Source organism: Giraffa tippelskirchi, chromosome 7 (assembly GCF_054371585.1).
Source record: "Giraffa tippelskirchi isolate mGirTip1 chromosome 7, T2T-mGirTip1v1.2.pri, whole genome shotgun sequence".
NCBI classification, from domain to species: Eukaryota; Metazoa; Chordata; class Mammalia; order Artiodactyla; family Giraffidae; genus Giraffa; species Giraffa tippelskirchi.
The window spans coordinates 47155293-47227381 of NC_137281.1; the positions used below are offsets into that span (position 1 = coordinate 47155293).

General features: G+C 49.1%; 1 long non-coding RNA gene across 1 annotated transcript; it reads right to left on the reverse strand.

The window, feature by feature from the left end:
* Positions 1 to 23538: 23538 nt before the first annotated feature.
* On the reverse strand, positions 23539 to 32693 carry LOC145514361 (uncharacterized). The gene is made up of 4 exons (XR_014060085.1): positions 32604 to 32693; positions 24902 to 25553; positions 24381 to 24673; positions 23539 to 23917 (listed from the first exon to the last, which is right to left on the reverse strand). It is a non-coding gene; the product is annotated as an uncharacterized LOC145514361 (long non-coding RNA).
* Positions 32694 to 72089: the final 39396 nt, after the last annotated feature.

Genomic DNA, 72089 nt, shown 5'->3' on the forward strand with positions numbered 1-72089 from the left:
TGTGTGTGTGTATCTGTGTCTGCGCATTCTGTGAGACAAAGGGGCTGAGATTTTGGGGGCAATGCTAGCAAAAGGAAAAAAACCTATTATAAAATGCAAACAGAATATGAGCATCAAAACATTTCAGGCGACTTAAAAGTATCCCCCTCCACCCCCAATCAAAATGAAGTAGAACAGTAACGTAACCCTCCACACTAAATTAAACATCCTCAAAAGCAAGCATCTGAGTAAATGATAACCTTGAGATGTAGATTCAAAAACTAAGAACAGAAATGGACACACACACACACACACACACACACACACACAACCCCAAGAAATGAAGTAAACACTGTTTGAACTCAAGAAAGAAACAGAAGAAAAAGACAGAACCACATTAAAAATGAAGACTAAATTAAAAGCTACCCAAAAGGGAAATGATTTGAATGAAAATTTATTGAATTTCCATCGAAGAAGAGCAGAAAATCAACCAAGGGAATGAAAATGAGATAAAGTAAAAAAAAGCAGAAAGTCACAGAGAAAAAGAGATTGAAATAGAAAACAGGCAAAAAGAGCTATGTGTAATTGAAGTCACTGAAGAGAAAAACTAGATGTAGTAAAAACCTTTCAGTAACAGAAGACCTGAATCTACCCACCTGGATGCACCTGGTACTTGAGAAATTTCACATAAAATAATGAATCCTGAAGACAGAGCTCAGTGACACAGTTAAATATTAAAGATAAACTCCTCAGGTCCTTTGGGAAAAAATATCAGATAACTTGAAAGGGCTAAATAAATAAATCAGACTAGCACCAACCAATTTTGTTTAAACAAAGCAAAGCAACAGAAATCTTGCTTACAGTATTGGAGAATTCACCTCTGTAAGATTAGCTTCCCACAAATAACATAAGTCCTAGACAAAATATGAAAAAACAATACCTGAAGGAACTGGGGAACATCTAAAAGCAGGCAGAAAATGACAGAGAGTTTACCACTAGAAAAAGGGAATGACACTGGGTATGTTTAGATTTTTATGGTGTTTTGTTTGGGGGCAAGACCAAATACATGGGTAACATTTTAATAGAAGACATACAATCTTACTGAGTTTTAAAAAAAAAAAGCAAAGGACAGTATTTGTAGAGATCAGAGAAAGAAAGGAGGGATGCCAGGAAAAAATAAATAGAGAGAAAGAAACCAAAATTCTACATATAAATTCTGCCCAAGTGCTTTCCGACACGTGAACTATGCATGTGTCTATTTGCTAAGTGAACTGCCTGGTAAAACAGACACACACACACAATTAACACACATCAAAGGAAAACTACAGAATCTGAAAATTATACAGCAAAATAGTCACATTTAAATATTGAAAAATTTTAAAATACAGACCACATTGGAATTACACAATCAACAGCAGAAAGATAACTTGAAAATCCCAAAATACATGGAGATTAAACAACACATTTTAAATAACACATGGGTCAGAAAAGAAATCTCAAGAGAAATTTTTAAATATTTTGAACTAAATAAAAATGAAAACACACCTAGCAAAATTTGTAGAATGCAGGAAAAGCAGTGCTTGGAGGGAAGTTTATAGCATTGTATGCTTATATTAGTAAAGAAAGAAAGGCCTCGAAATCAATATTCTAGGTTTCCACCTGAGAAAACTAGAAAAAGAAGAGCAAATTAAATCCAAAGTAAGCAGAAGAAAAGGAATTACAACAGTCAATGAAAGGGAAAACAGGAAATCAATAGAGAAAATCAACACATCAGAAGCTGGCCCTAGAGGTCCAGTGGCTAAGACTCCACGTTTAGAATCCCTCGATGCTGGGGCCGTGTCTAATCTCTGGTCAGGGAAGTAGATCCCACGTGCCGCAACTACAGAGTGCATGCTGCAGCTAAAATGATCCAGAACGCAGCGAATACAGACCCTGTGCGCCTCAACAAGGCACAGCACAGCCAAGTCAGCTAATTAATCAGTATTAAAAAGCTTGCAGAATACAAAGTTCATGTGCTAGAGTCAATCACTTTCCTATACACCACAACACACAAGTGGAATTTGAAATTAAAAACACAACACCATTTACATTAGCATCCCTAAAATGAAACATTTAGGTAAAAAATCTACCAAATATGTACAAGGTCTGTGTGAGAAAAACCATAAAACTCTGATGAACAAAATCAAAGAACTAAATAAATGGAAGGATACTCCACAGTCATGGATAGGAAGACTCAGTTAACAAGATGTCAGTTTTTCCCAGGTTGATCTATAGGTTCAATGCCATTCCAACTAATCCAAGAACGTTATTTTGCAGACACGGAAAACCTGATTGTAAAGTTGAGATGGAGAGGCAGAAGACTCAGAGTAGCCAACTCAATATTGAAGGGGAAGAAAAAGTTGACTCTACCCAAATTCATGGCTGGCCATAAAGCCACAGGTATCAGGACAGTGTGGTCCTGGAAAAAAAAAAGGAACAGACAAATAGATCAATGAACAAAATAAAAAGCCCCACATTAGACCCCATAAATACAAGCAACTGGTCTTTGGTCAAGGAACAAAGGCAACACAATGAAACAAAGGCAGTATCTTCAACAAATGGTGCTGGAACAACTGGACAACCACACATGAAAGAATAAACCTGAACACACACCTTACACCCTTCAAAAAAAAACTAACTTTAAATGGATCACAGACCTAAATGTAAGGTACAAAAATAAAACCTTCTAGAAGATGATGTGGGAGAAAACCTAGATAACCTTGATATGATACCAAAGGCATCATCTATGAAAGAAATAACAATAAGCAGGACTTCATTAAAATTAAGAACTTCTCCCTTGTGAAAGACCCTGTCAAGAGAAGCTCAAACTGGGAGAACATATTCGCAAAAGATGCATCTGATAAAGGCCTGCTATCCGCAATAGACAAAGAACTCTTAAAACTCAACAATAAAAAAACCACCTTATTCAGCCATTACAAAAGGAATGAAATAATGCCATTAGCAGCAACATGGATAGACCTAGAGATTGTCATACTAAATGAAGTAAGTTAGAAAAAGACAGTATCATATGATATCACTTATATATGGGATCTAAAAACAATGATACAAATGAATTTATTAGCAAAAGAGAAATAGACTCACAGACTTTGAAAACAAACTTGTGGTTACCAAAAAGGATAGCAAGGCTAGGGGGGAAGAGATAAATGTGGAATTTGGAATTAACACACACACTTCACTATATATAAAATAGGTAACCAACAAGGACCAATAAACTGTATCACACAGGGAACTATACTCAAAAAGTAGTAATAACCTATAATAAAAAGAATACATATACGTGTATAACTGAATCAGTTTGTTGTACACCTGAAACAATTGTAAGTCAACTATACTTCAATACAAAAGTAGAAATAAAAAACAATGCAGTTAAAGAATGGGCCAAAGGAATTCCCTGGCATTTCAGTGGTTAGGACCCTGTGCTCTCAATACCAAGGGCCTGAGTTCAATACCTGATCAGGGAAATAAGATTCCACAAGCCTTGTGGTATGGCCAAAAGAAAACAAAATGGACCAGAGACCTGAACAGACCCCTCACCAAAGAAGACAGGTGGTAAATAAGAGTCTGCTAAGAGGCTCCACATCATATGCCATCAGGGAAACGCAAATTAAAACAACCATGACACACCTACTAGAATGACCCAGATCCAGAAATTGACAAAACCAAATGCTGGCGGGCACGAAGAAACAAGAACTCTTATTCATTGCTGATCAGAGTGAAAAATGGCGCAGTCACTTTGGAAGTTGGCTTGGTAATTTCTCACAAAGCTAACCACTCTTTTCTCATATGAACTACCAATTGAGTCCCTTGGTCTTTACTCAAAGGAGTTGAAAACTTAGGTCCACATACAAACCTGCACATGGTTTACAGCAGTTTTATTCATAATTGTAAAAACGGCGTGCAACCAAGATGTCCTTCAGTAGGTGAAGGTATGAATAAGCTGTGGAAATCCAGACAGTGGAATACTATGTAGTGTTAAAAAGAAATATTCTGTCAAACCTTGAAAAGACACGTAGGAATCTTAAATGCATGTTACTAAGGGAAAGAAACCAGTCTGAGAAGAGCACAGACTGTATGTTTTCAACTCTGCAACATTCCGCACAAGGCAAAGCTTTGGAGACAATGAAAAGATCAGTGGTTGCCAGAACTTGTGAGGGGGAGGAGGGACAGGTGGAGGGCAGGGGATTTTTAGGGCAGTGAGACTACTCTGCGTGAGATATAAAGGTAGATACACGTCATTACACGTTTGTCTAGATCCACAGATTGTACAGAGCCAAGACTGAGTCCTAATGTAGGCTCTAGACCCTGGGTGGTGATGGCATATCCATGCAGGGTCATCCTTGGTAAATTCTCAGAATATACTTCCGTGCAGAGTTTTGTGGGACCTACGTTAATATTTTTCAAACTCAGAAAACAGATGGGGTGGTGACTGTCAGAAAGAAACAAAAGAACTGAACTGTGTTTCACAAGAACAGCGTTCGGGGAGGGAAAACTCACCCATGTAATTTTGGAGCAGCATTCTGATTAAAGACAAAAAGAAATGTAAGCAATATTAAACTCTGGTTAATAGGTTTGTTTTTCACAGTGGTGTGGGTTAGCAATTCTGAAACTATGTTCTGTTTATTCTAGGACTGAGCAAATAAGTCAATATGTGGAGGATAATGGAAGCCAGGTTCCTTGCTGTCAGGGGAGGAGCGGTGAGCGTGGAAAATGGGGAGACGAATTAACTCGGTGTTCAGGCAGAAACATGTGATGCGTGTGCAAACGCCACATAGAGGTTCAGGTACAAGTGTGTCTCGTCTTGTACTTCTCTCCTCCTCCCTCCCTCCTTCTCCCCTTTCCTCCATCCAGGCAATGAGAGGTCCTGGAAGTAGAGGCGCCCCAGTGGCAACAACCACACCCAGCACCAGATCCTGCTTTCCAGATACTCCATTCGCCAGTAAGGGGAGGCTTCTTGGGGGAAAACGTCAGCTTGAAGCGCTGCAAAGGAGGACACCCCAGATGAGCCAGAATGTCTTTTATGCCAGAAAATAAAGGCATGCTTGAAGAATGATGGGGACGTGTCAAAAGGACAGATCTGGGACAAATCTGGGACAACTTGGGCATCCAACTACATCAGTAATGGATCATAACCCACAAATATATAAAAATCCATGAATCCATGCTGAAATGAATAGATAAGTGAAAACACAAGTAAACAGAAGGAAAGATCTCCTCCCCATGGTTGGATGCCCATTAAGACGTGCAAGAAACGACAGAATTGCAAGGTCATGGTTTAGGAACTGAACTCCGGTGACATTCAGGACATTCATATGTTCTCAAAGCATCTCACTGTGTAGTTACCCATGACTATGGGCAGTTAGGCTACAACTGGCTCTAATGCCCTCAGCTGGAGTGACATCCTACACAGAGCGAGGATCTTTGCAGCTGTGACTGAGCGACTGATCACGAGGTAAAGAGAGCTCCTGGGTGCTGACTGCAGTCCCTTGTGTCCTTTCAAGGAGGCAGAGGCTGCCTTCACACAAAAGAGGAGGTGGCTGTGTGGGCTTGGGGCAGAGCCTGGGCTGATGCAGCTGCAAGCCCAGGGGCACCTGGACCCCTGGGAGCTGGAGGCGGCAGGAGGGACCGTCCCCTGGATTTCTCACTCTGGCCTTCAGGACTGGGAGGGAAGTAGATTTCTGTGGTTTTGAGACCCTCTGTCTGGGGTACTTTGTTATGGCAGCTGCAGGAACTCATATAACCACTGCTTCTCAGTGGAGGAACCTGGGGGCCCCCTTCACCCGGTGGCCAGTTACCATCACAGTCAGGGGCCCCTTGGCACCCAGTGCCTCTGGTCAAGGGTCAGGATGCACCGTGGGTGCCGCCTGCCTCACTTGCTGCCATTCCCGCCACAGATGCCCAGGGACTCAGCTCCGGAGGCACCAGGCAGATCAGCGAGGGTGTCCTGCCTGTCAGCCCCGCAGAGCCCCCTGTGGGGACAAGACTGACCAAGGCCGAAGGAGGACAAAGAACCGGACAATACGTGACTCTGGCTCTGGGGCGGTTCCAGACCAGCAATAAAGGACCTTATTGGGACAACAGGCAGGATCTGAACAATGTCTGCAGATGAGACGTCAATTTTCCAATCTCAAAAGTTGAGCTGTGGTCATGGAAGGGGCTGTCCTTGTACTGAGGAAACACACTTGAAGTATTTGGGGGTGAAAATAAGTAAATAAAGGAAAAGTTCCGGGCGGCACCCAAACACACACTCTGTCTTGCTTCCCCGGGTGACACATCTCCCCAGGACACACGCCCGAGCCCCCTCGCTGGCAGCAGGATCCTGACAGATCTTGGCACCTGGGGCCAGGCGGTGCCCCCATCTGCCTTCCACATGTGGGCTGCGGGGACTGGCGCCCATTGGCCACCCTGGTGCCTCCCAACGCCCCTCGACCCTCCTCCTAGGAACGTTCCCGAGGCTTGGCTCTGCTGCGGACTTTCCTTGGTTTTCAGGCCTCCTTTCCAGATCTGTGTTAAATCCATCATTTTCCTGGCCTGTGCGCCCTGACACACATCACTCTCCCCCTCCTCGCAGATCAGAAGACCCAGCTTCCTCTTCACAGTGGAGGAGGAGCAGGGCATCCCCAGCGATCTTCCGCGGCCTGGCCCGTCATCACTGCTGGCCTAGTGGCTCTGCCTGTGTTACGTGAGGGGCAGAGGGCTCTCTGCCTGTGCAGACCTTCTTGGGGAATTCCAGTGTAACTCCAAGGCCCTTTATTCTACCTTTGGGGTCGCCACACTAGCGCTCAGCCCGTTAAATTGATGTAAAGGAGATTGCAAGGTGGATGGTGGAGTGTTAATGGTGTCTGACCAGGGATCAGAAGCCTGAAAATGGTTCCTGAGAAACAGCCCAAATGGGGAACTCTGCTTGGCATCTGATTCCTGGGCACGAAGTTGCCCAGGACACCTTCTCCGGTGGGGGCGGGGGGTGGGCCGCCTCGTTCTCCTCGAGGATGCAGGGAAGTCATCAGGGCACGGAGGTGCTGACTTCGTGTCGGGAAACCTCCCCGCTGTGGTCTGAGGTTATGGATTTGGATATGATTTTCCTCGCTCACCATTTATTTTCCTAAAGTAATGAGCGCCCTCAGATTCTCGTGGCTAAGAGCTTTGAGGATGTTAGGGGTGAAATTGGGGTGCCAGTGAGGTTGCAGGCTTTGGGCGAGGCTGCCTCCAGCAGGACAGGGCAGGGCTCTGCACCCTCGGCGAGCCCTCTGAGTGTGCTCCCTGAGTGTGCTCCCCACTTTCCACATTAAACGTCAAGAGCTGGCCCCGCTCCGGTTTCTGTTGGACGCCTGTAGCCCGCCGCCTGCCAGCTTCCTGGACGTTAAGAGGCGGATGCCAGCACCCAAGGTGGAACTCCTTCACTCCACAGCGACCCTCCATTCTCCACCTTGGGCTGGACCAGGTCTGCAGGGTGGCAGTGAGAAGCTGCAGGCTCCTCAAGGAAAAGCCACGGCACGCCCCATCCCTTGTCTGCCAGCTTCCGACGACCAAATCCAGTCGAGGGGGGATGGCAGCAGAGACGCTGGACCACCCGAAATGGCCCGACCGCTGCTCTTCGGCACCTGGCGCCTGAATCCCTCTGACAAAGGTCATCCTGGCCTCTTGTCTCGGGGGGAGAAAATCCTTCAGAAGCTTGCAGCGGAACCTCTCTGTCCTTTTCTCTACCCACCTCCCTCTGGACAGTTCTCTGTGGCGTGAGCAGATGAAGAGAAGCAGGGGGCCGGCGCAGGCCCACAGAACTCTGCTTTGCTCTGGTTCCCACTCTGAGGGGCTCTTATGCACTTCTTAAAAAATGCACCGTACTTCAAAATCCATGTTAGTCACGGGTTGGATTATGTCCCCTAACACACAGTGAGGCCCTGCCCCCCATCTGTGACCGTGACCTTGCTTGGAGACAGGGTCTCGCAGACGTGAAGCAGTCAAGACGAGGTCGTAGGGTGGACTGTGACCTGAGGACTGATGTCATTACAAGAGGGGCTTCGGAGACGGAGAGACACAGAGGACGGGCCACGGGAGGACAGGGTAGAGCCTGGAAAGAGGTGGCCATGAGCCGAGGGATGCCTGGAGCCCCCAGAAGCTGGGAGAGGCAGGAAGGACCCTCCTCTGAGCCTCTTGAGGAAACTCAGCCCTGCTGACTCCCTGGCTTTGGACTTCTGGCTCCAGGATTGTGAGAGGATAGACTTCTGTTGTTTTAAGCCCCTGGTTCATGGTCATTTGCTACGGTGGCGCAAGGATCTGCTTGGTTGAGCTGCCGTGAGGACGGGTGACATCGTGTGGGTGAGGCCCGGGCACACTGGTGCCCCTGAGCAGCAGAGGTGGAGGCTCCAGGGCACAGAAGGAGGTGGGTAACCTATAGTAGATCTTTTTGGGCATCTGGGCCAGGTCACACCTGTCTGCCTCTGCCTCCTGCTTGGCTCCGACTCCCGGCATGAGCTCCAACCAACTCCCTGGTGGCTGATAGAAACCCTCCTTCAGTCTCCAAAGTGTCACTCATGCTGCCCTCGCCACAGGGCCCTCTACCCCATTGTGCGAGTCCCGTACAGTGCAGGGCACATGCCACGTGCCAAGGGCCACACAGGCATAGACCCCGCCAGGGCCATCACTGCACCTGGGCTCCCGGAGCTGAGCCCTCCTGAGCCCCCAGCCCCATCCATGCCCCAGTGCTGGCCCAGGGAGATGCCTTCAGGCACACCACGGGGCCACAGGACGTCTGAGCGGGCAGGGCAGTGAGGAAGGACACACACCCATTGGGGCCGCCCTACAAGTACCAACTTGGCCGTACGCCCCCAACTTCCTCCCTGGAGCGGCAAAGCCTGTTCTGTGCCCCAAGCCTCAGGTTCAAGAGAAGATGAACCTGAACCCTTCAGAGCAGACATGTCCTGCTGGGCGCCTCCGCTGGGGACGAGGTCTCCAAATGGAGGGTGAGACATGACCTGGGCCAGCTGCAGGTGACCCAGCCCCCCCTCGCCCGGCAGGCTGACCTGACTGTAGGAACCTCGGGGAACTCTGGGCAGGGCTCACTGGGGCTTCCGTGCTTGTACGTGGCTGGTCAGCTGGAGCCCGGCCCCCAGACCCTGGGTCCCTTCCATGCGGCCTCACCGTGAGGGTGTATGGGATGTGACGCCCCCTTCACCTCACACTGAATGACCCAACAGCCAATGCTCATGTGGGTCACTGTGTCCCAGGCACCTGAGCCCCACTAGAAGCTCCCTGAGGCTGCCCTTCCCTGGCCTAGGCATTGTCCTCTGTGGGTGGTGAGATACAAATCGCCCCGGAGGGGTAACTGGAGGGGCTGCTAGTTTGACAAGTGGTCTCCTCCTGGCAGAGAAACGAGGGGGAGGGAAGGTACCAGAGGAGGAGGGAGGGCAGAGCCCTCCAGGCAGGCAGGCTTTGTGAGGCTACAGGGTTCGTCAGCCAAGAGCACAGATGTCAGGTCGGGAAGCAGGCTGGGGCTCCCATGGCCAACCCTCCCCAGCAGCTGTAGCACTTTGGGGGAAATTCTTAGCCTTTCCAAGCCTCAGTTTCCTTATTGGTAAAATGTGGGGCCAATGGTGGCGAACCCAAGAGCCACGCCCACCGTGCCCCTTGGGTGTCACATGGTGCTCAGGGTCTCCCGGGGTCCCCCGAGACGGGCGCTGTTTTCGCCCCACTGCCCAGTCCAAGGGTTGTAAACTTCGGCCCATGGCCAAGTCTGACCAGTGACCTGAGACTAGTCTTCAACTCTGCATTTTTAAAGGACTATACATATGTAAAGAAGAAGAAGAAACTGCAGAGCAAGACTAAGCAACAGTAACATATTTACCACGTGACCCTTTACAGAAAAGAACGGCTGCCCCAGTCCAGATGTGTGAGCTTGGGCTCAGAGGGCTGGCAGCTGGCTTGGTGTCCACAGACACAGCGGGGACCTGCCCTTCTCTTGCAGGACAAAACTGCCCATGCCCCTGCCCAAGGACAGTCTTCTTGACAGGCCCAGTCACCTCAAGGGAACATACCAGACTCACTGTCCCCAAGGCCAGAGCCGCTGGCCCCCCTCCTGCATCTGGAGCAGCCAAGGATGGCAGCAGGGGCATGGCCTGAGGGTGGGCGGAGGGTGTCTGCGGAGAGTCGGTGGGAGTGGACTGAGAGCTATTCACACCCAGCGACTAGGAGACCAGGCTCTCAGAAGACTGGAAATGTCGTGTTTGTTAGGATTTTCCTCTAGAGTCATATCTGGTGCCGTGGCTTTAACAGTGAGACCAGGCAGAGGAAGCCGGCTGCTGGTCACTTGTCCAAACTGCCCTCCCCTGGCCGTGCTGTGACATCTAGCCCATGGCCACACAGATGACAGGCGCGGGCACAGAGCAGAGCAGAGGTACTGCCAGCCGCTCAGAAACTCTTCCTTGTGTCACAGATCATGGATCCAGTGACGGGAGAGGGTCAGTCTCCCATGCAGCTCAGTTAGGGGAGCAGCTCAGCTAGGGGAGCAGAGGGGCTGTGAGCACGTGGGTGCTCTCTTCCCGCTGCTGCCTTTCAATTCTGGTGACAGGGGGCAGGTGGCCACCCCTGCATGGGGGAGTGAGAGCAAAGGTTTCTTAGTTCTCCCAGACTCCAGGGAAGGCTTCTTGTCCAAGCCCACAGGCAGTGCCTGACACAGATGTCCCTCTTCCCGGGACTGCCTTGGAGAACCAGGCACGCGCCTGCTGAGTCTGCTTTCCAGATACCACCGCTTCCAGGAAGCCTGCCAGGACTTGATGGTGCCACCACTGTGTGATCACCCATCACCGCTTCTCACTGTGTGCGAGTGTCCCTTTCAGCCACCTGTCATCCTCCCCACAGAGACACCTCCCTTTGATGGCTGACTGTCCCCACTGCTGGCCGATGGGTCCCAGGGGAACTGGGGGAAGAGAGCAGCAAGAAGGACAGAGCTGGGCAGAGGTGAGCCTCGTGTGTCCGCCATCTTGGGCTCAGAGGTGAGCCTTGTGTGTCCGCCATCTTGGGCTCAGAGGTGAGCCTCGTGTGTCTGCCATCTTGGGCTCAGAGGTGAGCCTCGTGTGTGCGCCGTCTTGAATTCAGCCCTGGGGAGAAGCCTCTCGGGGCTGCGGGGATGGGAAACCTCCCCGGATAGTCAGCCTGGCCCCCACATCTCCTCTCTGCTCATCATTCTCTTGACTTTTCCACCAGAGAAACATGAGGACTCTGAGGGTTGCTCTGGGCAACCAAGAACAAGCCGTGGACCTCCGTGCGGGCAGGCTCCTCACCCACGCAGACTCCAGGGCCACAAAGCTCCTCGCCCGTTCCCTGTGGAGCCAGCTTTCCAGGTTCCGTGAAGCAATTCAGGGAGGACGGGATGACAAGAGTTTCTGGGGCCCAGTGGCCACGCTCTGCCTGCCTTCCTGGGCCTTGCTGGGGGCCACCTTCCCCTTCCCAGGCACCCCAACCCCAATGCCATTCGTGGGACACGGGAGCCCTGACATCAGATCCTGCTTTGCTGCGACAATCCAGGCAGTCCAGGCTGGCTGGTTCTTGAGAAAACAAGGGCCGCTCACTGAAGAGTGTCTGAGGAGAGCGGCCAGAGCAAGCATGCCTTTCCTCCTCGGCAGCCGGCGCCAGAGGCTGGAGACGGCCAGGCCCATCCACACCCTCTCAGCATCCTTGGAGGCCTGAGTGGGGCAGGACCCTTCCCTGCCAGCCCACTCCCCCCATAGAAGATGACGGCCTCTGAGTGATGACCCACTCTCATCTGTCAGATGCTTGCCCAGTGTTGGCTGGAATTTTCCTCTGAAAACCCCTCTTTTATAATGAAAGGCCTCATCTTTGTCTGGATGCTCCACTGTCCACTGTCATATGGGCCTGTTGGCCTGGGCTGTCAGGTGTGGAGACCCGGGGGAGGCTTCTGGGGACAAGCTCACAGATGCGGAGCTGCCCAAGCAGCAGCGTTCCCGATAAGTAGAAGGAGCGCTGAGCAGGGGAGGGTCTCTCTTCCCAGCTGTGTGTGCTCACCACTGCAAGCTGCTGTTTACGGATCTGAGCCGCAGACTTGTCATCATCGCACCTGAGCTTCACAGCACGGTGAGAAGCCAGCACAGCCACAACCCTGCTCTTAGGAGACCAAGACTCGGCTAGGCTTGGGGACTGGGCCCAGCCCACAGAACCACTAATTAACAAACCCAGAGTTCACAGTCCAGAGACCTGGGCAACTAGCAACCCATTCTGTTCATCACCCGTCCATCAAGACATCTGTCTGTCAGTCTCACCCTCAAATACACACGGGTTCTGGCCATTTCTTCCCTCCTCTTGTGTTGCTACCTGTGTCCAAGCCACATGCACTGTATACTATGGCCACCTCGAACCACAAGTGCTATTCAAGCTGTATTTAAAATCCAGTTCCTCAACTGCACAAAATGTATCTCAAGTGATTGAGAGCCATGTGTGAATGGTGGCCACTGTATTAGTGCAGGAAGTTCTGCACAAAGTCCTACTGGATGATGCCAGTCTGGACTGCCACTGTCACCCCGACTGGTCCCACTGCTTCCGCACTTGAACCCCAGCCCAGCCTGCCCTCCACCAGTAGCCAGAGGAGCCCCCAAGCACAGAGGTAGAGACCCAGTGGACCAGCACCTTCTTGGGTCTCTGCTTTAGTGTCACCCTCCGGAGGCTGCCCAGCCTTCTCCACCTGAAGCAGCGTCCCATGCCATCTCTAGCCTTTAAGCACACAATGGAATACTTCTTCTCCATGGCCACTTTGTCTGTTCTGTCCCCAGAACTCAGGACAGAGCAGGCTCTCACTAAGCACTTTTTGGATGAATGGAGGAACTCGCTGTATCTAGCTCTGATCCCCATGGTGGTTTTACTATAAGAAATGCTGCAAAATGCATGGACACGTCTCCGTTCAAAAGGTAGAGCCTCACTCCCTTCCTTTGAGCGTGGGCTGGGTTTAGAGACTCACCTCTAATGAACAGAGGTTGTGGACATGACAGTCTGTGACTTCTGAGGTCAACAGGCACCATCTTGCTTCCCAATTCATGGCTCTGGGGAGTGTCAGCTGCTAGGTTGTGAGGAAGCTTAAGTAGCCCACTGGGGATGTCCATATGGCAGGTGACCAAGGTCCCTAAGTAAGTTCTCTAGGTGTGAGCTTGGAGGTGGACCCTCCAGGCCTGGCAGGCCTTTGGGTGACCACAGCCCAAGGCAACATCTTGACTGAGAGGCTGTGAAGCCAGCTCTGCGCTGCCAAGGTGCTCTCAGATTGTAGGACAGAAACTGTGAGATGGTGCTCAGTTGCTGCAGCTCGGGGTCATTTGTTACACAGCAGTGATGACTAACACGGTGGGAATGGGCTTTCTCTGAAACGTCAGCCCAGGACTTCGGCCCACAAGCCCTTGGGAAAGACACCTGCTCTGTTTGTGCCTTGAGTCCTGTGTGACATGCACTGATAGAGCACCAGCTGTGCACCCAGCACTGAGACCTGAAGGATGAGCATCTAGAGGGTGGGCTGGGCAAGGCATTTCTGCTGGCTGCTGCTCCGCAGCCTCTCTGTAAAGAAGACAGGACTCCCAAGGCCAGGGCTGGTCCAGGTCACTGTCCTCCACACCCCCAGCACAGTTCACCCAAAGGCCTCGAGACAGGAAGCAGTCAGCTTCCCCACTGGGACCCCTGGGAGTGCCGGCCAAGGCCAGTAAATCACCACGAGTCAGGCAGCAGTCACAAGGCTCAAAGACTGCCAGAGACAAAAACCCACAGACAAACGATGAACAAGACATTTCTGCTCTGGAAACCCATGTGGACCATGACCCAGCTGAGAAGGAACTGGTTGTTCAGAGTGAGATGTCCCACTGGAAGTACGAGCGGGGCTGATGGTCATGGGGGTCTCGTGGCCCCTGGATCTGGTGGGGCAGGGCCTCCCCTTCCTGCTGCATAGCCTGGGGCACCTGGCTGCTCTCTCTGAGCCTTGCTTTCCAGTTTAGGACGAGCGGTGACCCAGGGTGTGAAGGGCTATGGGAGGACCCAGGAAGAGGGGGAGCATGAGACAGGACCCGGGTCCACGGCCCACGTGCCCCCAAGCATCTGTGCAGCTGACTCTCAGTGGACGCTGCCCCACTGACACCACCTCCTCCTGTTCAAGCTCTGTGGCAGAACCAGGCTCCCCCATCACTTGGGCGGGCCGGCCCTTCCCTCTGAGACTCACCGACACCACTCTACTCAGAGCCAGCCCTTCCCCTGGTCCAGGCAGAAGACCTGACCCCAGGCTTGCCCCTCAGAGCTGGCAGCCATCCAGATGAACCCAGGATGGGATTTAGGTGTCAGCCACTAAAGCACAGCCTTACCCTGTCAGTGCCCTTGGGGCAGGCCACTGCCCTCTCTGGACCAGTTTCCCCAGACTGAAAGGGTACAGCCAGCCTCAGAGGCACTAACGTCCCAGGTGAATGACAGACTGTTGCTGATTTGGCCCAAGGCCTTGAGAGATGCTGCCGATGGTGCTGTGGCCTCCCCTGGGCAGGAGACAGTTCCAGTTTCCCAAATCAATTGCCATGCAACCAGTTATCTGCCTATCAAATCATCTCTCTGGAGCATCATCCCACCTTACCAAACCCACGGAGGATGCCCTCGACTGGTTTACTCAGAATATAAATCACTCAGGAAGAGATTTCTGCTTTGATAGCTCAGGGCACGAAAACCAATAAGACGGTCATCAGGCCCTTTCTTCCTGCCTGTGGCTCTGCTCTCGTTTATGCCTCTGTGATGCCCCCAAAGGCCCTGAGCAATCGTCTGTCCCTACCCTTTCTCTAAATGAAATTCCATATGCTATCACTTCTTGGATTCACCCACTTGGTGAGGACTGTCTCCAGTTGAGCACCAGGCCCTGACAATGTGCCAGGGACAGCCCCTAAAGAAGGCTTGGCTTCCAGAATCAATCTTCAGCCTCATTCCTGGACCAGGGTGGGCAGCCACCACAGCCTCCAAATCCACTCCTGACCAGCTTTTGACCCCCAGAAAACCCTCACACCCAGAGTCTCCTATCAAACCATCAGTGGGAATTAAGTCATGGGTGTTCAAAAACCTCTCACTGTGGCCCCAAACCAGCTGGGTAGTAGTCCAGCCCCAGGCCCCACACTTCTCACTGCATGAGGACAGGGAGGCAGGCCCTGCTGCCCACCTGGCTTCCTCTAGCTTCCTCAGGGCCGGGGGATTTGTTTGTACACACTGCAGAAGTTCACACTCATCTGAAAGCATGTCCATACACACGTTATTTATTGCTGAGATCTGTGTGTGATTACAACGCAGCCCAGCTGTGTTCTGAGAATAGACATTTTATAGCCAGATCACCACGCCTCAAAGCCTACGCCCCTTGTTCAAACTGTCCGCCCATTGGGGCTCAGAGGGATGTACGTCCAGTGGGAAGCAGTGGGATCTCTGAGGAGGCCTTCCGTGAGTGTCCACCATCACCTGGCTCCCCTTGACTCCTGAAACCCGATGTGGCCTCATCACTGTCCTGCCTTTCCAAGGACTATACAACAGGATGTTACCACTCAGCCTTACTGTCCTGGCACCAGAAAGCTGGATTTATGCAAGTCTACTGAAATGTTGACAGACCACTGTGCTGGAAAATAAAAAGGGCTTCAATCTGCCTCAGAACAAATCACAGCAGGTCAGGGAAGGAGGAGCGGAGAGGGCCTGAATGCACAGGCCTGCCCTAAGCCCCTCAGAGGCCACACGGTGAGGCCTCCCTCCCCAGCAGGACATAAGTGCTTTCAGACGCCAGCCAAACACCTGGTGCCCAAGGCCACCAGGCCTGAAGCCGCAAGGGTCCTGTGGGGAAATGACACAAATTAGCACAGACTGGCTCTTCCTCGTCCTGCTGCCCAGCACATGCAGAGAAACTGACCTCTGCCCAGTCTTGGGACAAACCTGACTGGTGTCCCAGGTCAGCTCCCTCCCTTCTCAGGGCTGGAACAGCTGAGGTGGCTAAGAGTGAGTTCCTGGTTCTGGCCACTTTGGTGCCATCTGCTGGTCATGTGACCTGAGCAAGTGTCTTCATCTCTGAGTCCCTTGTTTTTCATTTGGAAGAGGAAGATAATCAATAACCCCAACCTTGTGGATTTGTGAGGGGAAATAACCAGGTAATCAAGGTTAAGAGCTTGAAAGAGTGACTGGATCAAAGTCCATGCTCTGTAGGTGTTGAACATCATGCTCCTCCTCACCACCACCACCACCACCACTATTATCACCACTGTCACCACCATCACCAACCCCATCATCACTATCATCACCATCAACACCAACCACCATTATCACCACCACCATCATCACCATCACCACCATCATCACCACCATCAACACCATCATCAACCCCATCCCCACCACCATCATCACTATCATCACCATCAACCCCATCCCCACCACCATCATCACCATCACCATTAGCACCATGACCACTAACACCATCCTTATCATCATCATCATGGTCACCATCATCATGACCACATCTAACTACCTTCCAAGGGGCCACCTTCAAATATCATCCCACTGGGGGTCAGGGCTTCAACACATGAATTTTGGGAGAATGTAAACATTCAGTTCATAATAAGCAGGCTTGAGAGAGGCACCTGAGCTCTCCGCCTGGCCAGAAGACCCCCACAAAACTGACCAGCAACTCACCACCAAACACAAACACAATCATTACTTCCTATCTGCCTGTATTCCTAGAGAGCAGAAATTGTTATTCCTTTAAAAATTCTCAACAGAATTACCATGTCTTGGTGTTTGGACACTGAACAAAGACAGATAGATGAATTAATGAAGGAAGGAAGGAAGGAACGAGGTCTATCACTTTTCTCCAAGGGAGACGTGGTGGAATTCTGACTTTTGGCCCAATATACACCTCTTCTTTCTCTTCTCCTGCAACTTCTTTCTCCTCCCCTACTCTTGTTTACTCATCTCCCTTGGCACTTTCTTTCTCTCTTCTCTGACCGAATGAAGAAAAATAAATGCATTGAAAAAGCATTCAAAGTATCTTCAGATGTGTCTTGTCAATTAATCTTCCCGAAGCATTTGGGGTAGTGATGTCATTACCCTGTTTGCCAGGAGTCAGACAAGGTCACAATGTCAAGGCAGCTTGTGATCTCAAACCCAGATTTTCAAACCCCAAATCCAGTGTCCTTCCATCTGCAGGATGCAGTCTGGTCTGTTTATGGCCTGGGAGCCCCCAGTCCCACCTAGAACCTGGGCCACTTTGTGCTCTCCAGAAAGAAGCTGGCCTGGTGCCTGCAGATGTGGACGACACTACAGGAACAGCTAAGGACACAAGGGCCTTGGGGCCTCTGGGGAGGTGCTGGCCAACCCTAGTTTTGCCCACTTCTATGCCTCTCACCTGAGATGACGGGTGTCCTGAGGATCGAGCAGTATCCGTTGGGCCTTGGGCCTTGGTGGACCCTTCAGGTCCCTTCATTATGGTTTGCCTGCCTAGAACCCCTCTTATTTAGCCTGTTGTTCTCCACACCAAGAGTTCACCCTAGGCCAAGTGTTGAAGTCCTGGGGGAGCACCCCTCAAGGCCTCGGCATCTGCAGTTCTCAGGGCTGGTTGAGGTTTGTGGACATCAATCCTGCTGGGGACTTGGTACCTTTGAACAGATATTCTTTCAAAATAGCAAGTACCTCTGGAAGACAGCTCTGACACAGACTCCATCTGTACAGCTGGCATTCTTTCTTCCTGTTTGTAACCTTCAAGCTCTTCCTCAAGCCTCCCAAACACTACTCTACTGGCCTAAGGGCATCAAGAGCCTCAGAGGGATCAGGAGAGGAGCCCTCAGGGGAATCAGGAGAGGAGCCCTCAGGGGAATCAGGAGAGGAGCCCCAGGGGAATCAGGAGAGGAGCCCTCAGGGGAATCAGGACAGGAGCCCTCAGGGGAATCAGGACAGGAGCCCTCAGGGCTTCACAGTCAGGTGAAGAAAAGAGCTCTAAGCAAAAGCCAATGACCTCTCAGGTAGCTGGAGCCAGGGCCATGCTGACTGCCCTGGGTCCACAGTGTTCGTCTCCCCAGCAACAGCACACATGGTCATCTTAGGACCCCGTGTCCACACTGAGGCCCAGGCCCCAGCCATGGCAAATGGAACGCTCCCCTGGCAGCAGTAGACAGCCCCACACATCTCCCTGCCCTTGACAGTCTCTGGACCCACGCCGACTGGCCATTCTCAGCCCTCCCACTCAGCAAGACAGCACCAGTGACACGCTGTGCTGTACTTGGCGTGAACCCTGACATGATGAAGGATGAGTTGGACACCAGCAGCCACATTGATGCCAAACGAACTGATTTCACAACAGAAGGGCGACCTGCCAGGGCACCCCCACACCAAGTGAGGAGGGTGCTAGCCCCTTGTCCTCATGGTTGGGTGGGGCAGAGGGGAGGGGTGGGGACAGCATGATGGTGGGTCTGTGCTCAGTGATAACACATTGACCTCTGGCAACAACCCGAGGGTGATCCGTGCCCACCTGGCAGGCCTGCTACAACAGCAAGAAGGGCATGGAGACCCTGCAGGGGAAGCTAGGATCCAGAGAGCATCCCAGTTAGAACACACATTGTGCATGGCCTACAGAACCATGCAGGCCCCTGACAAGGAGCAGAGGCAGTCGTGGGCCTGGCTGAGTGGCTGGACTTCCGGCCTGAGTTTTGGGGTCTCTAGGGTCCCACCTGCACAGCAGGATAATGAGCCAGGCCTGTAGGGGTAGGGGTGCCATGTGAACAGAAAGGCAGCCTCGAACCTTGTTCCCACCACTCTCTGGAGCCTGCAGAGCTGCCAGGCGCTCCAGCCCTGGTGTTCAGGGTGCTCATTACATGAGAGAAGATGACATAGCGGAACAGAAATGCAGACCTTAAACCAACCCACTTATCTTGTGGGTAAGCAACATGGGGCGACCTCAGGACATTCACAGATCTGGGTTTGAATGTGAGCCCTGGCCTTCCAGCTGTGGGACCTGAGTCTGGGGTTACTGTGTGGGAAAGAGACCCCGGCAACTGCCGTGCAGGACTGCGGGCCCCATTGCCCCCTTTCCTACTCCATGCCCGCGGTCACAGCACGGGACCCGAGGTGGGAAGGGACTGAAGGGGCATGGGGAGGACGCGGGCCCTCCTGCCTTCACGGTGGCTGAGAGGGGGCATGGCTTCACCGCAGGGGTGAGATGGTCTTCTCTGGAGACTCTGGGCGAAAGTCCAAGGCACCCAGACCCCGCTCACTGAGGACAACTTGAACCCAGCGCCTGTCCTGAGCCCCCAGAGCATCTGAGAGAACCCTGCAGGCTCCGCAATCCTACCCTTGGTCCCCTTTGCTGGAAAGGGCTGGCATTTGAGAGCTCGTCTGGAACCTGAGGACCTTCTAACCCAGCAGCACATGAAGACACAGAAAAGAAATTGTCAATTAAGAAGAGATGTCCGAAAGGTACAGCATGCATCCTCCGAGCTCACACCCTGCCCTGCCGCCTGCTGCTGGGCATCCTTGGATAGGTTGCTGAACCTCTCTGAGCCTTGGTGTCCTCAGTAGGGGGAGGGCCACATTCCTCGATGTCATTGAGGACTGGAGAGCAGAGTCTGATGCTCGGTAAACGCTCCCTCCCTGTGTGTATCCGCAGGCCCGAACGCCCACGCACAGCACAGTGCTGAGTGTGCAGACAGTGGGAGCTTTTCCCCGTAAACTTCAGGACGTCCCTGGTGTCAGGGAGAAATCTGGGCTGACTGCAGTCCTGTGGCACATCTTTCATTGTTTTCCCCAGTGCACATTTGATGTGGTCACTGGAGTCTTAAATGTTTATAGCTGTTTGCAAATGAGCTTCTGTCCCACACTCAGGAGAGGACGGCTATGTGGAAGCCGAGCACGTGTGCCCCAGCTTCACGTGCACACGGACTCCTCACAGGCGGGAGGTCATCCTCTGTGTGGTCAGGTCTGCCCTTCAGGGTCTCAGGACCACAACGCCCCAAGGGCAGAGAGATTCTTGAGGCACAGCCTTCCCATCTGGTCGGCTTGCTCCTAGGACAGTCTTGGCTCCACTGGATCCCCACCCCAACTTCTGGGGACCGCACTTTAGTTGTCCCCACCCCAGCCCTGTTCCCAGCTCTCCTCAGGTCACGTGATCTGAGCTGACCAGCTCCCAGAATGGCCACATGATCCAGCCCATCCGAGCATCTGTCACATGGTCTCAGGGACTGGTCCAGAGGGCAGTGGCCCGGATCAGGCTCCCGAGATGAGGTCCTGGGACCTGGCTGGAAGCCCTGGAGAGAGGAACTCATGCACACGGAGGTGTGACCAGAACCTTCCAGAGGCCATCCTGATGTCGTGAGGGTAACTTCTCGCTTCCTCAGCAGGGGTGCCTGACTTTCCCGAAATGCCTCCCCCGGGGGCCTGGCCAGTGCTGTCCTGCCTCCCAGCCTTTCCCCTCTGCCACACACAGGGCTTACAACCGTAAACGCCACTGGCTGGGCAACCTGGGGCAAGTCGCTCACCCTCTCTGAGCCTGTCCTTCCTCTGTCCAGGCAGGAGTGCAGCTGCCTGACCCCTTTGTGGGTACCTGGGAGGGTTGGAAGGTCATGAACTCTCTAGGCAAGGCCAGAGCCCATGGAAGCCCCTTCCAGCCAGAGGAGATCAGCAAATGGAGGCGAGCCCCTGGCCACATGTAGAGGGTGGGACTGGGCCCAGGGGTGTCAGACCCTAACCCCTCAACCTGAGGGTGCCACCCTACATGGCAAAGATGCTGCAGGTGTGAGTCAAGATGAGATGCTCCTGGATGACCGGGTGGGCCCTGAGTTCAGTCCCAAATATCTTTAAAAGACGGAGGTGGAGGGAGAGGTGACTCACACGGAGGTGGCTGAGATGGAGGGACAGGGCCTGGAGCCCCCAAGAGCTGGCAGAGGCAGAAAGGAAACTCCCCTGGGCGTCTGGAGGGAGCAGGTCTCTGAGACACCTTGATGGGGGGCTTCTGGACTCCAGGTCCATGAGAGGACAAATTTCTATTGTTTAAAGCCCCAAGTTTGTGGTCCTTTGTAAAAGAGGCAAAAGGAAACTAATATTCCACGTAAGGCAAAGTATGACCGCAGCAACGTGCCCCGTTTACACATTTATGGCTCCAGTTCAGGCAACCCCATTCCTCTCCTGGGCTCTGTACCAACCTCACTCTGGCCTCCACCTCAGCCCTGCCAATTCAACAGAGATGCTTATAAAGCATAGTTCTGCTTGTGTTGCTCCCAGCCTTGAGCCTTCAATGGCTCCCTACTGTCCTGAGGACAATGACAAATCTCCAACATGCATCCTAAGGCTGTGTGTGATCTCACTCTGGTCTACTTTTCCAGCTCAGCTGCACCTACCCTCTCTCTCCCACCCTCCCTCCTCCAGCTAATATAAGCTTTTGTTCATCTCACGAACGTCATCTCTTCTGCTCTGCACATCAGCCGTGTGAGGTGTATAAACCACCCAGGGTGGAGCCTGGGGAGTGGAGGCTGTGGAGGGAAGGGGCGTTGGTGCTGGGCCAGCTGCTCCCCGGCAGACGCCCAAGGGTCCCCCTTTTCTCCTCTAAAATATGTCGGCATTGGACCTGAAATCAGCCTTCAAAGGTCTTCTCTGCTCTGTGAGTTCATACAAAGCAAAATGTTTCAGATCAAGGGAAAGAGAGAGACGCCTAGAAAAGAGGATTGTTTGGGCCTGATATATGCAGACAAGCTATGTGTGTGGATTCAGAGACCCCAGTCCAAAGCCCGGAGCCCTGTGAGTACCCACCTAGCACAAAACATCAAGATAAACAAGACAGGAAACTGAGGCAGGACAGGCAGGGCTGGGAGTCCGGATGGTGCATGAGGCTCTCGAAGGTTCCCTGGAACCTGCTTCCCTCCTGGTTGGTTAGTATTTCTGTTTTTTTCTGCAGTAACACCAGTACCGGCAACAATTCTGCCCAGCATCCCGCCCAGCACCCCGCATACAGCAGGAGTACAATAAATCTGTGTTGAGCAGATAAGCACACCCAGAGAGGAGTTTCAGCCAGTGCAGGCACACCAGTTCACGTGGCCAAACATCCCTCCCTAAGTCCAGCTCCTCCCTGCCTGCATGAGACCGCTGCACCCTGCCCACCACCTGGGAATGGTGTCCAAGCACTATCATGCTCATCCTTCTGGTGCTGTTTTGAGAAATGCATTCAAATGTTGCTGCTGTCAGAGATGATGGGACAGGGATGTAGCTGAGAAGGTCCAACAAACATACAACTCAAGATATGCCCCCGCCCACCCCCCACCCGATCTTACCAATGTCTGCTTGCTGAACCTCCAGAGACTCTAAAAAGGGCTGCTAAGTTCGCAGTGCCCTTCAGTATTTTTAACAGCACACATTCCCCTCGTCAGTGAGAAGGTTTGGGAAAGAAGGGTCTTCCCTTTTCAGAGGGGAAGTGTGAAGTCACACCTGGCTTACAGGGCACCCACCCCACAAGTATGTGCAGAAGCTGCTGGTGACACAGGACATGGAGTCCCTGCACCAAGGAGCTGAGGGGCTAGGCCAGCATTCTCAAACTCTGGTAGACACAGGAGCCACCTGGGGGTCTTTCTAAAATGTGGACTCTCATGTAGTGGGTCTCAGCAGGGTAAGCGCCTGCACCTCTAACAGGGCCCCCAGGGAGGCGGAGGCCAACCTGGGACAAGCATCAGTGACCCCACCTCCTGGACCAGAAGCTCTGGGACTGGGATCCGTGCTTAACGAGCCTCCAGGGGTTCTGACGCTCTGGCAGTTTAGAGCATGGAGGGTCAAGACCATGTTTGGCAGGAGTCTGCCCAGAGCTGTCACCTCCTCCTTCCTGCACACGACAGCATCAATGAAGAAGAACACAATGTTCTGCCCAGTCACACAGCCTCAGAGTCTTTCTTAGCACAGCAGCCTGGGCAACTCTTGGGAGTCAGCGCTCTGGATGACGGTCTCCCACGATGTCACAGATGCTTCAGGATGACATGGGAGCTTGGGGGAGGGAGCGAGTCTGGTGTTTGGGGTGGGGGAGGTGTCACAGACTTGGGGAAACAGGCACTGGGAGAGTGGGGGAGAGGGGGCATTCTCAGCCCAACAAGGCGGGCACTCTGGGTGGGGTAGCGGCCTGGGCAAAAGCAGGGGTGGTGGCAGGGGGTAATGAATGCTCATGGTTTGCACGGAAACAGTGAGTGTGAATCAGCTTCAGGCCAGACCAGAGTTGCTGAGTGGAAACCGGGTCACAGAAGGAGGAATGGAGGGAGAGGCTGAGCCTAGCGGGCTAGAAGCCGTGGTCCCAGCAGGAGGGTCTGGGAAACAGACCCCAGCAGCCGCTCTTGTCCCTGCCTCCCTGCCTAAGCTCCTTCCCGAGACCCTCTGCGGAGAAGAGGGACCAGGGACCTCATGGGAGGAGGAGAAAGAGGATGGATGAGGTTCGAGCCACTCCAAGATAAACACCCAGAGAAACCAAAAAAGTCGGGACCGATTACATTAGCCATGGGAAAAAAATTAGCATTAGGCACTGCATTTTAATAAAGCATCTGTCTGGTTTTGATTTCACAGATGTAAAAAAAAAAAAAATACAGGCAATCTGGAATTAAGCTGGACTACTTCAAACTTTCTATAAACCACATTTGGGATTTGCTCAGCATTTCTGAGGTTCAATTTACGGAGACTTCTTCAAGTCAAAATAACCCTAAATAAACTGTGGGGGGATGTTGTCAGGGTCGTGATTCATAATCTGCTTCCACAAAAAGCACCCTCGGATGGAGTGAGGCAGACTTTCCTTTATCACTTTACCTGGCATCATCCAGGCTTGTTCTAATTACAGAGAGGCTGCTGCATTTAGGCACCTGGAGGAGATTTTCCTTCCTGCGGTCAATACCATCTGCAAGTTTATCAAGGAGAACTTGGTTATTAATAGAACGTGTGGGTTCTCGGGTTGAACACGAGTCTGCAGTGTGGGGCCGGGCTCTGTGTCCCCCGGGCGTGGGCACAGAGGATGCTGGGACTCTGCGGACCCCGGCAAGACGGGAGAGGCTGTCAGCTTTGAGGGTCTTTGTGGGCAATACCAGGCAAGCCCAGACCTTCTGGCGTCCACCCCCCTCCACGTGCAAAGGCTTTCCTGCCAGCAGCGCCGACTCCCCTAGCTGTCTTGCTTGGGGCGGGAGGCAGGACCTCAGCAGGCGCTGACCTTGGGCCAGACTCCTAACTGCCCCACCTGGTGACAGAGGACACTCCCAAACCTTGCTGCCCCCAGGACCCCCTCCCTCCCCTGGGCAGTCATGTGGACCATCCAGAGTCCAGTGTCCCCGAGGGTTTGTCTGATCAGCTGCTGCTCTGGAACCCACCCCGTCATGGTCACAGACTGCTTCCTCAAGTCCTCTGGGCGACACCACGATGGTCCGGCCCTCCCAGAGAGGGCAGCTCACTTCCCTCCGTCCTCATCTCAGCAGAGGAGCCAGGCAGATGCAGCTCCTGCATCCTGGCTGGCACGTTCAAGTGGCCGACCCCGTCTGGACTGAGCTACCTTCTTCAGGGAGAAGAGGGACCCCTGCCATGTTTCAGGGGACTGCAGCTCGCACTTATTGTTTAGAGCTCTTGTCTGACTCTTCAGCCCTCTGGTGCTTTCCGGCAGAAGAGACTGGTGCCAAAAAAAACTCTGCAGCCTGTGACCCAAGCCTGGCTCACCTCCCTGCAAACATGTCGCCTAGGAGAGCCAGGGGGTGGGGCAGCCCAGGCCCTCCATGCTTGCTACCAGGGCCGGCGGGGAAGAGCAACTATTGTTTTCAGAGGCTTCTGGCAAAGCATATGGCCTCCCGTTGTGGGCTGATTTATAAGGAGAGGGGAAAACGAGGCCAAGTTTGCTTACCCGTCAGCATGACCCAGTCTGACAAAGCCAGTGTCCCAGCAGGAAAAAGATGCCCCTGGATGTGAGGCCTGGGGTGGGAGCCGGTCCTCCCAGGAGGAAGGTCACTGGGCCAGCCGGGACTCCTCTTCCTGGGGCCCCTGTAATCTAAGATGTTGTCAGCATTCCCGTCACCAAAACAACAATGAGCAACCACAGCCCCATCTACTTCGGGGGCGGGGAGGGTGATTCACAGTGTAGTAGTCAGAACACTCCAGTTGTCTCACTCCCCTAGGGCAACCCCACGGGGTGTGCGTGTGAGTGTGTAGGCGAGCGTGTGTTCACATGTCTGCATGTGTGCCTTGTGCGTGCATGAGTGTGTGCATGTCTGTGTAAGTGAGCATATGTTTCCTGTGTGTGCATGAGTCCCAGTGCAAGCCCAGCCAAGGCAGGCAGGAACCGAGGGCTAGCAAGGAGATGTCCCCAAACACAGCCATCAGAGCACTTGCTGAACGAGAAGATGATGGGAACAGCATCACTGCGTCTAATGCCTGTGGCACTTTCCTCACACCCGTGAACACCATCTTTGTGGTCCTGGGGTTTTTCCTTTCATCGCTGGTCGTTTTGCTTGTGTAAACAGTGGTGCCTTATTGCAGACTTGAGAGGTGCCCACAACCTGAGATGGGGAAATGACAAGGTGTCAGCCCTGCCCGTGGTCCAGCAGAGGAAACTGAGACCATGTGGCCAAGAAAAATTGCCTTTTCCTTTCTAGTCTCCTGCTAAAATAGCTTTCCAGTTGGCTGCACCTTTGGGGGGATGGCAGAAAAATATGTTAAATAGCCAATTCCTCCCACTTTCCAAAGGGATCTTTCGCGCACGGTCATCGCTCTTGCCCTGTGCTGCTGGGAGACCTGGGCCCTCGGCCCCCATGCCACCAGGTCAGGGACACACCAGGCTACAGAGCACACAGGATGGCCCGGGGGTAGGATGGGGAGCAGGCGTCTTGGAGATGGAGCCCTGTTAAGGAAGTGGAATCAGTCACAGGGACACACAGCTCTCCTCATGGGGGAGGAAGTACCACCAGCTGGCTTGGGGTCTTCCCGGCTGTGAACAAGAGACGGGAGGCAGGGTGACACTCTAACACCAGCTCGCTGGCGTCTGCTCTCCCAGCACATCCGTCACCATGTCAGCCGCTAGCAAGCACCGCCTGCCTGGGTTACCTTAACCATTTCTTGTTTTGGCCCCAGTTTTCACTAAGCCTTTCTCTGTGGCTGCACCTGGCACAGGGGCACCACAAGGAGGAGTCCTGTTTCCCACGTGGCACCTTGTATGCCCAAGGTCCAAGAGCTGGACTGGAGAGGGGGCAAGAGGGTTGGCATCTTCAGGAAAAAGAGTTTGCTTAGTCATGGGTGAGCTGTTGGGGCAACGTCAATTGGATAAATCCTCAGACGCTGGGTCCCTTCCCAAATGCTGCTGACCTCTGACCCTGTGCTGGAAAGCCCCAGAAGATGCATGGAGCTAGTGAGGGACGTGTCACTGGGCAAGGGTTGGGGCAGGCCGGCCAGCCTCACCTCCCTGACCCACTGGAGAGGTGAAAGCAGGAAGGAGTGGGAGAGAACCTTTGCCTCTACTGCTCAGCTTCTTCCGGCAAGGCTGCTCCTTCTCTCTGGCCTCTGGAGGGATTCCCTCTCTGTCCGGAGCATCTCCTCCCATCCAAGCCCATGGGGGTCTCCTCTACCTGTGGGATACCTTTCCTGTCCCCCTCAAATAGACAGGAGGGCTGCCATGGTGGGATCCCCTTTTCTTTGAGCACCTACCACGGAGATCCCATGGTACTGGCTTATATGTTATAACTGGTTTCCTGGGGTATAACTTATACACAGTCAATTTTGCCCCTTCCAGATGCACAGTTGGATGACCTGGCAAGTGTTTCTGATGAGGCTACCCCACCATAATATAGACACAAAACACTTGCTCCTTGACTACACTAAAAGCCTTTGACTGTATGGATCACAACAAACTGTAGAAAATTCTTAAAGAGATGGGAGTATCTGTCTCCTGAGTTCTTTACTTGTCTCCTGAGAAACCTGTATGTGGGTCAAGAAGTAACAGAACCAGACATGGAACAATGGACTGGTTCAAAATTGGGAAAGGAATAATGACAAGGCTATATATTGTCACTCTGCTTATTTAACTTATATGCAGGACACATCATGTGAAATGCTGGACCAGGTCAATCACAAGCTGGAATCAAGATTGCCAGGAGAAATATCAACCACCTCAGATATGCAGATGATACCATTCCAATGGTAGAAAGTGAAAAGGAACTAAAGTGTCTCTTGATGAAGGTTAAAGAGGAGTGTAAAAAAGCTGGCTTGAAAGTCAACATTAAAAAAAATGAAGATCATGGTATCCAGTCCCATCACTTCATGGCAAACAGAAGGGGGGAAAGTGGAAGCAGTGACTGATATTATTTTCTTGGGCTCCAAAATCACTGTGGGTGGTGACTGCAGTCATGAAATTAAAAGGCGCTTGCTACATGAAAGGAAAGCTATGACAAAACTAGACATCATATTAAAAAGCAGAGATATCAGTTTGCCAACAAAGGTTCGTATAGTCAAAGCTATGGCTTTCCCGGTAGTCATGTACCAATGTGAGAGCTGGACTATAAAGAAAGCTGAGTGCCAAAAAATTGATGCTTTCAAACTATAGTGCTGGAGAAGACTCTTGAGAGTCCCTTGGACTGCAAGGAGATCAAACAAATCAATCCTAAAGGAAGTCAAGAATATTCATTGGAAGGACAGAAGCTGAAGCTGAAGCTCCAATATTTTGGCCACCTGATTCAAAGAGCTGACTCATTGGAAAAGACCCTGATTCTGAGAAAGGAGAAGGGGGTGGCAGAGGATGAGATGGTTAGATAGCATCACCGATTCAATGGGCATGAATTTAAGCAAACTACAGGAGATAGTGGAGGACAGAGGAGCCTGGCAGGCTATAGTCCATGAGGTCACAAAGAGTTGGACATGACTTAGCGACTAAACAACAACAACATTAGAGGCTAAAGTTCTTTTCTAGTCCTAATTACCACAGTTTTTCTTAAAAAAAAACAACAATAATGGACGCTAAATGCTTTTTCCATATATTTGAGGTGATAGTGTGGTTTTTCTCTTTTAGACCACTGACATGGTGAATTACATTAATTTGTTTCAAAATGCTGAATCAATCTTGTATTCCTAGGGTAAACAGAATTGGTGGTGATGTGTCACTCTTTTTATATACTGTTGGATTTGATCTGCTAAAATTTTAAGAATTTTTGAGTCTACATTTATGAGGGATATTGATCTATACTCTACTTGCAATATCTTTGTCTGGTTTTGGTATTAGCATTATTCTGGCATCATAAATTGAGTTGGGAAGTATTCCCTCATCTCCTATTTTCTCGAAGAGTTTGTGTAGAAGTGGAATTGCTTATATCTTAAATGTTTGGTAGAATTCACCAGCTACTAGCTACCTAGTACCTAGCTAGTACTTAGTCCTAGAGTTTACTTTTGTAGGAAAATGTGTAAGTAGGAATTGAAACTTTATACAGAGCTGTTTGTGTTATCTAATTCTCTTTTAGTGAACTTCAATAGTGAGTGTGATTCAAGAAATTTGTTCATTGATTTCATAAATTCACTGTCATAAAGGTTACTATTCTCTTATTGTCCTTATTATTACAGTTTATGTCCGTAGGATCTGTAGTGATGTCCCTCTTTCATTTTGGATATTGGTAATTGTGACTGCTCTTTTTTGCCTTGATCAGTCTGGCTAAGGCTTTTCAATTGCTGTTTTGCTCAAAGAACCAGCTTTTGATCTTGTTGATTTTCCTCTATTATTTTTCTGTTTCCAAGTTCATTGGTTTCTGTTCTTATCTTTATAGTTTCCTTTCTTCTGTTTACTTTGAATTTATTGTGTTCTTTTTTCTAGGCTCTTATGGGTAGCTTATTGCTTAGATTATTGCTTCGAGACCTTTCTTCTTTACCAATGTGTATGCCTAATGCTATAAATTTCCCTCTAAGCACTGCCTTACCAGTATCCTATAAACTGTGATACATTGTGCTTTCTTTTCTGTTCAATTAAATTATTTTCTAATTTCTCTTGATTTTTTGACCCATACGTTACTTGAAAGTTTATTGTTTAATTTCCAGTGTTTGGAGTTACATATTAGTGATTTTTAGTTTAATTCTGGCCAGACAATATACTTCACATAACTTTAACTTCTTTTAAATTTGTTAAGATTTGTGTCATGGCCCAGCGTACTCTGTGAATGTTCCATGTGTACTTGTAAAAAATGTGTGCTCTGCTGATATTGGGAAGATCGTCCAATAAATGTCAAGTAGATCAACTTGGATGATATTGTGATTAAGATTTCTATCGATATATCCTTACTGATTTTCAGTCTACTTGTTCCATAACTTACAGAGAGGCATATCGAAGTTGCCAACTATGTTTGTGCATTTTTCTATTTCTACTTTACTTTTTGTTTCATGTGCGGGAGTGGGCACATTTATAGTGTTACGTTTTCTTGTAGAATAACACTTTTATTACTATAAAATGTCCCTGTTCATCTTTGGCAATTTTCCTTGTTCTGATGTTTATATGATGGTAACATCTTTGCCCCAGTTTTCTTTTGATTTGCATTTTCATGGTATAGCTTTCTCTGTTTACTTTTAATCCATCTATGTTTTTATGTTAAATAATTTTTCTTGAGAGAGTACATCAGTTCAATTCAGTTTAGTCGCTCAGTCGTGTCCACATAGTTGGGAAATAGTTTCCTATACAGTCTTATCATCTCTATCTTTTCATTGGGAATTTGAATTTAAATCTATCATCTTACTATTAATTTTTCAATGTGTTATCTGTTCTTTTTAAAATGCTGTCACTATTTTCTTCCCTCTATTGGATTGAGTATTTTTTTATGATTCCATCTTACCTCTGCTGTAGTCTTATTGATTATATCTCTTCTTTTAGTTTTTAGTGGTTGCTTAAAACAGGGCTTAAAATATCTAACTTTAACGTATGTCTGTCTTCAGATAATATTAAAGCACTTCACATACAGTGAAATAACTTTACAACAGTATATATGCTCTCATTTCCTCTTTCCATCGTTTGTGTTTTGTTGTCATACATTTACTTTGACATGCTATAAACCCCACAAAACAGGGTCATAATCTTTGCTTCACATGGTCTATTTGTAATCTTTATTGAGATATAATTCACCTGCGTAAGATTCACCCATTTAAAGTGCACACACAGTTCCAAAGGCCAGAAGTTCTCAAACCATGTCAGAATCACATAGAGGGCTCATTAAAAGCAGATGGGCTTGCCCCTCCCTCACCGTAGAGTTTCTGATCCAGCAAATCTGGAGTGGGGCCTGAGACTCTGCACTTCTAACAAGTTCCCAGGGATGCTGATGCTCTTGGCCTGGGGCCACCCACCCAACCTGTGAGAATCACTGCTATAAACAAAATTACAAACACAGGTTATCAACCTAACTTGAATGGTGATATATCATCCATATTGGGAAGATGGGGAGAGACGGGTTGGAGTTTAAAGAGAAAATCCTGATGGCCAGTAAGTGATCTGATCCAGTGGGTCTGTGGGAACCCGACACTTGACTGTGACAGAGAAATGGCATGCTCTGGTGACAGAGGTCAGCACCATCTGTTTGACTAAGGCAAGCCTGCAATTCTAACCCAACAAGTACTTTTAATGAATGAACGCATCTTCCTCCTCCTTTTCCCCGATGTGGTCCATCTCCTCTTCAAGCAAACCTGACGTGGGGAAAGCTAAATCTACCCAAAATATTAGTTAGCCAATGAATATCTGTTTTTCCAAATATTTTTTTTTTTAGCCTTACCAACATAGCAAGTCTAGACACTTCCTTTAAAAACAGACTCCAGGGTATACTGAAGACAGGCAGCATGGTGACAGAAGTTCATCTCTCACACTACCGTTTCCTGACAACCTGAGGAGTCCCCTTGAGGGTAAGAAGCAGGCATCAGCACCTTGGGAAGGGCCTGGCCCATCATCTGAGTGGATGCCTCTCAGATGGCACAGCTCCTCTCACCCCTGCCTTCAGAGCCCAGTTCATAACCTGCTGCACCCTCTTCCTCCCCCAATTCTCATGGCTCACCCCGAGCCCTTTATTCCAGAGCTCCCCAAACCTTCCCTTTCCATTCTCGCAGCTGTCACTCCCCCACATCTGGGGATAGTCTTTCCCTCCCAGCTCCAATTCTGCACCTTGGGGCAGAGGGAGGAGGCAACGGGGCAGTCTCGGCGGTTCGGTCAATGGAACAGGACTGAAAAGTCACAAAACTCCTAGGAGAGACAAAAGAGCGTCACATTCCCTTGTGGCCTGCATTACAGACCGAGGAGCTTCCAGAAGCTGTGGATCACAAGAGTCAACCTACCCTCTGTAAGAAGTGAGCCAGGCAGCGGTTCAACTGTGGAAAGAATTCAGTGAGCAAGTTTCACTTCGCCGCAATAAAGAAGCCTGACTGCGTCCTGATGGTGACTGGCCTTGGCAGGAGGAGTGGAAGCGGGACACAAGGGCATATGCCCGGGCTGCCTGGGGCGCCCAGTGCCAGGAGGAAGAACTGACCTCCCCACTCCCAGGGTAACTGTAGAACATGGCGCTTCCTGTCAGGCTAGTATTCTGATTTCCATGGACTCACGTGGCAAGAAAAACAAGTTCATTTGCCAATCAGGAATGAGGCTGGGGAGAAGGGAGAGGAAAACAGGGGAAGAGGAAATTCCACAAGTTACAAAAAGTTGGACCCCTCCATCCCTCAATAAATAGTGTTTTAATTTGTTGTGATTAATGCAGCGTTTCGTTTAGTTATGAAAGTTGGGCACACGGTATGTGTGGTTTGGCAAATGCATTTAACTTAGCCCCCCCTTAATCCACTCCCACTTTCTCCTTCTTTCCCCAGCACCCCCTCTCCTTTTAACCCAGATGAGTGATGGAATAAATTAGTCCGGAAATGTTTCTGCTCCAATAAAACATTATCACCTGTCAATCACCAGATAAGTATAGGGAAGGCCTCTCCTTTGCTTTGCCATTCCTATGGCCTCAGAAAAGCTCACCCAGTTCCAAAATTAGACCTTCTTTGCCACATGCCACATGGGAACGAGCCACTCCCCATTCTGCCAGAGCTTTCAGGGCCATGTATGAGAACCCATCATTTCATCATCCATGGTTCACATAACATATCTCATGTAACATCTGTTTGGATCTGACTCTTTTTTTCCAAAACCACTTTCTACCCAAACTTACTACAAAAGCAGATGAGTAAGCAAGACAATGTGCTGGTCATTTGCGAGTTTTGATAGATGCTCAGATGGCCTTTGGGCTGGAAGGTCATGGAATGACCTCTAGCAGGCAGCTCAGAAGCCCACCAGGGGTCAGAGACACAGTGATAGCAGTACAACATGTCCCCACCTTAATATTTCCCTCAGTTATTGTCTTAAGTTCCAAGTTCAAGACATTTTGGAGCAGGACCTGCTCTCCTAGTGTGTGGGTGAGAGAGTGACGTACGGACCCCTGCATTGACTCAGGGCACACTGCCTCCACTGCCCCAGGTTCTGTTGGAGAGGGTTATGGCAGTGTTTGGAGGGTACAGCACAGGCCTGGGTTTGCCCCTTAGCGTGCCAGAACAAACCTCCTTCTTCAGTGCTTTTGTACCTTGAATGACAGGACACCAGCTCCCCAGATGGCTCCCTCGATGGCCCATGTCCATTCATCATGTTCTCTCTACTGCATCTCTGGGTCCTCAGAGAGAAATGCCAGCTGTGTCAGTTCACCCGAAGACAAGCGCACCCAGGGTGGAGCACAGGCGGCCCTTTGTGATGACACAAGCGCTAGTGCAGCCTGGTCCTCAAAACAAAGACTCACCGGCAACTGTGAGCAGCTGACAAGATGCACCTAGGGCTGGGTGCCAGATGTTCCCAGCCCACCAGGCACAGACCCGCTCACCCCTGGGCATCAAGGAGGCAGCCTGAGTAGCAGAAAGGGGGTGCATCTTTCAAAGGAAGACAGGCTCTGTTCCACTCCCAACTCCACCACTTCCCAGCTTCCTGGTCCCCTTGTGATCAGGAAACATACTTTGTATGGTTTTAATCTTCTTAAATTTATTGAGGTCTATTTTATGGTCCAGAATCTAGTCCATCTGGATGAATTTTCCATGTGTGTTCTACTGTTGTTGGGTGGAATGCCCTGTACATGCCAATCAGATAAAGTTAATGACAATGTTTTCCAAGTGCTCTGTGTTGTCACTGATTTTCTACTTGTTGAGGGAGGGGGCTGTGATGCTTCCGGACGTGTCTGTTTTGCTGGGGTACAGTCTCCAGTCTCCCAGTCAGACGCTCATCTGGGTGCTGCTCAGAACAAATTTTGCAGATGTGATTACAGACTTTAATCAGCTGAACTTTAAATAGAGGAGACGATTCTGGGTGGGCCTGACTTAATTGGTCAAAGGACCTTAATAGCTGGGCTGAGGCTTCCCCAAGGAAAGAAAAAATTCCTCCTGTGAACAACAGCATTGGCTGTGTCTGCACACACATCAAGTCACACTTGCTTTGCAGCCGCCACAACTGCGTGACGGACTTCTCATCTGCTTGATACAAACACATCTTCTGCAGGTTCTGCTCCTCTGGCTGAACCCTGACTGAGCCCAGGTACTGAAATTGCTGGTGATAACTGTGATTTCTCTGTTTCTCCTTGCAGCTCTATCAGTTTTCACTTCATGTGTCTTGAAGCTGTTAGTATACACATTCAACATTTGTGTCTTGATGAACTGATGCCTTTATCTTGGTGATGGACTTCTATGTACCTCGAAATATTCTTTGATATGAAATCTACCTTGTCTGGTGCTAGTATGGCCACTGTAGCTTTCTACTGGTTAGTGTTACCAAGGTACATCTTTTCCTATCCTCTTACTTTTAACCTAATTGTGGCTTCCTTTGCACTTCCTTTGCTGCACTTCTCTGCAGGCAGCATTTATTTGGGTCTTGCTTCTGTATCCCACCTTGCAATCTCTGTCTTCATTTTAAATGCTAGACAATTTATGTTTAATGTAATTATGATACAGTTGGGCTTAAATCTATCGTTTTGTTTTGGGTTTCTACTTGCCCATCTTTTTCTTATTATCACACCTTCTTTGAGATTGATTGAGGGTTTTATTTTAATGATTCTCCTTTATCCCCACTATCGGCTTATCAGTTATACAGTAATTTTTTATTTTTACTGGATGTTCTAGGGTTTATAATATGCCTCTTTAACTTATCACAACCTCCCTTCATATACTATTATTCCATATCACATATAGTGTAAGAATCACTGAACAATATACTTCTATGTCTCCCTCCCATTCTTTGTGCTATTATTGTCAGAGATTTTACTTCCTTGCAAACTATAATCCCCCAAATCAGTTCAGTTCAGTCTCTCAGTCGTGTCCGACTCTTTGCGACCCCATGAATTGCAGCACGCCAGGCCTCTCTGTCCATCACCAACTCCTGGAGTCTACCCAAACCCATGTCCATCGAGTCGGTGATGCCATCCAACCATCTCATCCTCTGTCGTCCCCTTCTCCTCCTGCCCCCAATCCTACCCAGCATTAGGATACACTGCTATTATTCTTTATTTAAATGGTGAAATACCATTACAAGAAATGTAAAAATAAAAATATATTTTACATTTATCTATTTAATTACTGGGCTTCCCAGGTGGCTCAGTGGTAAGAATCCACCTGCCAATGCAGGAGACGTGGGTTCAATCCCTGGGTTGGGAAGATCCCCTGGGGAAGAATATGGCAGCCCACTCCAGTTTTCTTGTCTGGGAAATCCCATGGACAGAGGAGCCTGGCAGGCTATAGTTCATAGGGTTGCAAAAGAGACATGTCTTAGCAACTAAACAATGACAATTAAATTACTAATACTATTACTGGTCTACTTCACTGCTTTGTGCAGATCTAAATTTCCATTTGGAATTTTTTTTTCTGCTAGAAGAACCTCCTTTAACACTTGCTGTAAATCAGATTTGCTGACAGTGAATTCTATTGGTTTTTGTTTGTCTGAAATAGTCTTCATTTTATTTCCAATTTTGAACCATATTTTCATTGGCTAATAAAATCGCTGATGATGGCCCCCACCTCCACCAGTCCTTAGTACTTAAAAGATGCTTCTCCATTGTTTTCTGGCTTGCATGGTTTCTGGCAAGGGGTCTGCTGTCCCTCATATGGTTCTGCTCCTCTTTCTACAATGTGTCATTTTTATCTGGCTGCTTCTAAGATTTCTTTTTATTACTGGTTTTCAGCAATTTGTTTATAATGTGTCTTGATGTGGCTTTCTCAGTGTTTACTCCACACAGGGTTTGTTTAGCTCCTTGGATCTGTGAGTTTCTAGTTTCTACTGAATTCAGAAAGCTTTTGGCTGTTATTTCTTCAAAACAGGTTTTGTCCCTGCCTCTCTCGTTTCTAGAACTCCAATTACAAACATGCTAGATGATTGGATATTAGCCCGTGGGTCACCACAGTTCTGTTATTTTGTTTTTAAAGTCTTTTTTCCCTCTGCTCAAATTTGAATCATTCTATGGCTTCAAACTTGCTGATCTTTAATTCTACAGTGTTGACTCTAATGTGAATTCTATCCAGCATATTTTTCATTTTGGATACTGAATTTTCAACTGAAAGTTCCATTGTGACTTTTTTGTATCTTTCATTTTGCTTCTTATTATTTATTGTTCTTCCCTCTTGAATGTATGGAACATATTTTTAGTAGCTGTTTCAACATCCTTGTCTGTGAATTCCATCATCTATGTCACATCTGGGTATCTTTTTACTCATTGACTTTCCCCCAAGATTTTGGGTGAATTTTCTGCTTTTTCTGCATGCATGGTCAATTTTGATCAAACGCCAGACATTGTCAATGTTCACTGTTGCTTTCTGGCTTTTGCGGTGCTCCTTTAAAAAGTCTTGGATTTTATTCTGGTGTGCAGTTCTGAGTTATTTGGAATTAGTTAGACTCTTATGAGGCCTCTTTTAAACTGTTGTTAGGGTGGGTCCAGAACAGACTTAGGCTAAAACCAATTTATCACCATTATTCAGAAAATACTCATGAGGATTCCACTAATGCCCAGTGTATCCTAAGATCTTCCCACCCCGGCTGGTATAAATACAAGCTACCCTCAGCCCTGTGTGAGCTCCAAGGACTGTTCTGCCTGCCTCTCTGGGCAGCAATGTCCCCAGCCTCCTTTCCTTCCCTCACATACGTGCATGCATCAGCCATGCCCTGGTGGAGCCTCTCTGCAGCTCCCTCCACCCAGCCCTCTGCCCTCCGAGTCTTGCTAGTCTGCCCTCTCTCTCCTCCACGTGATGAGATCACCCCTCTCTCATACTCTCCCTCACCGCGGTGAGCTGGTGCAGTCACAAGCCCTGTTTCTCCCTTTTACTGTCTGTCGTCAATGTGTGACAGCTGTGCTTGGTGTATCCCATCCAGCTTTCTGGTTGTTTATGGCAGGAGGGTAATTCTCATGCCTGTTACTTCACACTGGCCAGAATCAGATGTCGAAAACCAAAAGTCAGTAACATTTTCAGAAGATGTTTCTGGTCTAATGTTTTTTATTTCCACATTTTAAGTAGAACCCCTAAAATCCATTCCCCTCCACTGTCATTATCAGTTCATCAAATAATAAAAAGGACACAATCTCAGAATAAAGGGTGTTTCTCCCCAAAGTAGGACAGCTGTAGGTCTTACACCAGCTTCTAAACTTTCTGCAGTTTCCTTATTTAACCACAGACTTGAGCGTTTTCCTAGGCTGACACTGAAGACAGTATTGATTAGAGATGATATTGATATCGTGCCGGGAATAGGAGTTGGGAACATGGCTATTATTATTAGTGTGTATATCTGAAGCAGAAATTGTAGCCTGACGTTCCTGTGCATTGTCCCAGCAGAATCAAGGGCAGATGTCCTGCTTGGGGAGTTGGGGTGACAGAGCGACAGGTGCTCGTCACTGAGCTCCCAGGGCAGCAATCTCCACGGCTCACTCCACACCCCTCTAGGTGTCCCCAGGTCAGCACTTCACATCAACGTCATAGCGAATTCTCAGAGGGATCCTGGAGCAGGCAGCAGGTTGGCCCATGGCCGGGAGAGATGGAGCCAGGGTGAACCAGGCCTGCCCGGCACCTGGGCAGGGTGGTTCCTGAACACCAGCTGTTGGCATACCTTCCTCAAACAAATCGTTGGCCAAATCTCCACAGTACCCACCTGTCACTCACTTCATATGTGTCTTTAAAATCACTTCATTTCTAAAAATATCTAAAAATATATCTAGATATCTAAATATCTATTTTAAAAGAAATTTATGTCACTGCCATCAATGGGAAATCAGTATCATTTATTAAAAAAAAAAAAAAAACCCTCAGGACCCCATGAAAATAATATACTCTCATTAAATTCTAGCCAGATGCTCCTGCTTTCTGGAGGCTTTCTTTATTAAGAAGAGAGACCAGAAACTTCTGTAGAGGTACTGGGTCATAATAATACCTAACTCAGAGGGCTTCCCTGGGGGTCCAGTGGTTAAGAATCCACCTGCCAATGCAGAGGACATGGGTTCAAACCCTGGTCTGAGAACTAAGATCCCACATGTCACAGAGCAACTAAGCCCATGCACCCCAACTACTGAGCCTGTGCTCTAGAACCTATGAGCTGCAACTACTGAAGCCTAAGCACCCTAGAGCCTGTGCTCTGCAACAAGACTGGCCACCCCTTGTTGAGAAGGTGAGAAGCCTGTGAACAGCGATTAGAGAGTAGCCCCTGCTCACCACAGCTAGAGAAAGCCTGTGCACAGCAACGAAGACCCAGTACAATCAAAAATAAAAATATTTTTAAAAATTACCTAAGACTTTCTCTTAGATATGACTGGAAACTTTGAAAAAGATTCTGCAGCACCCAGTTAAATGTGGCTGTCATTCGGATGGAAGATGAAACCCAAGTGGAGAGAAGGTGGAAGACTGAGTGACAGACAGCAGAGCTGAGGGGCATGAGCAAGAGGGAGGCCCTGTTCAAATCGAGGACTTCCACTGGCTCAGGAAGCAACACCCCGGAGTCCCAGGGTGGCAGTGTGGGCTGAGGTGTGGCTGAAGTGGGGAGTGCCTTGTGGTGGGTGGCAGTGTGGGCTGAGGTGGCAGTGCCTCATGGTGCAGCCACTGTGGAACGTGTTCTGACATCCTCCTCATCGTACAACCAGAAATCCCCACAAATCTGTCCGAAGCAGTTGGGCACGTGGCCGAGATGGACAGACATGCCAGCCCGAGCGCAAGGGCTCCTGGCAGTACTAAGTGCAGCCTGAGAACCAGAATTGCCCAGACGTCTGCATCAGGTGGACAAGCATGTCCATACCACAGAAAACCACCCAGCCGTCATGAGGACACAGAACTAACGCCCGCGGCGAGACGATGTGGCTGTGGATGCACTGTGACCTGTGAAAGAAGACAGACCTAAAGGGGACACCGAATCATTCCATCTCAGTGACTCCAGAAAAGGCAAAACTGAGCTCCAGGGACAGAAATCAGCTGGGGGCTCCTGAGGACTCGTGACGGGAAAGGTTGACTACAAAGGGAATTCTCGGGGGTGACGGTACAAAGGGAATTCTCGGGGGTGACGGGACCTTCTGTGTGTTGACTGTGGCAGTTACACAACTGGATGCGTTTGTTTAAACTCAGGACGGCGCAGTGAAAAGGGTGGATTTTACTGATGTAGGTTATATCCCAATAAGCCTGGCTTAAACAGCAACATACATCAGACAAAAGCCATCTCCTGCTGCAGACATGTTAACATCTCTTCATTACTCTTAGGATAAAAGGCAGCTCCCCTCCTCGGCCTCTGAGCTGTGGGGGGTCTGGCCTCCTCTTCCCTCTCCTCCTGGTCCTCAGGGCTCCTGCACACTCTGTTCCCCATCCCAAATGCTCTCCCTACACCCTTCCCACATCCTTCCTTTCCAAGCTTCAGACCCTCAACCCCACCACCAACCAGAAGAGGCTCCGCTCTTGTATTCATGGGTCTTTCCCTCCATCACAAGTCGCAATCACATCCCCGCTCAGCTGTGTGCCTGATGGGTAACTATCTCCCCATGAAGGACATGACATCTCTGTCTCATCACTGACGCTGGCCCTTGCTACAGGGCTCGTCACACAGCGTGTGTTCAATAAGTTCCCAAATAAGAGGATGAATTAATGAACAACTAAGTTCTGGAGAAAGAAAACACACAGAGTAACTTCTCTGCACCCCATTCTTTGGCGAAAGAATATTCTATTGAAAAGGATGCTGGGCAAGGTAACACAGCCACCCCTCATGGGCTGTTGCAGACCAGCGGAAGGGCAGGTGACACTGACTCCTACCTGTCACGGCACAGGTCCCGGGTTCCTGGCTCAGAGCTTGTTGTCGGCCTGAAAAGTAGGAGGGAAAAAAAAAACGTTAACAGCTTTGCTGGAGTCCAGTCTTCCCAAACTGCCTGGCTCTGCTCAGCCTAAAACCAGCAGAAAGCATTTGCCCAAGCCTGGTGCCTGCTTCAACACCAGGATGTCTGAGTTTCGGACTAAACATCAGTCTTTTGAAGTTGAGGTTCTGTAAAGGCCTGGCTCAAACACCAGGGTCAGTGAGAGGCTTATGAAAAGGATTTGAGAGGCTTCCCACGTGCCAATTAGCTCTTACAAAATGGTGTTTTGATGAGCACCGTGCTGATGAATCAGCTCCACGTGTCTCCCTTCCCCTGGAAACACCCTTGGGCCCGAGAATGAAGGCGGGTGGTGGGGAGAGGTGGGGGCCTCACTGCAGTACAGGTTTTGCCAGATTCCTGGTGGAGGGAGGGGGTGAACAGTTGAAGACATCTGGCTGATATAAAACACGGCTGGAATCATCCTTCCTCAAAGCAAATATTATTCTCATTAAAACATAGATCATCCGTTGGGAGGAGCTGACGTGGAGGAGGGTGGCACAGAGAACCCCTTTGGTTATATGCAACTGTGCTTAGCGGGCAGAAGGGGGGAATGGAGGCCCTGGCGCCACCCTCACCCCTAGTCTGGTCCCTGCCCAGCGAGGCTCCCTTCACCAGCCAGCGAGCAACCAGGGTCCTGGCTCCACCCTTCCAGCTGGGTCTCTGGGCTGCCCTCTTGCTAGAAGCTGCCTTCCTGATTCTCCACCAGGTCCTGAGCAGGCGCTCTCAACTCAGAGACATTCCGCCGTGTGAGGGCCGTGACATGTGTTGCCTGGTCAAATGCCAGCACTGACACTGCGTGAATGGGGTAGATGTGGTGACTACCTGCAACCAGCCAGCTCCAAGTAAGGGAGGTTACTTTTCGTGAGGCGGGTTGGCTCCATTCACCCAATTGGAGTTCTTGTGAGCAAAAACTGAGGTTTCCCAGAGAAGAAAAATTTCTGCCTTGTGACTGGACAGAACAGATACCCTGTTCTACACCATAACAGATACCCTGCCAGGACTTCCAGCCTACTGACCTGCCCTACAGATTTTGGCCTGTCAACCCCATTGTCCTTACGATAAAATGAATCTGCTGCTCTCTCTGCAGATAGATAGAATAGATAGATAGACAGAAAGACAGAGTATATAATTGATAGACATCAATAGATGACAGATATCCTCTTGGTTCCACTTTTCTGGGGAACCCTGGGTGATCTGCTAGTCCCCCAGGGATAGCCCTTGAAAACCCCTCACCCACATGGCAGTACAGACTGGTGGTTAAAATGCCACTTCTGGTTTATATGAAGCTCTGGAACAGGCAAAACTAATCAGTACCCAGTTTGGTACTGGGCAAAACAATACCAGGTTGTGGATGTAACTGGTGATAGAAGCAAGGTCTGATGCTGTAAAGAGCAATATTGCATAGGAACCTGATATGTTAGGTCCATGAATCTAGGCAAATGGAAGTGGTCAAACAGGAGATGGAAAGAGTGAATGTTGACATTCTAGGAGTCAGCGAACTAAAATGGACTGGAATGGGTGAATTTAACTTAGATGACCATTATATCTACTACTGTGGGCAGGAATCCCTTAGAAGAAATGGACTAGCCATCATGGTCAACATAAGAGTCTGAAATGCAGTACTTGGATGCGATCTCAAAAACAACAGAATGATCTCTGTTCATTTCCAAGGCAAACCATTCAATATCACAGTAATCCAAGCCTATGCCCCAACCAGTAATGCTGAAGAAGCTGAAGTTGAACGGTTCTATGAAGACCTACAAGACCTTTTAGAACTAACACCCAAAAAAGATGTCCTTTTCATTACAGGGGACTGGAATGCAAAAGTAGGAAGTCAAGAAAAACCTGGCATAACAGGAAAATTTGGCCTTGGAGTACAGAATGAAGCAGGGCAAAGGCTAATAGAGTTTTGCCAAGAGAATGCACTGGTCATAGCAAACACACTCTTCCAACAACATAAGAGAAGACTCTACACATGGACATTACCAGATGGTCAACACTGAAATCAGATTGATTATATTCTTTGCAGCCAAAGATGGAAAAGCTCTATACAGTCAGCAAAAACAAGACTGGGAGCAGACTGTGGCTCAGATCATGAACTCCTTATTGCCAAATTCAGACTTCAAGTGAAGAAAGTAGGGAAAACCATTAGACCATTTAGGTATGATCTAAATCAAATATCTTATGATTATACAGTGGAAGTGAGAAATAGATTTAAGGGACTAAATCTGATAGACAGAGTGCCTGATGAACTATGGACGGAGGTTTGCAACATTGTACAGGAGACAGGGATCAAGACCATCCCCAAGGAAAAGAAATGCAAAAAAGCAAAACGGCTGTCTGAGGAGGCCTTACAGATAGCTGTGAAAGAAGAGAAGTGAAAAGCAAAGGAGAAAAGGAAAGGTATTCCCATCTGAATGCAGAGTTCCAAAGAATAGCAAGGAGAGATAAGAAAGCCTTCCTCAGCGATCAATGCAAAGAAATAGAGGAAAACAATAGAATGGGAAAGACTAGAGATCTCTTCAAGAAAGTTAGAGATACCAAGGGAACATTTCATGCAAAGATGGGCTCGATAAAGGACAGAAATGGTATGCACCTAAAAGAAGCTGAAGATATTAAGAAGAGGTGGCAAGAATACACAGAAGAACTAGACAAAAAAGATCTTCATGACCAAGATAATCACGATGGTGTGATCACTGACCTAGAGCTAAATATCCTGGAGTGTGAAGTCAAGTGGGCCTTGGAAAGCATCACTACGAACAAAGCTAGTGGAGGTGATGGAATTCCAGTTGAGCTATTTCAAATCCTGAAAGATGATGCTGTGAAAGTGCTGCACTCGATATGCCAGCAAATTTGGAAAACTCAGCAGTGGCCACAGGACTGGAAAAGGTCAGTTTTCATTCCAATCCCAAAGAGAGGCAATGCCAAAGAATGCTCAAACTACCGCACAGTTGCACTCATCTCACACGCCAGTAAAGTAATGCTCAAAATTCTCCAAGCCAGGCTTCAGCAATACGTGAACCGTGAACTTCCAGATGTTCAAGCTGGTTTTAGGAAAGGCAGAGGAACCAGAGATCAAATTGCCAACATCCGATGGATCATCGAAAAAGCAAGAGAGTTCCAGAAAAACATCTATTTCTGCTTTATTGATTATGCCAAAGCCTTTGACTGTGTGGATCACAATAAACTGTGGAAAATTCTGAAAGAGATGGGAATACCAGACCACCTGACCTGTCTCTTGAGAAACCTGTATGCAGGTCATGAAGCAACAGTTAGAACTGGACATGGAACAACAGACTCGTTCCAAATAGGAAAAGGAGTACGTCAAGGCTGTATATTGTCACCCTGCTTATTTAACTTATATGCAGAGTACATCATGAGAAATGCTGGGCTGGAAGAAGCACAAGCTGGAATCAAGATTGCCGGGAGACATATCAATAACCTCAGATATGCAGACGACACCACCCTTATGGGAGAAAATGAAGAGGAACTAAAGAGCCTCTTGATGAAAGTGAAAGAGGAGAGTGAAAAAGTTGGCTTAAAGCTCAACATTCAGAAAACTAAGATCATGGCACCTGGTCCCATCACTTCATGGGAAATAGATGGGGAAACAGTGGAAACAGTGTCAGACTATTTTTTTGGGCTCCAAAATCACTGCTGATGGTGATTGCAGCCATGAAATTAAAAGACGCTTACTCCTTGGAAGGAAAGTTATGACCAACCTAGATAGCATATTAAAAAGCAGAGACATTACTTTGCCAACAAAGGTCCGTCTAGTCAAGGCTATGGTTTTTCCAGTAGTCATGTATGGATATGAGAGTTGGACTGTGAAGAAAGCTGAGCACCAAAGAATTGATGCTTTTGTACTGTGGTGTTGGAGAAGACTCTTGAGAGTCCCTTGGACTGCAAGGAGATCCAATCAGTCCATCCTAAAGGAGATCAGTCCTGAGTGTTCATTGGAGGGACTGATGTTGAAGCTGAAACTCCAATACTTTGGCCACCTCATGAGAAGAGTTGACTCATTGGAAAAAGTCTGATGCTAGGAAGGATTGAGGGCAGGAGGAGAAAGGGACGACAGAGGATGAGATGGCTGGATGGCATCACCGACTCAATGGACATGAGTTTGGGTAAATTCTGGGAGTTGGTGATGGACAGGGAGGCTTGGCATGCTGCAGTTCATGGGGTCGCAAAGAGTCGGACACGACTGAGTGACTGAACTGAACTGAATCAGTGATGACAAAAAGCAGGACAGTGGCTGCCTCAGTGGGGTGTGGGCAAGGACTGACTGGGTAGGGGACACTTTCTGTAGGGGATGGGAAATTCCATGTGCTGATGGGGAGGGGTTTACAGGAGTTTGCTTGTGTTAAAACTCAACAAAAGTTACACCTAACATTTGTGCATTTCACTGCATGGAAAGTTTACTTAAAAACACAAATATTGAACTCTAGTTGGCAGAACATGAGCTCAACTGCTTAGGGCTCAAGTATACTGGTGTCTGCCGTGACTGTTTGAAATGCACACCAAAGTAAGGTGGATCCACAAATGGAGAGGGTCGGGGGAGAGCTGGACAGACAGCTGATAAAGAGACTGCAGCTAGATGTCAACAGTAGAATCAAGTGGTGGGTATGTGGCTGCTTGTGGTACCATGGACTAAGCAGCTGAGGTGTGATGTAGTTAGACAGCTCGAAGTCCTGAACCTTGAACACTTCTGAACGCTGGACTCCTGAGTACCTCACTGAGATGGTGACAGGACAGGGAAGCAGACCTCAGCAGCAACATCCTCAGCCCATGACCTTCAACAAGCATCAGGGACATCATGTCAGAGGCCCCTTTGGGACCAGGATGATCTAGATAAGCTATGGTCACCTGGGGCAGTGGAAGCCAAGGGCTGGGGGAGCCCAGACTGGCAAGGGTGTGTGTGTTATGCTGACAGGCGATGGGCTGCCTCTTGGGGGAGGCATTCAGGTGAACGAGACTTCAGTGGCTAGACATGGTCCAGATTGCATAAAAGATGTCCTGTGATGCACGATTCTGGTCCATGGCAGTTCTACCCTCCCACAAGACTATAGATACAGAGGGTCCCATTTGCCTGCCACTTGCCCTGAGCCAAACTGGAAGCCACACTTGCTGTAGAACACGATCCTGCCTTGTTGAAAGGGCCCCTGGCCTATCTCAGCTTTCAATGGACAAACACTCTGTTCAGTCAGAAAGAATTCCACAGATCACCATCTGGAAACAGAAGGAAAGGGCTTGGAAGGTTTATCCTGACCCAGTCCTATTTTTCTTGTCACTTCTCCTGATGACCAAGGGCTCAGAGGGCAATGAAATAGTGTGAAATGATATGGCCAATAAGAAGACTGTATTGTAATGAGCCAGGAGAACATGGTTCAGACTCAGAAAGGAAGAACACTCACCTCCAAAGTATCAGTGAGGCACTTATAAATGGCTAAGTTTAACCCATCCCCCACCCATCCACCCATCCATCCATCTAGCCATTCATCCGTCATCCACCCAACTCTAGAGTCTTACACTGCTATACCCTTGCTACATGTTTGGTTTATAAAATTATAGTATTTGGCATAGAGGAGGCACTAAGTATTTCTTGTGTAGTTGGATTATAAGATATCATGTGTATCCTTAAGGAGCAAGTGAAACAAATTAGTTATGCCACAAATGGGAAGCTATGAAATACCATGAGAGTGACAGTACAACCTATCGAGCCGACCAGGACACTGGTGAGGGGAAAAGAAGGTGTGGAAAATAATTTCTTAAATATATACTTTTTTGAAGATCTATTTGTTGTCTGACATTTCTATTTTCTTTACTGGTAGGCCTATGAAATAGTTCTATTTAAAATCTATTATCCAAAATAAATTATTCCAAGTCTATACCCATGTATATTAAAGGAAAACTTTTTAAAATATTCTTTGCACTGATTATCTGGACATTTGAAAAAACAAGCAGAGTAATTACTCTTGCTCCATACTCACAAACTTTGATTTCTTTTTAAAGTTTATCTGGGCTTTAATACAACGTCACTGATTTTTTTTTTTTTTTGGTCACTGATTTTTTTAAAAGAATATCTTTTAAAATTATTTACTAGTTTTATTTTTTCCTAAATTATCCCCAATCTTCCTCAGTGTTAAACTTTGTGATTGATAAATTCAAGATTGTTGACACTCTTGACTGGCTGTCTGTAAAGTATAATATTTTATGGAGAAAATTCTCTTCCTACAGGTGCTGACAGACCTGGAAACTCAGCACAAATCTGGCCAAGTGGAAGATTTCCTCAGCTCTAATTTTTCCATGTGGGAAGATGAGTCTATTTCAGCCTGGATATGTGGTCAGGGTCTGTTTTGACTCTAGTCAGAGAACCTCTCATCAACAAGTATTTCACAAGTCGAAATTCATCAAATTATCTCTATTTATGATGCTTTTCAATGTTTCACCAAATTTAAATGCTTCAAAAATCTTAGCTATCTCAAGTGCATTCCATTTGGGTACAGAATGTAAATATATCCAACTTTAAAATGTGGACCTCATCAGAAGATTCTTCCACCGGCCCAGAACGTTCCACAATGAAGTGACAGCACTGTTCCTGCAGATCCCACGGCAGGACTGAGCATGCGACTCCCCCAGTCCTCCCGTCAGCATCTTTAACACGTCAGCACCTTTCTGTGAGCAAAGTTGCTCTGTGGCCATTGTTCTTCACTAAAACTTCCTGAACTGAAGCTTTCTGGCACAATCTTCACTGAAATATTTGGAAGTTCCCCGTGGATTTTGAATAAACGGCACAACGAATTTAAAGGGCTCACTTTCAGAACAATTAAATGCCACTGTGGGCGCTTTATTTACAAAGGATCCACTCCTGCGCCTGGCAGATAAGGATGGCAATTAACCCCAGGGAGAGGGATGAGGCCCTGCTGCACCCGTTTTCGTTTTAATTCAGCATCAGCTGCGTCCCAGGGCTTTGTGGTCCAGCCCCTCCACTTCTCACTTGTGCATCGTGACAGCCTGAACTCCTCTCACAATGCGGAGGATATCCTGAAGCAGTTATCACTTGCTGGGCAGCATCGTTGATTCCAAGCATATTTCTGCGCCATAGATGTCTCAGTTTGGCCAAAGCCTTGTTTTCAGAACGATGTGTGTTCCGCCAGAATTTGAATTTGTGTTATCACTGCAAAAATAAATCACTGTACCTTCAACGCTGAACTTTTAAACTGAATCAGAGAAAGCCTTTGCATTATTTCCTATGCTGCATGCTGCCCCGCCGGCTGACTGCCTGGGGCTTCAGGCATCCTTGGGCCACTGGTGAGGATGGCACAGTGGCCAGGAACCAGAGGCTGGCAGGTCAGCTCCATGTCTTAAAAATGCATTCATTTTTAAGTCTTTAAATCCTTGCTAGATTGTCTTACCACCCAAATCTCCAGCCTGATGTTCCCTGTCTTTGCTTTAGAGGAGGGTTAGCGAGTGTTAAGAGACAGAACTAGCTAGTGCCTGGCCCAGGCTTCCTCCTGGTTACACTGCTGCCTGTGACCAGGGGCGGAGCCCGCCGGGCTCATGTCTGTGACGACAAGAGAGCTCTTGCACAACGGGAGACACGAAACAGCCCCTGGAATATGACAAATAATTTTTAATTATAGGAAGAATGTTAAGATAAATATTTAGAAGTTTTGATGGAATGCAGCTCTGTTTCAAAGGAAAATGAAATGTCGGAAAAACCGGCTCAATTGCTGTTTTCATTCCCAGAAGCCTCGCTGGATGCAGGAACCACGTGGAGAAGATGTTCTCCTGCTCTCTGCGCCCCAGATCACGGTTCCACATTGCCGACTCACTCCTCCTTCCTTGGCCTCTCTTCCACCCCCCTGAGGCACCAGCCTGTCACCCAGGAGCTCCAAGAACAGTGGGGCAGACACCCACGCCCCTCACACGACCAGGACAGGCCTCTCAGAGGCCAGCACCCTGCCCCTGGGCGGGAATGGCTGGTCCCTCCTTCTGCAAGTGTCCACAGGTTGTGGCCAGACAGCGTAAGTGCCCAGCCCAGTGTCACACTGGAAAGCACAGCTTCCTTCCCTCAGCTTCAGCCCGAGTGGTCCAGGGCGGCCGGACGACCAGGCTGTGAGCTCCGGAGACAACTCCCGACAGCAGGGCAGGGGCAGGGCACCTGCAGAGGAGCAGGATGACCGCATGGATGGCTGAGAGGACCAGCTCCCTCGGACGGGGTTAGGCTGGGGAGGCAGCAGATGGCCTCGCATCTTATCCTGGAGGAGGAAGGAGCCAGCACCTCGAGCGGGCAAGGGTGGGGCTGGAGAAGTCCTTCATGGCAGAGGGAGGGAGGGGGATCAGAGCAGCAGGGGAACTGGATCCAGACTCAGCCTTGACCAGGACAGCCAGTGCCCTGCGGGGACCTACAGTCACAGAATGATGCTGCTGACTCAGGGGCTGTGGGGGAGGGAGGTGTGAACAGCCAGGACTGGCACTCCATCTTTGGTGCTCAGGGCTCTGGTCAGGGAGGGCTGCCCACAAGGAGGACCTGGGCTCTTCTTCACCAGCCCCACTTCAAACCAAATCAGACTTTCCTGAAGCACCCACCCACTGAGCCATTTCTGATCCCCAAGAGGGTTTGCGTGGTGTGGTCACTGACAGTGGTTTGAGGGACCTCAGAGGAGGATTAGGGAGGGGGAGACCGAGAGGTGGGCAGTGCCCACCTTTGAGGGGACAGCACTGACCTTGACAGGAATGGCAGTGTAGGGGACAAGTCTCAGTTGCCCCACGAGCAGCAGCTGAGTTGGAAGAGTACCTCCCAGCAGGACACAATCTAAGGATGTTGCTGGGGTTTTGCTCAGGTAGTGGAATTTGGCACCAAGTGTGGAGTAAGAGAAGCACCCAGAGGTATGATGTGCCCTCATGAAATGATGAGCCCCAGCATGTACCCAAGCTCCCAGATGCTCCATGGACCCGGGGGCACAGAACAGACTGGGAGAAAGAAGGGGCTGTGAGGTGGTGGCCTCAGCTTCAGAACAGGCTGGTAGAGAGAATGGACCATGAGGTGGTGGTCTCAGCTTCAGCCCACAGCCCAAGGCAGAGTGATATGAGTGTGACCCTGAGCTGGAGCCGACTGCAGACAACACCCGTGGACTGGCTGCCTGGTGCCCCGGCAATTTCTCAGGGGAATCAAGGAGCTGGAGGATGAGCCAGCCCTGCAGGGGTAGGAGAGTCTGTGCGGGCAACAGGGGCCCAGCAGGGAAATCTGGGCGAAGCGGCCTCCCTGGAAACCACTATGGGGGCCATGTGTTCTCCAAGCCTTTGTTGCTTTGTTACCAAGGACGTTCTGTTCCAACTCCCTAACCCTCACCTGAGATCATCGTCCATCTTTGCAAAAAGTCAGAGTAATTCTTTCCATCCCCGCTGGCCAGGTTGGGTGTATGCAGGCCAGCTCGTGTTGGCATGGCAACGAGACAGGACGGGAGGAGGGAAGTGCTACCTCAATGCTCAGCAATGGCTGTGCTGCCCCCTCCTCCCAGCCTGGGCCTCTTCCAGGGGTGAACGCCCGGCTCCTGTGTCCACACTATCATCAATGCTCTGCGTGCCTGCTAGGTGCCAGGCCACATATGTGAAGGTCCTTCCCTGAACCTTTGTGATCTCAATATGATGCAGGCATTCATTTTTTTAATGCATTTATTTACTTTTGGCTGTGCTGGGTCTTCATTGCCGCGAGGGCTTTTCTCTAGTTGTGGCAAGTAGAGGGCTATTCTCTAGTTGCGGTACACAAGCTTTTCACTGCGGAGGCTTCTCTTGTTACAGAGCACCGGCTCTAGGCACGCAGGCTTCAGTAGTTGTGGTGCTTGGGCTTAGTTGCTCTGTGGCATGTGGGATCTTCCAAGATCAGGGATCAAACCCATGTCTCCTGCCTTGATGGGGGGATTTTTTACCACTGGGCCACCAGGGAAGCCCCAGGCAGTCATTTCATTCTGAGTTTAAAGATTAAAATCTGACAGTAGACCCTCACGTGTATGTTCAATTGGTTTGCAACAAGGATGCCAAGCTCATTCAATAAGGAAAGGACAGCCTTTTCAACAAATGGTGCTTCCAACCAGACACCCACATGCAAAAGGATGAAGTCGGACCCCTACGAAATAGCATATACAAAAATTAACTCTAAAAGACTCAAAGTCCTAAATGGAAGAGTTGAAACTGTAAGTCTTAGAAAAGTAAAGGTGTGAATCTTTGTGACCTTGGATTAGACAACAATTTCTTGATATGACACCAAAAGCACAGCAAGCAAATTAAAAAATAGGTAATCAAAATTAAAAATTTTGTGATACAAAGGACATCATCAAGAATGCAAAAGACAAGGCATGAGAGGAAATACCTGCAAATCATATACCTGATCTAGAATATATAAAGAACTCCTAAATTCAAATAATAAAAAGACAAAGAAAATATACAAATGGGCAAGAAGCACATGAAAAAGATGTCTTCTTTCACTAGCTGTCAGGGAAGTGCCACAAGATACCACTTCATTCTCTTTATAATGGTTATAGTAAAAAAGATAGAGAACCAGAAGTGTTGGTGAGAATGGGGGAAAATTAGAAACCTCATACATTGCTGCTCTAGAAGCTCCTCAAAAGATTAAACACAGAGTTAACCTCTGACCCAGCAATTCCACTCCTGGATATATACCCAGGAGAAGTGAAAACACCGCCACACCAAAAATATGTAATGTTTGTTGTAGCATTATTCATAATAGGTGAATAACCAAAACAATCAAAATGTCCATCAAAGTAATGGATAAGCAAAATGGGCCCATCTGTACAATGGAATTTCACTCAGCCATACAAAAGAATGACACAGGCTTCATTCAGCACGGTGCACCTTGAGAACATCATGCTAAGTGAATGACACACACACAAAAGACCACATATGATTTGATTCCATTTATATGAAAGGTCCAAAACAGGCAAATCCACAGGGACAGAAAGTAGATTCATGGTTGCCAGGGGCCAGGGAGTGACTGCTGATGGGGACAAGGTTTCCTTTTGGGATGACAAAATGCTTCTGAAATTGACTGTGGTGATGGCTGCACAACTCTGTGAATACACAACAAACCATTTAATTGTATACTTCAAACAGGTGAATTGTTCAATGCATGAATTATATCTCCATAAGGCTGTATCAAGAACAACTGAGGCCCAGTACAGTAATCAACAGACCATGTTCCACACAAAGGGCAGAGGCAGGACTTGAACTCAGGCCCTTCAGGTCAAAGCTCTTCACTGCCTGCTCTGTTGCCTCCTATAGACTTACGCCTTTGAGTAAGTTCTCCCTAACTCTGGACTTCTTCGTCATCAATCATCTAGCCCCACGTGCTATTCAATCCATGGCCCACAAGTGTGATCTACATGTGAGCTGTAGGAGGTCACAGCCACAGAAACTCAGGTGCACTGTCCTGAAAGGGTCTTTAAAAATCACTGAGTCAGCTTCCCATCTCCTCCTGGAGATGTTCTCTTTGTATCCCCAGTGGGATCATCCACCATCCCATGAGGTAAGCCCTCCACCTCACTTGCCACCATGTTGCATTGTTTAGCAGGACCAGTCATTCTGGAACTCAAACCCTGACGAGGCAGCAATGACAATGGCATTCCAAACACTCTAGCTGCCTGCCAGAAGCTGACATAAATCCTCTCATGGAGGAAGATGACATTGTCCTAGGCCTTGAGTTATCTCTATATTGTTTCATTTACAATAACCAGCACATCATCAAAAATAATCTGGCATTTAGGGAGATGGGACAACATGATCAAAAATCAAGAGAAACTACAGGCAATAGAAATAGAGCCATAGAAGATGGAAAATGAGTTATTCAAATAATGAACTTGCAGTAATTCCTTAAAATATTGAAGGAAATAAAAGACAAGATTGAGAATTTTGGTGCAGTGGAAACTATAATAAAGAATCAAAGAAAAGTTCTAAAACTAAGAAATATAATAACTGGAATTCAGAACTTAATAATTAGCTCTAAAGAAACAATTAGTAAGCTGGAAGATAAATCAAAAGAAGTTTTTCATATGAACATAATTATTTTAGCTATTCTAGAGTACTTACTGGTACTCATTATGGTTAGCATTTGCATTTCCCTAATAGCTAATGACATTGAGCACCTTTTCATATGCTTATTGGCCATCTGTAGATTATTTTAATGCAGTGCCTATTCAAAACTTTTGGGTATTTAAAAATTAGGTTATCTGTCTTTTTTAGAAATACTAATATTTATTAGAGTTCGACAACTCTAAAAGAGTATTTTAATTTCTATGATAACCTAAAAGAACAACAAAGGTGCTTATCGAGCTAACAAAGGGGAGGATAAAAATATTATAAAGTTTATAAAGGCAAGAAAGGAGAGAAAAAACAACACAGAATAATCAGGATAAATTAAAAACACACAGTAACTTAGATAGATTGGAATGTTAGATGAAACCCCTAATATATCAGTTATCACATGAAATGTACACAGACTAAATGGTCAAACTGAAAGACAAAGATGGTATATTTTGTCAATTGAAAAATATAACTTTTTATCCAAATAAATTACTTTCTTACAGGCATGTTTTTGGTCTTTGTCCATCTCTCATTGTCACTATACAGGGAGAAGCAACCTGCAAATGTGCTCTCATTTAGCTGGGAACATCTGATGATTATCACTGATAGACTGTTTTGCTTTGCTACAAAATAGTTCATTCAGCTAGACAAATTCCCTTTCTAAAAGGAAGGTTATCACTTCTACTTTTCAAGATCATTTAAATAATGTGTTTTTAAAATCAGATGTGACATCCTTGCAATTTCCCTTTACAGTTCCCACACCTTAGTCTATCCTTGCCTCTGGAATAGTGGTTAATGTCTCAAGTTCTGCCTGAGTTTGAGTCCTGACACTTAGAATAGATGTGGGACTCAGCTCAGGTTGAAGAATTCATTTCATCTCCCTGGACCTCTGTTTCCTCATCTGTAAAATGGGATAACGGTCCCCACCTCAGAGAGTCATTGAGTGGATTAAGTAACCAAAAGCATACATCACACTTAATGAACACAGCAATTATTATGACTATAACATGGTAATTTTATTAGTGCTACCCCCATCCCCTTCTTGATCTGGTCATTTCCTCCCCATCTCCTGTCAAGGTTCCATTCAGAAAGTACCGGGAATTCCCTGCAGGCCAGAGGTTAGGACTCCAGCCTTTTACTGAAGGGGGTGTAGACTCAATCTCAGGTCAGGGAACTAAGATACCACAAGCCACACGGCCAGAAAAATAAATGAGAAACTACTCCTTCCGGCGACCCCTGCCCTGCCAATCACCCCACCTCATGCACACACAAATGACAGCTCTGACCCTCACAGTCCTGTGCTGCAGACGGGTGTCTAGAGGAATATAATTCACTCACATTGGAAGCAAAAGACCCATAAGGGTGAGAAAGGGATGATATATTTTCCTCTTCCCTTGATTCAGTGCCATGGAGTCACATCTTACATGTGAGATTGTAAAGTCAAGTCACAGCTGGGTAGTCAAAGTGTCACTTGACACACGTGTTTGGTATACACAACCCGGCACCAGGTCTTGCCCACCAAAGGTGGAGACCCACAGGGCCAGGCAAAGAACGGCGAGGAAAGTCTACACAGAAACCTGTGGGCCTTGGAGCTGCTCGCCTTTGTGAGGGCACCAGCCAACCCCAAGAAGCAACACTGGCAGCAGCAGGGAACGAGAGCCCAAATGCAGAGGCAAGAAGCCCAGGGTCCTGTTCAGCAGCAAGACTTACTTTGCTCTGTCCCAGAAACGCTTCCAGTCCGGTGGCATAAGCAGGGTGGAGCTCAAGGAGAGGACAGAGAGAAGCGGAGCTGCATCCTACGAGGGGAGGAGCCCCTCCTGGGACTCAGCTGGGTGTGAGTGGGGGAGGCTGCCGTGCAGATGACTGTGGGGGCCCAGCTGTGTGTTACGCATCGAACAATCCCCAAAACACTGCGTGGATCAGATGGTCTGTTTCATCCAGTAGATTCCACTGTCCTCCCTGAAAACCAGTGGGGAGTGGATGTTTCCGGGGAGAGGTCTCTCCACCCTCTGTGCCTAGCTCGTGCAGAGGCTCATCCATGTGTGTGGTCCACGCAAGTGGCTAATGAAAGGGAAGAACAAACCTGCCCACAGTGAGGTCACAGGAGCACACATGCCCGCCTCTGAAGATGCCCCTGCCTCCTGCTGCTCTGGGTCCTACCTCCGCTCAGAGAACATCATGGTCAGAAATGGCCCTGGCGGCCTCTTCCACGTCCACGCACACAGGAAAGGCATTCTGCTCCATCCGTACATCTCCGGTGCCCTGAGCCACCCTCGGTCAGCCCCGGTACTCACTGTCACACTCTGGACCCTGCAATGCCACAAGCCCTAGGCAGCTCTCTCTTAGCCTCTCTATTACTGGAAAAGGAGGTTGCCCCATGCAGGTGCCCAGGTGCCTCCCTGAACAGGTGCCCAGGTGCCTCTGCCCCCCCCGAGCAGAAACCGCAGCACCCCTATACCCTGGGTCAATAGCACAGGTGAGGTGGGGGAGCCTCCCGTATGGCCAGCCCACTGGCCCAACAAGGGGTCAGACTAGCCCTCCTAGAGAGTCACCCCAGGCCTGGAGGGGCAGGAGTCAGATCTGCCAGCCAGCAGACCATCTGCCCTGCAGAAAATACACTGCACCACGTGGCCAGGATAGGCAGCCTCCCCTTCTCTTGGCATTACAGCTGCCAGTAAGCAAACTAGAGCCAGGAGGGGCCATGTGAGCCCATCAGATCAACAGGATCAGAAGGAACTCTGACACACAGCGTCGGCCGAAGTGTAGAGCAACTTGATGGTGGGCATCTAAACGCACACGCCAACATTTAGAGGGCACCTCGGTGCAGCAATCACACTCCTGGGTGTGTGGGCGCAGATGTTGTTGGAAACCTAGTCAGACATGATTACAACCAAGGGGCTCAGGGGAAAGGTTTCAGTGCATCCAAGGTGCAGGCTCCAGCCTTCCCTCCCTGCCCGCCCGATGGTGAGAGAGGTCCCTTTTGGGGTAGATTGGTGCCCTCACCCGGGGTTCCGGAAATGGTGCTGGCTGACTGGTGCAGTTCTTCTACATTTGGGGTGGTGAGAGCTCCAGAATGAAGCCCCTCTGGTGGGATGGCCTGGACCCCACCCCAGGCTCCCCAGCCCCAAGCAGGATGATGGTTTGGCTGCAGGTACTGGTCGGGCCAGGGTAGCAGGGCACCCATAGCACCGGGCGCCTCCCCGGAGAGTGAACTGTAGGAGGTGGCATTTGGAGCAAATCCTCTTGACAGAAACTTGCCCTGGGTCCAAAATCATCAGTGAAAACCCAAATGGTGTAAGTCTGGCCACTCGTCAGATGGCTGTTTGTGCAGGAAACGTGCAGCGTGTGTTCACAGCAAGATTCTGTTCCCAGAGCTGTGTGCGGGTCTCCAGATTCCCGGAAAGTGACAGCTTCTCTGGAAGTGAAGTTATTTTCGAGGAAGGGAAGGGATTTAGTGATTGCTAAGTACTCTGGTTTTTAAAAAATTCCAAAACCCAAAATTCCATACAGAGGTCCAGGTAGAAGTTAATGGTTTTTCCCAAGTAGCATGGACAGTTGGAATAAAGCATTTGGAGGGCGCCTGGCTTCCCTGTGACTCAGTCGGGGCTGGCCCTGCCACAGGCCGGGAGGAGGCCTGGAGCAGGCCAGGCGGCAGATCCCCACAGCTGCCCAGGCCCCGGCCACCGCGGCACCACGAGGGGAAAACACCGGAGAGGGCCAGGACCCTCGGAGACCCTACCAAGACTGGGGAGCCGGCCGAGAGGTTGCATATTAGCTCCAGGGCAAAGCAGAGCCTGGTGTGGAGTTTTAGCCAAATGGTAACTTTATTTTTAACACATTTAAAAATGAAACCTTTCTCTTGCTTCATTTCTCAGAATTGTTTTGCCATCAACAGCCTAAGCTGCCTGCCCTCTCCCACCTACCATCTACCACTCAGTCCCGGTTTTCTCTAAAGTCAGTTCTCCCCTGGGTTCACCCCATTCCCCACCCCGTCCCTGAGAGCTGGGGAAGCAGGAGTTTTCCTTTTTTACAGCACAAGGGCACTGAGAGTAGAGTAGAGCATGTATGGTTGGTGCAGGAAACACACCCTGCAGTGCAGAAGTGCCCCTGAGCAAGGACATGTCTCCTGGGTGTCCAGGGTCCCTCGGCTTTGTCCCGAGAAGAAGCGTCTGTGCTTTTGCTGTGGTGAACCCGGGGACACCCATACTTAGGTGCCTAAAGTGGCACTATGCCTCCTGCCCAGCATCGGACCCATTTCCTGTGAACTGCAGTTTCTGATTCTCAAGTGGCCATAACAAGCGAGCCCCTGAGAATGTTGAACAGAACTCGAGTGGCCACACAGAGCACATCTGCTGCTGTTGAAGGACAGCCCCGTGAAGGATGAGGGTGCTCCATGTCAGCACCAGTGACCACATGGAGGACACTGGGGCTCTGGGCTGACAGACACACTTGGTTGTAACAAATGACTTCAGCAGAGGTAGATTCAACTCTTGTCCTGGGGGAGGGGTCTTGTCCAGAGTCTGTATCCCCAGGGACTTTCCAACCCCTGCCCCACACACACACAGAGTGCAGCACCCAACGTGCAGCTGGTTCAAAGCAGGACAGTCTGTGGCCAGCTCTGCCTCAGAGCTCCATGGGGGACACTCACACACTTGCAGTGTGCGCTTCACTTTTGTGTGCTGAGTTGTTGCCAAGTTACCGAATATATCAGGTTGAATGACATGTGACCTTTCTAGACTGACTCAGGTTCCCTGAGCCAGCTGTCAGAACCACTCTAAAGGTTGGAGCCAAAGACATGGCTGAAGTTACTGGGGGCAAAATAGATCTCTCCTTCCTTCTTTGTTTTGTTGTTGGATAACAAGAAATCTCCAGACTAATATCCATCATTTTTATAAATATCGTGACCATTAGATGACTTCTTTGCTCCATAAATTTCCTTTATCGTACTCAGGAAAGCAAGGCTGGCAGTGAGGCATGGGTGGTGTGTCCTCACTCAGTCTGCCATGCGGTGTCAGCCACGGGTGGTGGAGGTGGCATGGAGGCCATGTCACCCACATGCCACGGCCTGGAGCACAGCTTGCCTGGGGGGTCTGCCCTGGACCGGCCAGCTGCATTGTGCTCTGGGTTCTGGGAGCTTCGCCCTGCAGGCTTCACTCTGAAGCATGCTGGTTCAGTGATGAAACATCAGGTCTGTGCTCCAGGGATCAGTGAGTGGTGAGCACTTAGTAAAGCACTCTCTTCCTGTGTTTGACACCCACCTGCTGGCTGTGACCGCCTTAGGGGCTGCAGGACCCAGACCCTGCACATCTGCCCATGATGTCCCCACTGCCCCATGGAGCAGAGTCCAGCACTCCCTCCCAGAGCTGGCACTTCTGCAGTGGGGCCAGTTCACACTGTTGCCTAAGTTTGGCTTCCACCCAATTAATGCCCTCCCTCCCCCCTCCCCGCCACCCCGCTCCGCTGTGCCCTTTGTCCCTGCTCTGCACTGTGATAGTATGCAGTTGAGGGCCCTGTGTGTCTGTGTGTACTGGTGTGCCCCACACTGGACTCGTGTCCACAGGGCAGCGGGGGCTGGGCCGGGTGTGTGACACCCACCATGGGGACATCTACTGAATGGAGTGGGGGGATCCTGGGCCCGGAGAGCCCCCAGGGGAGCCCTGGCTGGACTCACAGTCCTGAAATCCAGAAGAGTAAAACAACTTCTTCTGGGGCTGGGAGGCAGGAGGGCATGTGGCAAATTAGAAGTCAATTCTGGAAGAACCCCACTGAGGGGACAAGGAGAGCGTTCCCCAGTGTCACAGAGCACGTTAACTGTCAGTTAAGCCAAGAATCCAGCTCCATCAAAAAAATTAAATTAGAATTTCCATATGATCCAGCATTTCATTTCTAGGTACACACCCAAAAGAACTGAAAGCAGGGTGTCAAAGAGAGGTTTGAACACTCTTGTTCACAGCAGCATTATTCATAATAGCCAAGAGGTGGAAGAAGCCAAGTGTCCATTGATGGGTGATGATAAACAAATTGTGGTCCATCCACACAGTGGAATATTATTCAGCTTCAAAAAGGAAGGGAATCCTGACACATGTTACAACATGGACAAACCTTGACATTATGCTTAATGAAATAAGCCAGTCTTACAGGACAAATCCTATATGATTCCACTTATATAGACAAATTCACAGAGACCAAGAGTAGCTTCCGCAGCCGGGGGAGGGGGCGGTGAGTGTGTGTTTACTGGGAAACAGAGCGTTGTTTTGGGAAGATGACAAAGTTCTGTGGATGGTGGTGGTGGTGGGTGCACAGCAAGGTGAATGTACCTGATACCTCAGGCAAATTTTATGGTGTGTGTATTTTACTACAGTAAAAATGAAAACATAAATAAACCAAGAGCCCAGACAGAGCCCTCCCACTGCAGCCTGGTTCATCAGCCTCTCCTGAGGACTTCAGGTTCCAAATCCGGAACCCACAGCTTCCACACAGGCCCCACCTTGCTGTCATGAACCTGCTCACGTAGGGATCTGAGCGGAATTTCCACTGTGTGGTCAGAGGACCACCTATAGCAGAGTTGTCTGGGGGCCAATTTACAATGCAGATTCCTGGGCACTATTCCAGGCTTTGAATAGATTTCAGGGTAAGAGGGGTGCAATTACTTGTATTTTAGGTTCTTGTGGCCACATGGACGTGAAAGCAGCACAGAGGGCAGGTCAGTCCTTCACCCGGAGGCCGTGGATCGTGCTTCAGAACGTTGATTCACAAACCAAAACACAGCAGAAAGCTCCAGTTGAATTCCAGAGAGGAAAGCCGCTTGAAATTGATTTTCACAAGCATTTCTTATAATATTTCATGCCCCCAGATCTCCACACTGTAACAACCTGTGTAAAAAGGTGTTAGTTTAGAGGTGACCCACCAATAGCCACGAATCCAGAGAATTTACAGAAGCATGGAGCTTGACAAGAGGGACCAATAAACCTTGCCTTCACACTTGCTGGGAGGCTGCCCAGGCAGCTGGTGCAAAGCTAGGGTCGGCGAAGGCCCTGAGAATCTTGGTCCCTGGGGGGCCCACATGCTGCCCCTGGGCTCCCACGGTGGCCCCGAGCCCCAGCTCCTCCCTGGGAAGCTTGCTGCCAGATTGTGAAGTGTTGAGTTCTGCCTGATCAGGAATGAGCTGACCTGGCATCTGCCGGGAGGAGGAGGAAACCGTAGGTGAACAGCTGAGAGGTGGTCAGCCAATGCAACCAGCCTCGAGGGCCATGGCCAGGCCTGTGGATGCCAGCCAAGAAGACAGCTGACCAAGGACAGAGTCTCCCACCCAGAATCTGAAGCCCAGAAGGGAGCAAGCAGGCCCTGGGGTCCAAACCCTGGGGGATAGGGCGGGGTGGCGGTGGGCAGCAATGAGGCCAGAACTAGGACCAGACTCAGAGCAAACGCAGGAGGGCCCCAAGCCTCCCAACACCAGGCCGAGTGGGTGGGCCTGTCAGAAGCAGGGAGTGCCGTCACAGGCCCAAGTCCTGCTTCAGGAGCCATCCTCTTGGGAGAGGAGGGTGCCAAGGCCAGCCCAGTGTGCTGCTCTATGGGCTCCCTAGTGCACCCAGAGGGGAGGACTTGGGAGCAACTGTGCTTCATCTTTAAGATGAGGCTGCAGCTGGAGCCCCCTGCCCTCGAGGCTCTCCCAGGGCTTCAACGCAGCCACACAGGCCCAGAAGACAGCAGATCCCCGGTGCAGAGGGGTGTAAGTAGCAATGACCACAGAGGTCAGAAGGCAAAAGAAGACAGGATCTCCTGTAGCTTGTTATTTGGGGAAGAGCGCCTGGGATTTGCCTCCACACAGACTGTCGGGGGAGTGAGGGGGAGTGGGCTCTGAGGGGAGTGAGGGGAGTGGGTTCTGAGGGGAGTGAGGGGAGTGAGGGGAGTGGGTTCTGAGGGGAGTGAGGGGAGTGGGTTCTGAGGGGAGTGAGGGGAGTGGGCTCTGAGGGGAGTGAGGGGAGTGGGTTCTGAGGGGAGTGGGCTCTGAGGGGAGTGAGGGGAGTGGGCTCTGAGGGGAGTGAGGGGGAGTGGGCTCTGAGAGGAGTGAGGGGCCGTGGGCTCTGAGCAAGTGTGAGGGTTACATGCACAGCAGAGCAGCGAGTGCAACACGTTGTGAGTTCAAGTTTGAAACTTCCCGAATCACTGCTCCCTAAGTGTATCCAGTGATCAGCTCAATCAGCTTGACTGCACCATCAGGCCACTCCCCTGCAACGTGACTCACTGCTCCCCCAGGGGCTCAGGTCACTTAAGGTTTAAAATTTTTTTTTCTTTAATCTTTAAAAAGGCAACAGTGGCATTTCACCAATGCCGGACGGGACAGGCTCTAGCCCGGAATTTAAGGTCACCGACAGAAAATCATGTGAAGACTGCTGCCAAGTCCAGTGTGGGAACTCCTGCTTTCGTCATCTCAACTCCATCTCCCCATTAGCAGGAGTGGCTTTGGTGGGCTACACAGGCACACACATGAGGCTCAGTGCTTAGAGTCTGGGCACTCAGAGGCAAAAATTAACCCATCGCACTGCTGCATCTGTGATCTCGAAAACAGGTCAGAAAATGTACAAGACGGGACTTGAAACGTAATGGATAAATGGTCAGAGTAGAGGAGGGGAGACAGAGGTTTAATCCCCCTCATCAGAGCCAAGGCAGCTGGACTCAACACGTGCTATCCTTTATCTTCTCGCTGCCTCCCCAGGACCTCAGAGAGCTAGTTGACACCAAGTAAATACTTAGTCATATTTTAGTCTATTTATGGCAATACTGTGCCTGGTTATCAAAGTTACTCACAGCCCAACTGACAGACAGACACAGCTGCAGCTGGTAGCACAAAGCAGTTCCCCAGGGGTGGAACCCATCCTAGACCACTCCAGAGAGCACCCAGGCTGTACACTCAGGGGTCCAGCCTCTCCGACACAGGAGGTGCAAGCCCAGGTGCACGGCCTGAGCCCTGTGGTCCAGACTGTGGATCATCCACCCCTTGCCTTCTTCCAAATACCACTCCTCCTGACCCAAGGTATTTGGAATCCTTTCTGGGAGCACAGAGTTTTCATTTCACAATCAGAAACCAAACATAAAATGAGAATCCACCCACAGAAAGCAACACCTTGGCTTAACTTCAAACTAAAGTGTAAATGACTGGAAGCAGACTCCTCACAGCTCAACAAAGTCTGGGCTTCTCTTTCTATTAAAGCCTTCAGGGCCTCTTCCAACCCTTCCCTGCTCTGTTCTTCACTTTGCACTTTGGGTTGAACCGCTCCCACCTCCTGTGTCCCCACTTTGCCTCTGCACCCCCATATTTACCCCCTCGGCTCCCCTCTGCTTCTCTGCTCCCACCTGCCTCATCTCTGCCATCTCCCTCCTGCTGGATGCAATCAGCTCTCCATGCCTCTCTCCCCAAATACACTGGTTCTTCTTGGAACCCTCTGCTGTTTCTCCCATGCCTGGCACATGGCTGGCTCCTGGTAAATGTCTGCGAGGGAAAGAAGGGAGGCAGGCAAGGCAGGAGGCCCAGGGCCAGATGCTATCGGAGGCTTCAGGAAGAGTCAGACAGCTAACACACACAGAAACAGCAGCACCCTTGCTCTGGCTAAGGATCCAGATTGTCTCACTGACCCCAAACTATGCATAAGCAGGGCCGGGACCATGAGCCAGCACAAGTGCCACAGCTCAGGGACGGCCCTGGGCCATCGGTGTGAGCACCGCCTGGGGGATACGTGGGCTGCGGGGATAGCCCTCGCACTCCTGGTCGGCTCTCTGCCCCCCTCCCCTCCCAGCTCTTGGCAGCTTGGCGGGGCAGGCATATCCCCTGGGATTTATTTGCATCCACTTTGGAACAAACGGATTTCTTTCATATTTATATCATAGAATAAACAGAGATTTTCCTGATCAAAGGCCGCCCAGGCCTGGAGACGATTACCAGGAGTGTTTTCCCAACTGAGTCACGCCTTGCATCCAGGACACTGGCTCTGTCTGTGCCCAGCACGTGATCCAGCTCAGTGACTACCAGGATATTCCAGAAAGGAACAAGGCTTCACACCCTCCAGGGTACACATTCCCCATTTAAAGAACAAATGGAGTGCCCAGCTGGTGGAGTCAGAGCAAGCACTCCTGACACCACCATGCTTGACCCCCCAACACAGCCAGTATCCTCTCCAGGCAGTCCATGAGGTATATAGGGGTGGAGGCCTGGCCTGGTGACACTTGCCAGGTCACACGGCCTCAAGTAGGGGAGAAGATTCAAAGCCCACGGCACACAGCAGCCCTGCTCTGGGTCACAGGGGGAACAGTGAGGCTGGTTTACAGAAATGTTCTGGTGTTGCACTTCCATCAATAATGAAGGGGCAAGCACAGAGTCAGTGCCTCGTGATGTGGGGGTTGGGACAGAAGGGAGGAGAGGAAGAGGGGCCTTGAAACCCAACCTCCATTCAGATGGGGAACTGCCTTTAGCAGTCAGGTACGGGATGGAATTTGGCCATTCCCAAGCCACTTCCCAGCACATCCCAGGAGCAGGGAGCCATGAGGAGATGGCCCAGGAGGCTGGGTTGCTGACATGTGCCAGAACAGATGGCCGGCTGGCCAGGCTGTGGACACGGTTTTCCCCCAACACTTGATGGTGCCCCTAGCCCTGCTCTAGCCTGGGTCTCTGACTCTTGATGACAGATTCCTCATCATTTTCTGAGAAGGAGCCTTCAGACCCATTGACCCATTTGTATTTCTTCTTCTGGAAACCGTTCAGATCCTTGGCCCTTTATTTCTGCATAATCTATAAAAGTTTTGGTCTGAATATATACATCAGGTATCTGTGCACCAGACTTGACCTGAATATCTATGTCTGTATAATCATCCTGGTGCTGCTACAACAAATTCACCAAACATATTATGATGAGGAGCTGATTCTCTCATGGTTCTAAAGGGCAGACATTTGAAACAGGTCTCATTGGCTGAACTTACAGTGTCGTGGGGCTGGTTCCCTCTGGAGGCACCACAGGAGAATCCGTCTAGAGGATTTCCAAGCTGGTCATTTCCAGCTTCTAGAGGCGCCACATCCCTTGGTTTGGGGCTCAGCCTTACCTTCACTTCCACGGTCATGTCTCCTCTGACTCTGACCTTCCTGTCTCCCTCCTGTAAGGAACTTATGATGACACTGGTCCACCCTTTCCAGGAAAAGCTCATCTCAGGAGCCTTAACTTCATCACATGTCCAAGTCCCTTTGGCAAGGAGATGTCCCAGGCATTCAAACGCAGGCATCTCTAGGGGGGCAGGGCTACCTTCTCCACATGCAGTACTGCCTCCTAGCCTGACGCATGTCTTGCAACTTCTGCCTTCATGTCTTTGCTACACAACAGCTTAATTTTTTACACCATTGGATATGTTCATCTTGTCCTTTATGGACTTGGAATTTGGGGTAGTAAGCCTTTCCTACAGTAGAATTATGAATATATTATATTTTTCTTCTATAGATTTTATATTTTGTTTTGATATTTTTGCCATTTAAACCATACAGGCTTTATTTTGTACATGAGGTAAGGCTCCAGCGTTATTTTTTTCCAAAAGGTGAATTAATTATACTATCAATATTTTTGAATGATCTTTTCCTCTACTTGAAGTATTTCCAAATTCCTAAATTCTCATTTAAAGGGCCACATATTAGACTGTATTTTCTACATCCATTCACCTGTCTCTGCACCATGCTTTTGAAGTACCATTGCTTTGCAGTGTATTTTTTTTTAATCTTTAACTTTATACTGGAGTAGAGCTGCTTAACAATGTTGTGATAGTCTCAGATGGACAGCAATGAGACTCAGCCATACATATACATGTATCCATTCTCCCCCAAACTCCCCTCCCATCCAGGATGCCACATAACATTGAGCAGAGTTCCCCGTGATATACAGCAAGTCCTTGTTGGTTATCCATTTTAAATATAGCAGTGTGCACATGTTCATCCTAAACTCTCTAACTATTCCTTCCCCTCTGGCAACCATAAGCTTGTTCTCTAAGTCTCTGAGTCTGTTTCTGTTTTGTAGATAAGTTCATTTATATCATTTCTTTTTAGATTCCACATATAAGGGATGTCATATGATATTTCGCCTTCTCTGTCTGGTTTACTTCATTCAATATGACAATCTCTAGGTTCGTCCATGTGGCTGAAAATGGCATTATTTCATTCTTTTTTAATGGCTGGGCAATATTCCATTGTGTATACATGTACCACATCTTCTTTATCCATTCCTCTGTCGATGGACATCTAGGTTGCTTCCATGCTTTAGCTACTCTAAACAGTGCTGCAATGAACACTGGGGTGCATGTACCCCTTCAGGCCATGATTTTCCTCTGGATATGTGCCCAGGAGTGGGATTGCTGCATCATATGGTAGCTCTATTCTTAGTTTTTTAAGGAAACTCCATACTGTTCTCCATAATGGCTGCACCAATTTACATTCCCACCAACAGTGTAGGAGGGCTTGGGTTATTTTTATAACTGGGAGGGCAAGGTTTTTCCCTTTTTCCCCAGTATCTTCTAATGCCTCTCTCAGACCTCATTCACCACTTGTAAATCCCAGGCGTTGTCACTGGACTTCCCTACTCCAGCTCTGTTTTCTAAATGGTTCTGTCCTCTCCTCCACATCTGTTTCTCTCATTTGTGTCCTTAGATCCTTCCTTCTCACTGACTTTGCTAGAGTTTTTTCTGTGTAACTTACCCAGTGAGTTCATTTATTTTAAAGGCTACATTTTTGCATTTAAATAAGATCCTCAGGTTCAATTCCAAATCCATCTCTCCTGTTTTGGTCTTTCATTCTAACTCCTCCCTTTATATTTCATAATTTTAAGTAAACATATTTATTTCATTTTGTTCTGTTATTTCTAGTTGACAGAGTGCTAATCCTAGGTTGGCTAGTTATTCCTCAGGAGAGTTCATTTCCTAATGTGGTTTTTTCACTATGTGCTCATCTTGGGCATAAGTTGTTTTTTTCTGGGGGTGTCTGGAGACCCTGCATTCACTAGCCCCCTGGCCTCCATTTTACCCAAAGTCTCATCTGCTTGACTCTGTGCCATGGAGATAGTACAAACACAGTTCCCAGGCCCATGGTGTTAAGGTTTGAGCTCATTTTGGGGGGCAAACTTCCTGCTCTATTCAAATCCCTGGGCAGAGAGGGAGCTTCTTCCTCACTGGGAGCTCCACTTGTCTGTTATAAAGTATTAAACAATGGTTAAGTTTTATATATCTCACTCTACACCAAACTAATAAAAGTTGAGAAAATTTTTATAGACATAATTCAACAAAAATCAGCTTTTGAATTTGAGTTCAAATATGTGAAGACAATTGAAGGCTTATGTTCTCTGACTTTCAACAGTGTTTAACAGTTCCACCTTCTAATCTGTGTGAACTGTTTCTCTCCAGCACTGAACTTGTGTAAAAGGGTGTTGGCAGCTCTGGTCACATTTTTCCTCATGTCCCCAGGCCAAGGGCAAAGGTTTTCAATCCTCGACTCCTTTGAGCTTCACGGGAGGGCTCCATCGTTTACCCCAGCAACCCTACAACACATGTGGCTGTAGGTGCGCGGGTTGTGGGCATCCTGATTATCAGGGACATGCAGACCCGCGCCAAGGGAGCCCGACCCTGTACGCTAGCAATGTGGTGCCACGCTGTGCAGGGAGCTCCTGAGGTGGCCGCGGGGTGGACCCTCCCAGCTCCATACCACCTGGGGTGAACTCTCTGGGGGTGTCCTGACACAACCAGACCTGCCTCAAATTCTTCTGGCCAGATGCCATCAGAATGGGCTGGAACCCCACACAGAGTGGCCAGCAGGCAGAGGTGCCGGGGAAATTCCTTAGCAGATATGGACTCAGGATAAGAAGGCTTTGGGAGGTGAAAGAGAGGGAGAAATGGGGATGCTGCCCAGGAGCCTTACCCTGAGGAATGCCCATGGCCCCTGCCCCAGCCAGCTGACTTCCACCTCCCATGGGGGCAGGGAGCACCTCCTTGAAGCCACATCAGCCTAGCAGCCATCAGGCCTGACCCCCAAAGCAGAGGCGTGGGGGACCCCTGGGTCAGCAGAATGGAAGCTGGGGCAGCAAGCTTTGTAGGAATCACTTGGATTCCCGTCTGAATGTTAAGTAGATCCTAAGGCATTAATAAGGTGTTTACACAAGGATGGATAAATAAAGATGCTCACTGCCACGTGGTTTGTAGTAGGAAAAATCCCAAACTACCTAAATCCATCAATTAGGGATTTATTAAATAAATGCTGATGCATTCAAGCAGATCTCATGTTTCTTCTTCACTCTGTACCCCAAGCCCACCCAGCACAGAGGAGCAACCTCCCTCCATCAAGGTTTGCTGAGAGAAGGATCACAGAGGGAGGTGCCCTCCTTTGAAGCCACCACAGCCCAGATCCCCGGGATCCCTCAGCTGAAACAACCATGGGCTTTCTCCCCAGGGAGCCCACCACACCCGTTGCCTCATAAAGCCCCCATCCACCCCAGGGCACCTCTGTCTGCCGGGTGTCTGCTATGTAGGGGCCCTGCAGACCTGCTGACGACGTGTCTTAATTCACTTAATCCTCCCTTGCTGAGCTGCCAGGCAGCCTTCCAACCTCACTTACAGAGGACCAGGACACCAGTGAGTCTCTGTTCTAGCCACTTTCATTTGTCCTGAAATTTGAATCCACTCTTGCAAGATAAAGGTTTGTCACCAGCAAGAACATCCAAAGGAAGGAGGTACAGATGCTTTAAACTATTCCAAAAATGCTTTGATAAGTGGCAGTGGAGCTTGGGTGGGTGAACGTGTGGAATCCAGGCTGAATCACTGCCATCCTGGGTCGTGTGAGTCCTGACGAGTTTGTGACGCTGGGCGGGCACAGCTTAGGTGGCCGGGACGTGATCCCAGCTCCAGGTACAGAGATGTCACAGAGCTCAGCACGCAGCAGACCTGTGAGCGGCGGGTGTTAGCTGAGCCAACCGGCCCTGGCGCAAAGCATTAGAACCCACCATCCACAGCCCTGCCCTTTGGTTCACATTTATAGCCAGGAAGGGAGCTAGGCAGGGCAGAAAGGTGACTGCTGGAACAAACAACCGTGAACTTGGTGACTTAGAGCCACACAAGTTGACCTGAAGTCAGGGGGCTCCAAGTTGGACCCAGGCCTCACAGGGCTCTGGCAAGGGGCTGGGGGCCAGTTCCTTCTGGAGGTTCTGGGGGAAGGGGATGGGGGAGTCTGTGCTCCTGCCCCTTTTCAGCTTCCAGAGGCTCAGGGCCCCTCCCTCCATCCTCACAGCAGCAGCACACAGGCCCCCAGCCTCTCTGACCTCACCCTTGCCCCTGTGATCTCTCCTGCTCTCAGACCTCCTGCCTCCCCCTTGTAAGGGCCTGTGATGACACAGACCCACCTGGATACTCCACCTCAAGGCCCTTAACCTAGTCACACCTGCAAAGACCCCATCACATATCCACGAATGCTGGGGGTCTGGATGTGGACATCCTTGGGGTCTGCTACCCCGCCAACCACCGAGGCAGCACCTCTGGAACCCTTACTCTGTGTGGAGTGCAGGTCGGCCAAGTGCTGGTGAAGAAATGATTGAGAGGTGGCAGCTGCTGTGGCCGGGGAGGCCCGCGGTCAGGGAGAGGGGAGCACAGTGGGACCCTGGGTCCCCGAGAGCCTCCCAGTTCTGAGCTGGAATGGCAGGCAGGCCGTGTCCTGTGACATTACCGAGAGGGAGCGCGAGCCAGCTGAAGTCATAGGCAAGGCTGTGCTGTGGAGGGTAATTTCCAAAACATGTGGCCGAGAGTGATTGCGAAGCATCGTAACTCTGGGCCACGATGCAAAGCAGATGGAGAGGCTGGATGTGTTCTCCCAACTGACCGGGCCTTGCAGGGCCGAGGTCAAGCACCACTGTCCTCAGCTCCCCTGAAGACGGACAGGAGCCGGGTGGGCACCGTGTCCTGCCTGGCCCAGATGTGCCGTGTGTGGGCAGCTGGGGACCCCCAGCCACCCATGAGGAAGGGACCCACCCCCAGGAGGTCACAGAAGTGAATCCTGACCTTGGCTGTGTCCAAGGGCAGCACATGTGCCCGTCAGCAGTGGATGGGGCAATGGCTGAGCCCTGTCCCACGCGTCCCTCCTGAATGGGGTGTCCACTGAGATGCCGGCTGGACACAGCTCTGCCTTCCTAGTCCACTTTCTCCCACCCTGCCAGCCACATCTGCACCCAGCACCGGCGCCCCGCCAGCTGCGTTGAGCCTCGCCAGCTTCATCTCCCAGCATCTGCACAACATTCGTGCAGGAGGGGTGTGTGGTGTGATCCGTGGAACCATGAAACCACACTTCCTTCCTTGCCGAGGGCCAGAAGACCCAGGAAGGGTGGTTAGGGAAAGCCTTCCCCGGAGGGGAGGGCTGGGGGCACTAACTGGCCCCCATCTGCCTCTGGACGGGTCACAGGTTTAGCAGACACTCCAAGCCTTTGTTTTGTTTTGCCTTCATTTGTTTTGCTTTTCATTTTTTCAACAGTCTCTGGCTGAGAAAAGTGGTCATTTTTTAATTTATTCAACAGTGTAGGATGACGTGTGTCAACTTTTTACTTTACAAAGACTCAACCCAGGATGACCCAGACAGCTCCCTAGCAAGCCTTGTTGCAACGCCTGTTGTGAAAACACAAATTTGTTCAACTCGACTGATGTATTAGGGAACAGTCTGAATATAAGACAAATTGCCTGTCTTCTCATGTATAATTTCATCTGCCAAGAAACACTGGGGAACTCAGATACGCCACTGAACAGAGCTGCACACACCCCAAGCCTAGGGCCCCTCGTTGGGCACACCCACTCCCACCCTAGCCAGACCCCTCCAGCCCCTCTAGGACCCCCTTTCACTCATGTTCCCTGCAAACTCTTGTCTTTGTCACATGCAGGGTCACCACGTGACAACATGTTCACCCACTGAACCCAGAAAACGGTGCCCTTTTATTGGGCTTCCATCTTTACTTGTCACTGATGAAGTTTTGAGGGCTGTGTCCCCAGTACTAGCTTTCCTACAAACCCTGTGGTTTTTACTGTGTGATTTTACAGGATGTGTTGATTTTTAGGAATGCACACGTTACATTATAGCAGAATCATTCACGTTATGTGTGATGTGTGGTTTTTCCAAAGAACACCTTTGCCTACTGCACAGATTTGGATCACATATGACTGCCCCAAGGTAAGGATTCGACTGTGGCGAGTTTCAGAGCATGAACTCCTTATCCCACGTTTGTAACAGTCCTTTAAAATCAGATGGACAACTGTTTTTCACTAAAGAGAAAGCTACAAAAATGTCCTCCTGCAGCACAACAGGGTTTTGAGTACAAGGTACAGGGTGCTCGGGGCTGGTGCACTGGGATGACCGGGAGGGATGGGATGGGGAGGAAGGTGGAGGGGGGCTTCTGGAAGGGGAAAACATGTACACTCATGGTGGATTCATGTCAATGTATGGCAAAACAAACACAATATTGTAAAGTTAAAAAACAGAAAATAAACTAATTAAAAAAAAACAGAATTCAGCTACCAAATTGATAACTTTTTCAAACCAAAGAACTTAAGGCTTCCCTCAGAGTACTTCAGTGGCTGGTTCCGCAAACCTTTCAACTGAACAAGAATTTACTATTCATCATCTGAGTGCTAAGCACTGGCCATTAAACCAAACAAGGCTCTAGACTGAGCAACAGAAGCTTGATAAGCTGCTATAACACAACATGGCACCCTCGACAGTAAATTCAGGTGAGAGGATGAGCCCACCTTCCCTGCTGAGTCACAGGCTCACAGCTCAGCACAGGAACACACAAGGGAGGGCAGCTGCAGGTCAGTGGGGGGCCTCTGCCCGCCAGACGCTGCCCACAGCTCTGACAAGGCAGCCTGAGGTTAATCCCATCGTTTAAGTCAAGGGCTCCTAGGCTCAGAGAGGGCTGGTCACTTGCGCAAATGCGCCCAGCAAGTGGAGGCATCTCTTGCTCCCAAGGAGGTCTCCTTGGAAGGAGTGTCAGTGCCTTTGGATTGTTGGGGATTTCATACTCTAGTGCTTTATTACAAATTGTTTGTATTAACTCACGTTACTCACTGTTAACCATTTAGATGACAGATGTGAGCACACTGCCAGTTTTAGGAGCAAAAGTATGTGTGTCACTTACTCATCTTGGTGCAAGACCTCCAGTAAAGAGAGGGGCTCCCTTCATTCTTTATTCCATTCCCTTGTGACCCTTATTGAAGCCTGAGCTTGGTCAGAGTGCAGTGATGCCCTGACAGCAGACAGCCTGCCGGCCTCCCCTGTGCCCCCAGCTCCCTGCCCTCACCCGTATTTCCCTGAAGCCTGGGTGAGCAGAACTGGGACAGTCAGGGAAATGGGGTGGCAGAGGCCTCTGACAGGCCCTGGTGCGGGTCCTGACTCCTTCCTGGGCAGTCTGCCCAGCCCTCTGGAGCTGGCAGGGCTTCCCAGCTGGCACTAGTGGTAAAGAACCTGCTTGGCAAAGCAGGAGACATGAGGGACATGGGTCTGATCCCTGGGTGGGGAAGACCCCCTGGAGGAGGGCATGGCAACCCACTTCAGTATTCTTGCCTGGAGAATCCCATGGACAGAGGAGCCTAGCAGGCTCCATAGGGTCAAAGAGTTGGACACAACTGAAATGACTTAGCAGCAACTTAGGAGTAAGCATTGCTTCGAGTAACGAAGTTTTCCACCTAAACACAGTTTTGATTGTCACCAAATCTCATCTTCTTCATCTCAAGTATAGAATCCAAAGGATTCTACAAAAGGAGACCCACCCTCACCCACAGCCTGAATCCATCTGGCATTCTCAATACACACAGAAACTCGGTGGGGGGGACAGGGTGACCCCAAGGCCTCTCCCACTGTGGCCCAGCATGTACTGTTTTACACGCTTCAGTCTTTCTAATGTTAATGCACAATTATTGTCATGTCTGAATATCCCTGGACTATATATCTCACTTATATATTTAGTTGTAAGCTCAAATACAAATATTGAGAAATCAACTTGATGTGAAAAAATCAGAATCAATTGACTAAATAGAAAGCAACCAGAAAAAAATCACTGGAAACAGGTGAAACAATTACATTCTAACTAGATCCAGAGATCCTCATGGATTCATCACTGAAGTTTACTAGAAATTCAAGGGAAAAAATAACATCAAAATCATACAAACTCATTGAGAAAATACAAAGAAAGGGAATGTTCTCTTACCTACATTAGGAGGCCTGTTACTCTGACACCAAAATCAGATGAAGACCCCTCATGAGCACAGACACAAAATTCCTTAGCAAAATATAAGCAAACCATTTCCAGAGACATATGAAAATAATAGCACATTATTGCCAAGTGGGATTCATCCCAGGAATGCAAGGTTTGTTGAACATTTTAAAAATCAATCAACAAATTTCCCCATTTCAGGCAGAAAAAAAAGAGACAATAAGATCCTCTCAAAAGATGCAGTGAAAGCTTTGGACAAAACTGAGCAACTGATTATGATAAAAACTCCAAGCCAATCAGAGATAGAATAGAACCTCCTCAGTCCAATAAAGGGCATCTGTGTAAAATCCAGAGAACATACAGGCCCTAATGATTAGAGATTGGACTTTCCCCGCTAATGTGAGGTACAAGGCAAGAATGTCCACTTGTCTCAATTTTACTTTAATGCTGGAGGTCCAGGCCAGAGCAGAAAGGCAGAAACAGACAACACAGGAACACAGGTCAGAAAGGAAGAAGTAAAACTTCTATTCTCATAAACAAAAGGTCCTACTGTAGAGCACAGAGAACTTTATTCAATATCCTATGATAAACCATAATGGAAACAAATATAAAAAGAATATATATGCATAACTGAACCACTTTGCTGTATAGCAGAAGTTAACACAACATTGCACATCATCTACATTTCAATTAAAAAAAAAACAAAAACCTTCTATTCTGAAACAATGTGAATGTCTACCTAGATAACCTCAAGGAATTAAAAGAAAAAAGTGACTACAACAAGAACTGAGCTGGGTGTCAGGATAAAGGTCAATACTGAATATCAATCACATTCCTCGTATAAGCACAACTGATTAGAAATTGAAGAAGAAGCTTAGATATCACTTACAATTGAATCTTACAATGCTTAGAGAAACATTTAACTGTGTGCTAGACCTGACGATGAGAACTACAAAGCACTACTGAGAGAAGTTACAGGAGACCTAAGCATTATAAAACAAGAAGCAGACTATGTTCATGAATTGGAAAAGTCAATACAGCAAGATGGCAACTCTTCCCAAACTGGTCCATAGATTCAACCCAATCCCAGACAAGGACAAGCAGATTGTTTTTGTAGAAACTGGCAGGCCAATTCTAAAATTTACATGGAAATACAAAGGATCTGTAATAGCCAAAATAACTTTGATAAAGAAGAACAAATTAAGAAGATGGTATTTAAGGCATACTATGAAGCCAAAATAATCAGGACTGTGTTAGTGTGAAAACAGATATCCAAGTCAAAGGGAGAGACTCAGAAATAGACTCAAAGGTAAGCAGTTGATTAATG